At 47.3% G+C, this 61,572-nt stretch overlaps 1 protein-coding gene across 1 annotated transcript; it reads right to left on the bottom strand.

Annotated features, from left to right (window-relative positions):
* Positions 1 to 9,491: 9,491 nt before the first annotated feature.
* On the bottom strand, positions 9,492 to 21,107 carry DSTN (destrin, actin depolymerizing factor). The gene is made up of 4 exons (XM_073339716.1): positions 20,897 to 21,107; positions 10,833 to 11,140; positions 10,473 to 10,549; positions 9,492 to 9,820 (listed from the first exon to the last, which is right to left on the bottom strand). The coding sequence occupies exons 1-4, from the start codon at positions 20,897 to 20,899 to the stop codon at positions 9,711 to 9,713; spliced, it is 498 nt and encodes a 165-aa protein (XP_073195817.1). The 5' UTR covers positions 20,900 to 21,107; the 3' UTR covers positions 9,492 to 9,710.
* Positions 21,108 to 61,572: the final 40,465 nt, after the last annotated feature.

Raw genomic sequence — 61,572 nt, 5'->3', positions numbered from 1 at the left:
AGACACCCGGCCCCCTTGTCCTCCTTCCCAGCCCCAGCTTGGGGGGCTGCCCCGGTGCGGGAGAGAGGGCACATCCATCGCATTAGAAAGGTAAAACTACTGATATTAAAATATGAGTTGTGCTTTTATTTGTAGAACAAAAAAAAAGACTTTTTTTTTTTAATGGAGCGCTTTTATCCCAAGCGCTTTACAAGAGTTAGCTAACGGTACAAACAGCATTTGGAAAGAGCGTGAAGTGGTCCACCGAGACCCTCAGCAATTTTCAAGTGGTCTGTGGGGGGGAAAAGAGAGAGCTTGAGAACCACTGACCTAGGCTATAAACTAACCTGCTCCGCTCCCATTTGTGATGCCCCTTCAGACTCTTCAACTTTGTTTCCAGTCGTGATGCATCTAAATACGCTCATATCGACAGGCGGGTCTGACCCCAGGAGCTGCCGTTCTGCCAGCACGAGCCTTTCCCGCTGGAGCCCTGTCCCGCAAGTTGTATGAAACCGAAACCTCCTCCATGGACCAGCCACTAGAGGGGGACAAAGAGTGGCCGGCGGCTGGCGTATGTCCTACGCGGGTACATAGTGGCGTGAAAAGCTCCAGCACCAGAAGAAACGTCTTTAGCTTTGTAGAACAGACTGCTCTACCCCGTCACTTCCAGGAAACCGGCAGCGCCTTGGCCAGTGCTATAGCTAGGGGAACTCACTGCCACAGCGTGTAGTTGAGGCCAAGAACGGAGCAAGATTCAAAGAGGAATTGGACTTTTATATGGGTAGCCAGGATAGCCATCGTTAAAACATCCTCATGCTTTGGGGCCTAAGCCAATCTCTAACGAGCAGAGACCAGGCTGAGATCTAATGTCGGGGGCGGATTATGCCACCGACGCTTGCTGCTGGGTGTCTGGTACCGTCCTCTGAAGTAGCTGGTGCTGGCCCCAGTCATGAGGCTAGATGGAGCTTAGGGCTGAGCCAGCCAGGCTGTTCCTGACTAACCCTTTGGTTTTAATTCCGGGCAGTCCTTTTGTACATTTCTCCTGCTGCAGCCGGGCCTTCTAACTCTTCTGGGTACCAGGCAGACGGGGTCACCGCTGTCACCTACCACCCCAGCCACACCTGCGCTTTCTATTGGGCGTACTCCCTTGCCAAAATCCTGATCGAGGGTGGGGCAGGCTGGGCTTTTCAAAAGAACCCAAGGGAGTTAGGATCCTGAATTCCAACCCCCCCCCCCTTTGAAAATCCCATCCTTAGTATCTGATACAGCAAAGCCACCAGCTAGTAGCTGTAAGTAAGGGGAGGTCGACACTTCGAGCTGGGGGAGGGACATGATTCCCAGCTCCAGGAAGCACATTCATGCTTGCCCTGTTTGAGCTAGTACCCTAAAAATACTGTAGCCAGGGTGGCACGATCGGTGGGAGAGGCTAGCTGCCCCACGGACATGCCTAGGGTGGTGGAAGGTGGGGTGGCTAGCCCTTCCGGCTGCAGTGACGCTAGCTTGGTTGGAACCAGCATGTGTAAGGGGACTGTTGCCCCCTTACTAATATTCACTGGGGATGCCCGCCCTGTCATTCAGGCTGACCTGGAGCATTGGCCTCTCCCCATTGTTCCTAGGGACTGGCAGTCTCAGGGTCCTGATTCCCCATCGACCCTCCCCCCCTTTAGTACTGGGAGCTAGCAGCTGAAACACCCCCACTGGATGTTAGTAAGGGGGCAACAGTCCCCTGACACATGCACATGGCTCCTGGAGTTGGGAATCGCGCTCCCAGCTCAAGCTGTAGACGGACCCAGAGCGTCAGGGCCTGAGAGTTGCTGATTCTAACTAAATCTGTGCATTAGGAACTTGAACTCCTGTAGCCTGCAGCCGTGTGTGACGACCGGCCCAGTCTGAACTCTGCTGGTGGGCCCGGAAATCCTCCGCTAAGAGGGGGGAAATGGGGTGCGAGAACTGATTTGTGCCTCTTCCATTCATTCACGTCCCCACCTTGGCCATCCGCCTGCACGCAGTAACTCCGCTGGAGGCTGCAGCTTTGCTCCAAGCTGAGGTTCCTCGCATGAGCTCGCAAGCGACGGCACCAGCTGCTTTCCCCGCAGGAAACGGGGCACAGGATTGTGCGGGGGAAGGGGTGTCTCCCGACACAATAATGAGGCCACCTTCCCAGCACCCCTTCACCGTTCAAAATCCAGCTTTGCTTTGTAGGGGTGGTTCTTGCCGCCTAATCATCTCTGGTCAATGCTCTTTGTGACGACCCCGGCTCGCAGGCCCCTCCACTCCAGCCACTGTCCTCTCATGGTGCGTGGAGCAACTGTTCGGGAGGAGGTGGCTGCACACATGAGAAATGTTGATCTCCGTACTGGGAGGCAGGACAGCAGGGCAGAGCTGGGAGCAGCAGGCTGCAGCTAATCAAGGGCTGGTGTCTGTGGTATTAGTTGTAGAATAGGTTAATAAAAGAATACGGCCTTATTTACATGACCCAGCCTTTGCGGCTATTGCTATGCTGCCAGAGCCCCCTAGTGGAGATGCAGTATAAGTTGCTGTGACACCAGGAGAACTCCTCCCTGAGTGACATTAGCTAAGCGGAGACACAAGGTGGGTGAGGTCATCTCTTTTACTGGTGAGAGAGACCAGCTTTCGAGCCACACAGAGCTCTTCTAGAGGGCTGGGAAAGAGTCTCCCCGCTCAATATGAGGTGGAACAGATTTAAGCATAAGGAAATAACACGTTGCAAGAGACCATTCAAGAGAAAGTGGTCAATTAACACCTCTGCTGTCACAGGACAAAGGAGGGTAGTGGGTTATATAGATTGGTATAAAACATAAATCCTGTCTCGCTACTGAATCCATAATTTTTGGTGTCTAGCAGAATTTATGAATTTAAGCACCCAGGCTCATCTCTTGAAGGTCTTGTGCAGGTCCTTTGAGGACAAGGACTGAGAGATCAGCTATGGAGTGATCACTTTTGTGTAGTGTTTGCTCACGGGTAATCTGGTTTGATCTTTTATCATTTTTCTGAGAGTTCATTTGACAGCGTAGTGACTGACTGGTTTCACATACGCAGTTGTTGCTGGGGCATTTAGTTCACTGGATGAGGTACACCACATGTGACAGGCATGTGTAAGACACATGGATCTTGAAAGGTTTGTTGTTGGGGGGTGTTGATCATTGCAGCTGTGAGATATGTCTGCAAATTTGGCATCTGTCGTTCTGGCAGGGTGTGGGCTGCTTTGAGTTAGTGGGTCCCGGTCTGCAGGGAGCTTGCTTCTGATGATGAGCTTGGTGAGGTGTGGCCAGGGGAGGTGTTTGAAGGCCAGAAGGGGATTCCATCCTGAAAGAAATCTTACCCAAATGCCCACCATCAAGTAAGGGTTGTAACTGTTTGACACCCCATATGGGTTTTAGTGTGGGGTGGTAGGTAACAAGTAGAGGTGTGAGGTCAGTGTGGGTTTTTCTACACTGAAGCAGGTTCTCTGGGGGAATTAAGGTGGCCCATTCCATTAGGCAATCTGCTTCTCTGGTGGGGTGTCCTTGTTTGGAGAAGGCAGTTTTAAGTGTATTAAGGGGTGTATCCTGGACTTGCCCCAGAATATGCTCTCAGGAGAATCAGAGGGTGTTCCTGCACTGCAATATAAGCCCAGGGTTGGTAGAACTTGAGTTAGCAGACCCTGGTTTTATTAACCTAGGGCTTGAGCATCTACACTCATTTGTAACCTCTCCCCATCCCCAGTTAGGAATTTGAGTCCTGAGGCTCCAGAGTCTACACTGCATTATGCAGGCCTGTGTCTAACCACCCATATCCCAGACTTCCTCGTGCCCTTCCAGCCTGTGGCTGCTCTAGCCCTTTGTGGTGCAGTGTGAGGAACACTTGTCCCCCCCGAAACTTGACTCTCCAGAGGAGAAAGAAAGTGGGCTCAGGGGATTGTGGGATACTTCTAGTAGATTCCCAAAGCATGAGTCTGGGGGCCTGCCTCTGTACTGCAAAGCAATAGGGCTTGAACCTTAGGTCCCAGCTTGATGCAGGCTTGGACCTTCCACCCCTGTGGGCCTCTGGGTCAGCGCATCTTGTGTGTAGAAAGAAGGGGGGTTAGGTTGAGCGTGAGTTCGACCGCTAGGCTTCCATTGCAGTGTAGACGTGGCCCGAGTGCCTAGCTGTAGATAACTAACGCCTATCCTGCTGCTGAGAGAGGATATGAAACGGATATTCCATAGGACGGTTTTCTGCCCAAGCCTCTCTCCCTTTCTTGACACGATACAGCACCTGACTATGCTTCGTGATAGGCCATGCCAGGAGCGAGAGAAACTTTGGGGAAAGTCTCATCCAAAGCTGGTCAAAGAAAGCGTATAGAGCAGGATTGTAATGGGGTCAGGCCAGACTTCCCAGGGCGTAACAGTGCTGAGCTACTCCAGCAAGTGAAGAAGCAAAATGAAACCCCCCAGTCCAGCACTGTCAGCTGGACTGGAGCAGCAGCGTCGGGGTTCTGGCCCCTGGGGCCTGTACCTGTAATTTCATCCTTTGGACAGCAGATGTCAGCACTCTGAGCCAGGTCCCCACTTGTAGACAGTAGTGTGGGTTGCATCACCCTGGCCCAGGGGTGGGCAAACTTTTTGGCCCGAGGGCCACAGTGGGGTTCCAAAACCATATGGAGGGCCAGGTAGGGAAGACTGTGCATCCCCAAGCAGTCTGGGCCCTGCCCCCTCCAACTTTCCAGCCCCCTCAGAACCCCCCCCCCCACTTCTTGTCCCCTGACACAATTGGGCAAGCGGGGTGTGTGTGTGTGTGTGTGGGTGGTGGGGGTGGAAGGATGGGGAGGGGGAAGAGAGCCACAGGTGCACACCCCTAGGAAGCTGCAAGAGTGGTGTACGGCCCCTGCTGCAGCCCGCACCATGGGGCCAGGGGCACAGGTTTCTCCTCCCTCCCTCCCAGTGCCCTTTCCCACAATGCCCCACACAAAGATCTCCCCCACTGCCCAGCACCCCCACCCCAACAGGCCCCCAGCTCCCCAAAACACACAAACCTCCCCCAGTGCCCTCTACACACTCACAGCCCAGCACCCTAAACACACCTCCCAGACCACACTCACCAGCCTTGCTGGGTGGTCTTTGGCTCCTAGGATCAGAGTGGTGGTGGTGGTGGGGGGCTCCAGACTGTCCACGTGCTGCGCCTACCACAAGCGTGAGCTCTGTGGCCCCCATGGGCCAGGAAAAGAGCCAATGGGAGCACACAGAGAGCCCCCTGAAAGCCAGAGGAACCGGCCAGGTGCGGAGTCCTGGTGGTGCTTACCTGGCGCGGCTCCCAGGGAGCATCCAGCAGGTCCCTCTGGCTCTTAGGGTGGGGTCGGGGTGTGTGTGTGTGTGTGGCGGGGGGGGCGAGGGCTTTCTGCCTGCTGCTGGTGCCTGAAAGCCCCACCCCTGCAGCTCTGATTGGGCAGGAGGGAGCTGGTGCAGCACGCAGAGACCCCCTCTGTGCCCAGGAAGTGCCGCCACGCCAGCCCCGGGCCTTGGAGCGGTCTGTCCCCGATATCGGGACAAAGGGCGTGCTGACCGATGTGCAGCTGGGACACGGGACAAATGGGTTACTAGCAGGACATCTGGTCACCCTAGACTAAGTCTGCCAGGGCATGCTCCTATGACCGGTATGCCAAGTGCTCCCCATTTCCAGTAGGAGCCCAGTGCTGTGAGGGCAGCTCTGCTTATTTTACTATGAAAGGGCAACGAGGGTGATGGGAGACGGGGGAGGGGTGTGTGGGTCCACCAGCAGCATGGCCCATAGAGAAAGCATACTGCAGCTCAAGGAGTCAGGAGTGTGTTCCCTCCCACCCACTCAGACAGGGGGTAGGTGTCTTAGGCTCCTCCATGTTTGCAGAAGGCTGCAACCCCAGCCAAGAAGCCCACAGGACCTGCAGGCACTCAGCAGGCTCTTGAAGTGACCGAAGCCAGACCCTTGGGCTTTTTAAACATCTCTGCTCAGTCCTGCCACCTGGAGGACGTGGCCATGATACACCTAGCCTCCTTTGCGAAGAAACCCACTGCAATTCATGCCCCAGAAGCTGAGAACGTTCTACTCGTAGAGAATTATCCCTACCTCCCCTGCCCTCTCTGCTAGCAACACCAACAGATTGGTACAAGACATTGGGCACACTTCTCATTTTGCCTGTGGCTCCTAGGTCAGGCTCCTCTGCAAAGGTCAGGGAGATGTGGCTAGGATTAGCTGAGGCTGACACCTGTGATGAAATCCCTTTCTTTGACACTAAGCTTCCCCCCTGTCTATGCTCGGTCATACAAGCAGAGGCAGAGGACATGTAGGGAAGGTTAAAGACAAATTTTGTTCAGTAACTCACCCCAGGACTTGGGGGGGTGGTTGGTGCCTGCAGAAAGACCAGCGTAGCATGACCCTCGGACCCCTTCTGGCAGTAGCATCAGTGTCTCGTGCCAAGGAATACTGCCAGCACCAAGAGTCATTTTACTCCAAACACCCGTATCCTATCCACCAGCTATGAGCCACTCTCATCAGCTGGAAGACTGGGCATTAGCCTCCCCGGTCCAGAGTGTGTGCCTACCAGTCGCAGCTCTATGCTCACAAGGACTCTCATGATGAGAAGACAGAATCTGCCTGCCAGTCTAAGCCGTTCCAATGGGTTTCTTTACTCTTCCATTTAACAATGAATCCTGTTAAACAGGGAATGAAATCCTGGGCCCATAGTACTGCCCTTGACTTAAGTAGAGCAGGAATTTTCCCTAGAGGTTTTGATCCAGTGCTTGACAAGCTCTTGTGGATTGCAGCTGCACCTTAACAGCTCACTCTCTATTTGTTAAAGCAAAGTCTGAGTAAAGAACTAGGAGTGGCACTTCTTATCTGAAAGTAGACTTCAACCAGACTTTTACTTCAGCCACCTGAGAAAGCAGAAACTTCTAGAAGGTATTACTCACTCCAGTTAGCTGAGGAATGAGTTGGGACAAATGCTAAAAGAGATACTTTTAACATAATCTACTTACTTTTCCTCGACTTAAGGACGCATTGAGCATTGGCCTGCTAAACCCAGGGTTGTGAGTTCAATCCTTGAGGGGGCCATTTAGGGCTCTGGGGCAAAAATTGGGGCTTGGTCCTGCTTCGAGCAGGGGGTTGGACTAGATGACCTCCTGAGGTCCCTTCCAACCCTGATATTCTATGATTTCTGATGCCGCATGGATCTTCATAGATTTCAATCACAAAAGCAGAAGTGTGCTGATATCACATGAGCAGCTGCCCAGTTAATCAGAAAATTCAAGTGTGAAGGTTTCAACTGCAATGCAACACAGAGAACATGCAGGGCAGGGAATGTGGTTATGCATTATGTAACAACCAACCACATTTAACTAGAAAAACAGGTCTAGGAAGTAGCAGATGTGCACCGTGACTACCTAAGCGTCACTATCAGAACCTTCACTTTCAGTGTATTTTCCCAGCTAAACCCAATTCACTGCCACAGGAACTTGGAAAGCAGAGAGAGCTTCAGCTTATTAGGAAACTCTACTGTGGCGTTTCTGGCATTGCTGCACGCTGAAGTTGAGGAGCAGGCAAAGTATCTGCTAGCCAAGAGTGGAGACCATTTTGAGCTGCTGACTAGGTCCTGGTGCAAGCTTTATATCACAATACTGTAAGTTACACAACAGATGCTTCCTATTTCTAGATGGTAAGGAACTGGGGCCAGCTCTGGAAGGTACTGAAAGAAGAAATGTATTCATGTTGATATTGCTCCTGCTGTTCACATGCTGTTCAGCAACCAGGCTAAAAGCTGCTTCTGTCCTAGAGGCAGATATGCAGGCCAGCAGCTGCCACTGTCTGTGGTAGGAAAAAAAAAAAAAATCCCTGTTTCAGCTGAGCACTTGCTTTCTCTTCTGAGCAGGGCCCCTGCCACACAGCATCTAGAAATATGGAACTACAGTGGTGCCAGAAGTTCCAGCTACACAAGTCCCACAGCAACAATGGTATTAGGCTAAGAGCCCAAGGGAACAACAACAATCCAGCTCATGTACTGCCACATGGCTGGCATTCTGCTCCATTGGGATTACTAACAGTACAGGGACACCACCATGCTTACAGTAGCTGTAGATGGCAGCAGGGCTTGTCTAGGTAGAGTAGTATAACTTTGCTCTCCGCGGATCACTGAGCACACTAAAAGTTAATACTGTTGAAACTTTGGTATTCAGGGAGTCCCTTTACTTGTACAGAAATGAAAGTACAAGAAGAGTGATTGATATGGGGTCACAGACCACAACACTCAGGGCTATGCTCCTTCCCCACTCTAATTGTAGTTTGGATGTGTCTGTGCAGTGAATCAGGGAAAAAATAACCTGCTTCAACAGTGCAGCTGCACCAGGCCCAAGCTGGCCCTACGATCATGCAGGAGTACAACTAGAAAGGAGCACTGTGCACTTCATCACTCATACCAAGTGCTTAAACTTGTGGGTTATGCAGGGTTTTGGCTTGTACGGCCCTGGAGTACAGTCCCTGCTGTACACCTCACAAGGTACATTAGTACCAGGCACCGGGAGGAATCTTGCTACTAACCCAGTGGAGGCAGACTCTCTCCTGGAGACTGTTAGCACTGCCAACCCAGAACACAGGTTACTACATGAGAAGCTATAGATGTCCTAAACACCTACACAAGCAACAATGGTGGAGACACAAAACTTGGAAGCCTGATGGCATGGAATGATCTCTGCCCCTACTGAAAGGCAGCTGTAAAGTCATATGCTTTGAAGTTGGACTACAGATTTTCTATGGAAACAGGGTTGAGTAGTCGCTACAAGTCCCTACAGCAGTTTAGCTCAAACCACTGTAATGAAAGTGGTTTAGTTCCAAGCTTCAGAAACACAGGGTGGTTTACATCCCTCTTCCATTGGTCCAAGCCAGAGCTTGGAGGTTCAGAACATTGCCCAGGTGAGTTAAATATTGCCCCCTAGAGCTCTACCATTTATCTATGGCACAACTAAAATTAGAGCTTCTGACTGACACTTAAACTGACTCATCAGTATTTATGTACAAGTTTGATTTAGCACGATACAGCTTGCACTATGTGAACACAACTGTTCTAAATCAGTTATCAGAGAATGCATAACTACATGCAGAATGAAGGAGCTTTCAGACACTAATAAGAGACCATGAGTTTACAAGTAACGGTTTAGGATTATTTCCCCAGGAAAGTGTGCCTAGTTGTACTTTGATTTTAGCTATAGGCTAGGGTACCAGAGCTTGATGTGTTTAATATTAAAAAAGTTATTGAGCAGCACAGTGATGGTTATGACAGACAGCATTCCTTTTAGCATATGACATTTAATAAAGTTGTATTAATCATGTCTTAAGACAGACACTAGCCAGGAAGGGGAAGAAAAAGAAAAAGAAGCTTTGACATGTCTGATTGCTACAGAGAAAATTTAAGATTGTGATGTTTGCTACAATTTAGATCAACTGGAAAGGGAACTAAACTCCCCCCTTCACTATGCAGTATTGAAGCCCAGAGTTCAATAGCAAACTTGTTTGTAATCCTCAGGGCTGCTCAGCCAAGAGAAATCCTTAGACTTTATTTATTCAGGATCATTTGTACATAATCAACTACATCTGCAAAGTCTACTTTATTCTACAAGACAGACAGTTTCCCCACCATTAGTGAAACCCTGGTTTAGAATGTTTGCTTTACATAATTGATATATTAAAACATGGAATGCTTGTAGAGTTGTGGCACTGTATAGCATCTACACAGGACATCCTTCAAAAGCTACGATTAGGGAGCCTCCTAGCTTATCAGCAATGTAAGCTCGGTTAAGGTCCTCTGGCCCATTTGCTTGACATTCGTGCTTTATGCCTAGAAGAAAGGCAAAAAATTCAGTGATTCATGAGTTCCCATATGCTAGTAATTCTCATTAGAAACTTGCACCTGTAGCCAAGAGTATTTGATCAGGTAGCCCAACAATTCACAAGAATTCAAGCACATGGCAGTCCAGTCTAGAAGTTCAAGAGCCCAAAGGATTTAGGTGCTCAAGTGCCATTGAATTTCAGTGGGAGTTGAGTACTTAGTGATGTGCAAGCACTGATGATTGAGGCATCTGGATATGTTATGGTATTGGATACTTGAACTGGATGTGTATGTTTTGGTCTTCCCAGTTGCAGATTCTGCTGGAGTGAAGCTGGGAGTTTCAGCATTATAAAAAACCCACTGAAGTGGCATGGGACCTGGGATGTGTGCAGCTGAAGAGTTATGGCTTAGTTAACAGGGAAGCCATGTGCACGGAGAGGGAAAATGCAGTTCTACTGCATGTGCAATTCAGACACTTTTTTGCTATGTTGTGTTTTAATCATGTTTCAAGAAGTTTCACTTGCTAAGTACTCATCTTCAACTGGTATTTCTAAATAGACGCTAGTCCATTAGCAACAGCTAAGTCCTATGGGTCAGCAGTTCTATGGTGCAAGACAGATTTAATTGGGCCAAGTGAGAAAGTGTTGCCTGTATTACGTACCTTGAAATTTCTTTTTGATGGCATCCTTAGAGCTTGCATAGATCATCTTACTTTTGAGAGGCGCTTGGTCTGGTGCCCTAGTTGGACATACCAAGGGTAAAGTTAAGATGATGATATTCAACATATCAGAATCTAAGACCTACAGACTCAGGTGACAAGCAGTGGCCCTACAAGTTTACGAACATTTGACACCCCATCCTAAACAGCATGCAATATCTTGGACCAGATGAGTGTGTCACATTTCCGTATCTTACACATTAATGGAGACCCTGTGTACAGGCCAGGCATTGCAGGTAGGTATGTACGTACATTGTGCAAGCAAAGAGACCAAGTCACACATAAGCCACGTTTCCAGCTTACCACAGGATGAACATCAACTCCTCTTTTTTTGATTCCTTTGTTTCAAAGCTTGCATCGTACAAGGCATAACGGCAATCCTTTTCAGGGAGCATCTGCACAAACTGCTTGAACGGATCAGTAACTGTTACGCCAATATCTCCCACAAGGATTTCTTTGCCTTCTTCCACAACAATGCACTTCTGGTCTTCACTGAGACAGAATAAAACTGCCTTCTTCCTTTTCTTGATTTCCCCAGGTGTGGAGCACTTACGAACTTTCATGTCATAGAAGATACGGCATACTTCATCAGCCACTTGTACTCCTGATGCCTATGACAGAAAGAGTTAAGTCAATTTCAGTCCTGGACTATGCACTTTATATAGCTACTGTATAACATCAGCTTAATGCATTAGGCTGATAAGACTAGAAGACAAGCAATATTTCCTAGAGTATTAAAGGCTTGGAGTGGCAGATGCAGAAAGCCTGAAACAGTTAACACCAGAAGTTGATATAGGAAAGACAGGGTCTAAGTCTCCCATTCTGGCTACAGTTAGCTTTTAAAATTATAGTTCCTAATGCACATAAGTTATGTTTTTGAAAAGTGACTGATGGGGAAGGAAGATCCTACTTGCATTGAAGGTCTTTCTACTGAGGAACAGGAACTTGTAGCTCCAGAGGTCTGTTTAACTGACAGTCTTGAAGTGAATGCCTAAGTCTGATTTTCTTGAAACCCCACAAGTAGCTTTTACCTGGCAGTCATTTTGAGACAGCATTCTTTAGCTATTTGACAAGTCTCAACTTGCTACTATTTTGGCTAGCCATTTCCAGCCTACAGGAAAGTAAAGCAGTGCTATCAGATTCTACATATACAGTCACATGTATGTGTGGTTCAGGTTTAGAAGTTTAGAAGTTCTGGAGCAAGACTTGTTTATGAAAAATGCTGGGTTTTAGGCTCAAGATCTGACTAGAGAGAGTGACAAGTCTGTTGAAGTTACTCAAAGAAAGTGTCATGCTTTTATTGAAGGGTTAGATCTCTGGAAACTGCTTGATAAGTTTCCTAGTTCTCTGGTTTGCTGCTGGCTCTTAGGTTACTATTATGTAGTCAAAATTCCCTGTTGGATTATTTTAATTTAACTCTTATATGGCCCATCTATGCCAGCCACAAACTAAGAGGGAATAAAAGGAACTGTATAAAAAACAAACAGAATAAAAGCCCGTTGCTCCTTCAGTTATGAAGGATAGCTGGGGTTATCCCTACTGTTATATATCTATCTATCTCTGTGCAGATGTGTGGCCCTGACAGCTCCAGGTTTGTGCATCTGGGCATACTTCTCTCAAGAAAGGATGATCCACACTGGCAACTGAGGTATTCCCACATAGGTATAATTTAGGTTAGAGCAATATAAAATGACTGGATTAGACTGAAGCATGTCTACCAATCTGTTCAAAATGTTACATGCTTCAGTGTAATGAGCCTGCTATATTTGCGTGTTAAACCTTTTCATCCTTGTAATGATTCGAGAGACCTGTTCACACATCTGAGTTCAGCACATGTGAGTGCCCTTTGATTATTACAGTGCCCTTGGTACACTGCAATATTACACCACACTGGTAACACTGACTTAGGTACTCACAATCAGGTGCAGCTAGCATTATAAAGCAGTTGATTAACATTTAGGACTGACATTAGAGAAAGGTTTCTTTGGTAAGCATTTGACAGCCCTGTTTATCTAGAGTATTGCCACTTGTTTTTAGGGGTCTTTCACAGCAAGAGGAGAGAAAAATATTGTTTACAGACATGATAGTTCAATTGTAGCACTATGGAAGTCATTAGGGGACTCCATGTGCAGTGTTTAAAGTCACTGGTACCAGCTTAGACTGATTTCAGTTTGGTTCCCATTTAAGACATTTACTCTAATGTGACTAACATGGCACCTTCTTACTCATATCTGCTTCAGGTATGTATTTTAAGTCTTCTTTAATGAGGTATTCTTGCAAAGGAAGAAAGAGCCATGCTGTCTGTGGCTTTGCACTAAGTTGTTTGCACAGTTCTAATCTGTTAGAATGCATCTGTGTAAGCCTACTGACAAGTAGAGTTGCCTGGTTGTCACCAGGAGCATGATTTGAAGACCCCAGAGGTGAAAGCCTGCAGAACATTTTTTTGCACTGAAGTATGAACAAAAAAACCAAACAAACTTGTCTTTCAGATGCCAGGTTGAATCTGCAAGGCTAGCGGTAAGAGAAAGTACATACGATAGGGAAATAGAGCCCTGCTTTTCAGCAAAAAGAACAGCCTTTAAGGATTTAACTTGACCCCCTTGCCCAAAAAAAAAACCAAAAAAAACAACCAAGAAAATGAGTTGACTCAAACTACTCAGATACTAAACTGTAGTCTCACTGAATACATTATTAATTCCCTTGTTCAGACATCTGCCATGTTGTTAGATGCCATCTGAAATTTGGCTCATTCCCTGTAGCTAGGATTTCTTTATATGGAATCTGAAGTGCCATCCTGAGATCAGGATTTATAGATAAACCACCTAGAAGTGGGCAACTGAATCTGTTTCAGGATTGGCTACCATGTAAAAATTACAGTAGGCAGCTACACTTCCAGTTAAAGTTGCTACAATATTTAGAACTTGTGGCCTATGAAATTTGAACTAGACAGACCATACTCTTCATTTCCTACATTACGTATGGAAATGGCAAAAGCCATATGGCTTTTCTTATGAACCCTCAACCTTGGCACCTGCTCCCACACTGACCTGCTTTCCTAAACCCAGACTTGCTAGTGATTTTACTGCTATCACTTTGGATAAAAAAAGTCAACCTCAGAAAACCAGCAAAAAGCTAGAGTACTGCTGAGAGTCAACAATACCGCCAAGAGCGGAAGATTGTTTATTGTGTAGAGCCAGTAATTCATCTTGAGGCAGGAAACTTCTTGTTTCCTTACAAAGAAATCTAATACTTTGGCAAGTTATTTAAGATTCAAAAAGGGTTAAGAGGGTTCAATTTGGGAACTCAAGTTGAACAACAAGTGATGTTGAATGGCTCTCTCCTAGAGGATGTAAGCTTTGCACCAACCAAAGGGGCTGGGTAAGTGTTCTTTAAAGAAGACAGCCAGTTTTAGTTGCAGTATGAAGCTACAGTTCCGTCTAGGAAAGCACATGCAGATTACTGCAATGGGGCTTACCACTTCCTTGGCCCCAATTAGACCTCTGCACATCTTTTTAGTTACTTAAAACATCTTGTAACTAAGTGAGTTTTCCCAGTCTCCAGGACAATGGATTCTTTGGAGGAGAAATATTCCACCTTCTCATACAAAGTTACAAGTACTTAACCAATGGCCCAAGATTTGGAACACTGATCTTCCATAGCTGCTCACTACCAGTGAGCAGGTCAGAGGAGTGCATATTGCACACATCACTATTTATGCTGTCTTGACTTGGCAAACGAAATGGAGCGATACTACTGTTAACACTGCAGGACTAGCGAAAAAAACTCCATTCTATTCCATCTTGGGCATGAAAATTGTTAGCCAAGTTCTAGACTTATGGCTGCTTATTTAAAATGCTATGCTGCTGGTACTTTTGTGGGTGGCAAGGTGAGGCCACCACTGGAACATATTCTGATTTAGCATACAACTAAGACAAATTTTGACTCAGGTGATTCCCAGAAGAAAAGAGAGGCCTGAGTCCAGTCTGATCTGTTTCTACAGGTGCCCAATGCAAGGGCTCTCAAGCCTGTTAAAGCATTTGAAACCCCCTCCCCACCTTACTAGCAACCCTACTAGAAGGGAGGAAAAGACAGACAAACCATCTTCCATTACAAGGGTGGAAGAACTAGGAGAGAGGGGCCAGGTGGTAAAAAATGCAAGAAGTAGGAGACACAGGAAGAGTCCAGAGTTCTTTAAAAAGGATAAAATTCTATATTGGTTAGGAATAGATTCCCAATACTAATTTCCATGCAACAGGGATGTTATATAATGGAAAGTGTGAAGGGAAACATGTCTCATGGGCTGCTATTAAATAGTGCAATAGTTCCCAAGCTGCAGGTTGGGAGTGAGGTGTCATGAGACAAGGGGAAAAAAAATTGCAAGAAATCAGAGTAAACAACTCACAGCAGCAAGGCAGCGCCAGCTGCTACTGGATCAACAAAGCACTCACAGCAGCAGCTGGACAGCTAGGCAGCATCGACTGCTATCAGAGCAATAGGAGCACTCTCCCAACAGCATGCCTTCTATGGCCAGGAGCAGGTCACACAAGTGGAGGTGGAGGATGCAGGAGCAACATGCTGAAACAGGAGGGAAGGGAGGAGAATACCTCCTTTCCAGCAGACAGGCTAGTGGACCAAATAAAGTGATCTGATAAGCTGCATGTGCCTCTCAAGCCACCAGCTGCCCATCCCCTTTTTGGTCTGGTGCTCTTGAGCCCCCCCAGAGACAGGCCCAGCACAAGTGCACTACATACACACTGGTTAATCCAGGCTTGGCTGCCCATGCAGAGTTTTCAAAGTAGACTGTTCATTTGTGCAAAGCCAACCTGAATACAGAGTTCCAGGCGTGGGCCCAAAGGGAGCTGTGGCATGAAAGTTTGTGAGTCCTTGCAACACCAGCCTGTACACCTGTCTAGACTACTGCACGCACATGGGGTCTGCTAATGTACAAGAGATTCAGTAGATGCCAAGTAAGAATGCATGACAGTGATGCAGCCAATGTCTCATCTTTTTTCCATGTGTAGCACTTTTCCCACACCTTACAAACTGATGCTCTGATGTCCTGTGCTAGAGGAATGCCTTACCTAAACACCACTATGTACTAAAAGCAAGAAACCCTTTCCTTCTAAAAAGCCTCCCTCCTGTCCTCCACGCCCCATCTTGATGGATGCAGGTAAAGGCTGTACACAGCCATGTCAGCTTCCCACATTTTGCTTTCTTTAATTATGTTCAAAAGAAGTGCCCTAAAACCTTGCACAAAATCTAAACCAGAGTTATTCCTTTAGTCCAGTTTTGACAGAGAGGCCCTGCAAGTTGCCACCAAAACCTATGCATTTCTGTAATATTAGAATTTGGAAAGAAAGTTCAAGATAGGATGCACATACCAGACATCTGGCAGACTGGATTTACAGCACATAATTCTGCATTCCATTGTGTCCAAAGTTGCATTGAAGCTAGTGCTTCCCAACAAAACCCTGGGCTATGAACCTTAGGGTTTTCCTTCAGTAAAGGATTTTTATGCCGCCCCTGCCCCCCCCCCCCCAATAAGACTTTAAGCTTCTTGGAGTTTTGCACAAAGTAAATTTTGGAGGGGGGGGGGGGGGGGAGGAGAGGAGGTGTGCGGTCACATGGAGGAGGAGGATGAAGAGACCAGTATGGATAATATGCAGGTTCTCTTCCTCCAAGCCCAGCAGTCTAGAACCAAAAGCCATAATACCAGTGTTAAGTTTACATATGGTAAACCAGTTCAACTGGTTACATTATTCTTGAGACCTGGGTCTTAAAGCAAAATCTTACATCATTCAGGAGCTACATTAACTGTATGCATGTGTTCTAAGCAATCCATATCCACCTAATTAAGTGAAAACATTTGCTTCTTGGGAAAAAAGATTCAGTTCTTATGTAAGTTCAGTTGGATGCAGAGCCTGAAAGCTACATTCCTCAAGCATGCCTAGCCAAATATAGAAGGAATGAGTAGCAACTCTAGAACTCTGCACTTCAGTCTAATAAAAGGATTGCTAGACAGAACGCAGTTAATTCCCTACTTCCAATTGAACTCAATGTCCTCTCCCTCCACACAAAACTGGGGACCCATTACACTGAAAACACAACTTCATTTTTGTTGTGTGACACTTGCATCAGATCCAGGAATCACTGATTTGTCACAGTATCTCTTTGAGAGCTGGTCAAATTTTCCTTAGTCAGTAACCATGTGGCGGAAGTGAACATTCCTTTTGTGAAGAACTGGGCAGTGAAGCTAGGTTTACTTGTTTCCTGTATGCTGCTGTGCAACACCCTAGGATGTCCTTTGCACAGAAAGCTGGAAGGCAGGAGCAATGGACAAACAAGATGATGGAGGCTGTGATCAGCTGATTTGGGGAAGACTACCTTGTATCAAGCCAGGCCCTTGAAAGGTTGGAACATGATTAAATAGTGACAAAAGTCTGCACAAAATGTTAAGTAGTTGGTTATAAATTGTGGTATAGGCAGGATCTCAGACAGCAATAACTCAGACAACTGTTCCTACACAGTGCAGGAAGGTCCCCTTTTGCAGAAATTTAGACTAAGATCTGATTTGTTTTGCATATCACATTTGAGATAACTGATATTTACTGCTAGGTTTCAGAGTAACAGCTGTGTCAGTCTGTATTCGCAAAAAGAAAAGGAGTACTAGTGGCACCTTAGAGGCTAACCAATTTGAGCATAAGCTTTTGTGAGCTACAGCTCACTTCATCGGATCTTATTTACTGCTAGTGTGTCAGAGACCATTTACAAGTCAAAGCAATAAAAAAGTTTTTCCGCATATCACATCCTAGCCTGGCTGGCATGATTTGCCTATCAAATAAGTCATTTTGTATTAACCTAGTTTCTTTCCAAACCAGAGTCAAGACTCCATCCAGCCTTTTGTCTACCAATAGGAGACCTTACTAGCTAGACAAAGGCAGAGGACGATTAAGAAACAGCTGCAACAGAAACCCTTCCCTCTGAATTCCCGGAGTTCCTTCCATCACTCCTAGCTGAAGGAATACGTTTCCATCAGTTGGATCATGAGGCCATTCCCTGAAGGTGGTCACAGATTGTATGGCATATCTCCACTACTTCACTGGTGTGAAGTAATCCCAGCCCATGCCAGAGAAAAATGGGAATTGTGCCACCCAAAAATGGGTGTAGAGAAGAACGCTGTTGGAGAGTTGGTACAAGTGCCGGTACTGCTCTCTGGAAGAGGATGCAGGTAGAAGAATGATTTAGGGCTTTTAGAAGTTAGGCTTCACCTTAGTGTAGTCTGCAGGCCTCCGACTGCTCATGAGGAGGAAGTTCTGTCTGAACTGTCCCCTGGTAGCTAAAAAGATTGCCTTGGTAGCAGATTTATAGATCCCCAGGGATTTTGGTGTGACCCTGGAAACTTTTAGGGTATGTAACAACTCATATGAAGGGAGTAAGAGATATGGTCCTTTAAAGGTCTCCCCCTTTCAGTTATTTGAATTTCTATCACCAGCAGGAGAGTGAATTTGTGTGGGGGGGGTGGAGGGTGAGAAAACCTGGATTTGTGCTGGAAATGGCCCACCTGATGATCACTTTAGATAAGCTATTACCAGCAGGACAGTGGGGTGGGAGGATGTATTGTTTCATATTCTCTGTGTATATATAAAGTCTGCTGCAGTTTTCCACGGTATGCATCCGATGAAGTGAGCTGTAGCTCACGAAAGCTTATGCTTAAATAAATTGGTTAGTCTCTAAGGTGCCACAAGTACTCCTTTTTCTTTTTTGAATTTCTCTGAAACCCTGATGATTGTAACCAGGATGCCCTTTCATGGTGATAGCTGGAGAGAGACAAGACTGCTGCATCAGAGACATCCAAGGCTACTTGGAGCAAAGTCCTGGCTACTAGTTGCCTCAAGTAAGCCCCAGCTTCCCGTGGGAGCTTGTCAATGAATCATGATACTCTGGAGTGTACGCAAGGACACGCAGAGTACATGTCTAGTCCCAACACACAGCAGGTCAAAAGCTTCCTATCACATGATGTCAGTAAATCACAAAGTAGCCCACAAAGAAAAAAGTCTAAGGTAATCTGGCAGAATTATGTTTATTTAAAAGCCATTGTTGATCACTTTTTTTTTAAAAACAGTTGTAGGAGGGGCTCAGAATTATGGCAGATGTGGAGTTCAAAAAGTAAACTCTGACGTTAACACAATCATATCATATACAAATATTCTTAAATCAAACCAAGTTTGAGAAGCATTTCTCAATTTGCCTATCTGTAGATTTCAGTCAATGGAAGTATTTTTGCCCATTTCCATGTATGGCAAATTAATGTTTACCAACATATACTAATAAAAACCTAATCTTTCCAAGCCTAGCTATTGGGATTATAGACTTTAAAACAAGTGAGAAACAGTTTGAGGTCATTAGCCAAATGCATATAACATTCTCTGGTGAGTCAGTCATTTCTATGACAACAAAACATGGACACAGATTTCTAACTTCACTATAATATCAAATGAGAACAGAAACTAAGTTTTGAGGAAGAATGCTCTTTAAATAGGTTTAATAAGTTACAGACTAGAGACTGTCTGGTTAAACATGGGCAAGTATTCTTTTGGATGACCTCTGAAGAAGTCTTTTGGCAAGCAGATGCTAGTTTTCTTTAAAAAAAAGAATAGAAAGATTTCAACCAGACCTACAAGATCAAGTTTCATAGTGTGTTGTAAACTGAGTAACCTATATTCAGCTGAACCAGCAAATCAAGGTCTCAGTACAAGTTATCATCCCAACATATATGGTCTCCAACTAGCCTTTTCAGTATGAGCCTACTAGCCTTATTGGGGATCCAGGGAAGTGGGCGGGCAAAGCCCGCCCACTGCTAAGGATCCCCCCCAGCCTAAGGGGGGTCCACAGGACCTGGAAAACCAAATAATTATGGGGGACAACTAATGAATGACAGGGACAGGAGTGCGGTCAAAGGGAACCGGACGGGGACACTGAGTGGAGGACCCCGGACGGCGCCCACTGCTCCTCAAAGGCGTCAAGGGAGTCAGTGGATGCGCCCAGAGGAACTCTGCCTGGAGACCTGAACGGACAGAGGATCGGAAACAGGCCCCACAGTCACAGGAGACTCCATCAGCCAACCTCCTCACCCTGGTTTTATAGATGGCCACTTAGCCAAGGCCAGGAGGAGGTGGACCAGAAGGCCCTGCGACTTAGTGGGCCCACAGACAGGGAGCGTATAGATAAGGAGGTGAGGGGAAAGTGCAACCAAAACCTTAACAAAATATTTGTGAGGAGCCGGAATAGGGGCTGCAGCCTGGCGCACTCTAGGTAGACAGGCGCCAGGGTTTGCTTCACGCCACAAAAGGGGCAGGTGTCCGGGATTGGGGTGAACCGCGCTAAGTACACGCCCGTCCTCACGGCCCCGTGAAGGAGCCGCCAAACGCGCTATCTCAGAGTTCACGGCCCCGTGAAGGAGCCGCCAACTGATATCCCCGGCAGGCCCTCGGGACTAAGGTGGAATATAGTAGGCAAGTCACAGCCTCGAAACTTTTTAAGGTCTCCAGAGCAGCCTTGTAAAATGCTGCTTGGCTAGTTATATGGGGAGGAAAGAGGTTTTTTTTTTTTTAAACCGACAAGTAGGGTATCAGTTAACACCCGCCAGTAATGGGCCATTAGACTTTTGCCTGCAGAGCTCAAGTTTATACAACTTGATCTTGAAATTCTTAGCCTTACTGGGCAATGAACTTCACCCTCACGGGAGAGTCGGTCGAAAGCAAATAAGCCACTGGACTCCTCCCGAGTCAGCCACCGCCTGAGCGCGGCTGGAGGCGTCCCCGCGAGCCCGCCCCGCCAGCGCCGCCCGCCAGCAACCCCACGGCGGGCCTCCGCCCCGGGAACGGCCCCGCCCGCGCCCCACGCGCTGCCGGGGCAGGCCCCGCCCGCCAGGGGGACCCATCGCGCAGGCCCGGGAGCCGCCGCCGCCGCCAGACCTCCGGCTTCCTACGGCCGCCGCTACGGCCCGGCGGGAAGGCCGGGGCCCAGCCGCGGCGCCTGGGAGGGGACACGCCCTGCGAGGCGGGGAGGGGAGCACGGCCGGCTGAGGAGCCGCGCGGAGCGGCAGGGAAATGACTCTGCCCCCCCCCCCGCCCGCCCGCGATGGACGCGCCGGCGCCAGCGCGTATAAAGGGGGGCGGGAGGTACCATCGGCTGCGGAGGGGGTCGCCGGGCCGGGGAGCGGAAGGCTGCATCGCCCCGGGCTCCGTGGCGGGCGGTACCATCGGGGGGAAGAGAGGAGAGGTGGGGAGAAGAGATGGAAGGGGCCGAGATACGGCGGGTGGCCAGCGCTCAGCCGAGTCCCCCGGCGGGCGCTGCCGGCTTCTCACCATGGTCTCGGCGGGGCTGGCGGGTCTCGAGTCCGGGGAGCGGCTGCCTCACTCGGTGCTGCTGCTGGGCGAGGCGCGGGAACAGGAAGGACCTAGGGAGAGGCGCGAGCCGGGCGGAAGCGCTGCGACGTCACGCCGCAGTGCCTGGAGGAAACGGTTGCTGGCGGGGGAGGGGGAAGCTCTGCTGGCAACGCTCGGACTCAGCCTGCTCTGCTTCCATCGCCCTGGGGCGGGGCCCTTATATAGGGAGGAGGGGCCGCGGGCTGCCCAATCAGACAGGGTGCTGCCAGGTGGGCTCACGTGCCCGCCAGCCAATGGCAGGGCCGTTGGAGGGGGCTACGTGCTCCCAGGTGAGGCAGAGGCCGGGAGGGACTGAGGAGAGGCAGGCCGGGGGAGAGGCAGGCAGGGGAGTGGGGTAGGAGGAAGCAGGCAGAGGAGGGGCAGGCAGAGGAGGGAGAGGAGAGGCAGGGTGGAAGCAGGCAGGGGAGTGGGAGGGGAGGTAGGGTGGAAGCAGGCGGAGGAGGGGCAGGCAGGGGTGGGAGGAGAGGCAGGGTGGAAGCAGGCAGGGGAGTGGGGTGGGAGGGGAGGTAGGGTGGAAGCAGGCGGAGGAGGGGCAGGCAGGGGTGGGAGGAGAGGGAGGAGAGGTAGGGTGGAAGCAGGCAGGGGAGTGGGGTGGGAGGGGAGGTAGGGTGGAAGCAGGCAGAGGAGGGGCAGGCAGGGGTGCAGGGGTGGGAGGAGAGGCAGGGTGGAGCAGGCAGAGGAGGGGGAGGGGAGGTAGGGTGGAAGCAGGCAGGGGAGTGGAGTGGGGTGGGAGGGGAGGTGGGGTGGGGTGGAAGCAGGCGGAGGAGGGGCAGGCAGGGGTGGGAGGAGAGGGGAGGAGAGGCAGGGTGGAAGCAGGCAGGGGAGTGGGGTGGGAGGGGAGGTAGGGTGGACAGGCAGGCAGAGGAGGGGCAGGCAGGGGTGCGGGTGGGAGGAGAGGCAGGGTGGAAGCAGGCAGAGGAGGGGGAGGGAGGTAGGGTGAAGCAGGCAGGGGAGTGGAGTGGGGTGGGAGGGGAGGTGGGGTGGGGTGGAAGCAGGCGGAGGAGGGGCAGGCAGGGGTGGGAGGAGAGGGGAGGAGAGGCAGGGTGGAAGCAGGCAGGGGAGTGGGGTGGGAGGGGAGGTAGGGTGGAAGCAGGCAGAGGAGGGGCAGGCAGGGGTGCAGGGTGGGAGGAGAGGCAGGGTGGAAGCAGGCAGAGGAGGGGGAGGGGAGGTAGGGTGGAAGCAGGCAGGGAGTGGGAGTGGGAGGGGAGGTAGGGTGGAAGCAGGCGGAGGAGGAGCAGGCAGAGGAGGGGAGGAGAGGTAGGGTGGAAGCAGGCGGTTGAGGGGAGGTAAAGTGGAAGCAGGCAGGGGAGTGGGAGGGGAGGTAGGGTGGAAGCAGGCAGAGGAGGGGCAGGCAGGGGTGCAGGGGTGGGAGGAGAGGTAGGGTGGAAGCAGGCAGAGGAGGGGGAGGAGAGGTAGGGTGGAAGCAGGCAGGGAGTGGGAGTGGGAGGGGAGGTAGGGTGGAAGCAGGCGGAGGAGGGGCAGGCAGGGGTGCAGGGGTGGGAGGAGAGGTAGGGTGGAAGCAGGCAGAGGAGGGGGAGGAGAGGTAGGGTGGAAGCAGGCAGGGGAGTGGAGGGAGGTAGGGTGGAAGCAGGCGGAGGAGGAGCAGGCAGAGGAGAGGGAGGAGAGGTAGGGTGGAAGCAGGCGGTTGAGGGGAGGTAAAGTGGAAGCAGGCAGGGAGTGAGGCGAGCAGGGAGTGGGTGGCAAGGAGAGAAGGGGGAGGAGAGAAGGGGGGGAGGAGAATCAGAGAAAAGATGAGGGAAGGAGCTCTCATTTTTACCTACTTTGGTGCGATTATAGCTAACCATCCCCCTATTGGTTCAATCCACTAGATTCGCTGTGTGCTATAGGGAAACCCTGTGTATTTCTTCCTAGAGGTGACTTGGCAGCTGCCGAAGAAGCAGTAGCTCCACTGTATATGAGTCAGACGCAGGCTGAATCATTTCTGTTTCAGGTTTTCCAACACAATGCAGGGTTTGTTTTTGAGACAGGAGAAGTGAGAGATGTCAGAAAGGTGTTTCTGAGAAAAGGCTTGGATAAACTGCCTTTCCCTTTTTACTGTAGTGTGCTGCTGGTAAGGTTTCAGAGTAAACAGCCGTGTTAGTCTGTATTCGCAAAAAGAAAAGGAGGACTTGTGGCACCTTAGAGACTAACCTATTTATTTGAGCATGAGCTTTCGTGAGCTACAGCTCACTTCATCGGATGCATACTGTGGAAACTGCAGAAGACATTATATACACAGAGACCACGAAACAATACCCCCTCCCACCCCACTCTCCTGTTGGTAATAGCTTATCTAAAGTGATCATCAAGTTGGGCCATTTCCAGCACAAATCCAGGTTTTCTCAGCCCCCTCCAAAAATCACACATACAAACTCACTCTCCTGCTGGTAATAGCTTATCCAAAGTGACCACTCTCCTCACAATGTGTATGAAAATCAAGGTGGGCCATTTCCAGCACAAATACAGGTTTTCTCATCCGCCCACCCCCTTTTTTTCAAAAAACACACACACAAAAACTCACTCTCCTGCTGGTAATAGCTTATCCAACGTGACCACTCTCCCTACAATGTGCATGATAATCAAGGTGGGCCATTTCCAGCACAAATCCAGGTTTTCTCACCCCACCCCCACACACAAACTCACTCTCCTGCTGGCAATAGCTCATCCAAACTGACCACTCTCCTTACAATGTGCATGATAATCAAGGTGGGCCATTTCCAGCACAAATCCAGGTTTTCTCACCCCACCCCCACACACAAACTCACTCTCCTGCTGGCAATAGCTCATCCAAACTGACCACTCTCCTTACAATGTGCATGATAATCAAGGTGGGCCATTTCCAGCATAAATCCAAGTTTAACCAGAACGTCGGGGGGGGGGGGGGGGGTAGAAAAAAACAAGGGGAAATAGGCTATCTTGCATAATGACTTAGCCCACTCCCAGTCTCTATTAAGCCTAAATTAATAGTATCCAATTACGCGCTATCTCAGAGTTTTCTCGCTGGAGTCTGGATTTGAAGTTTTTTTGTTGTAAGATAGCGACCTTCATGTCTGTGATTGCGTGACCAGAGAGATTGAAGTGTTCTCCAACTGGTTTATGAATGTTATAATTCTTGACATCTGATTTGTGTCCATAAGGACAGGACAGTCCTTGCCTACAGACAGCCCCCCAACCTGAAGCAAATACTCACCAACAACCACATACCACACAACAGAACCACTAACCCAGAAACCTATCCTTGCAACAAAGCCCGTTGCCAACTGTGCCCACATATCTATTCAGGGGACACCATCAAAGGGCCTAATAACATCAGCCACACTATCAGAGGCTCGTTCACCTGCACATCCACCAATGTAATATATGCCATCATGTGCCAGCAATGCCCCTCTGCCATGTACATTGGTCAAACTGGACAGTCTCTACGTAAAAGAATGAATGGACAAATCAGATGTTAAGAATTATAACATTCATAAACCAGTTGGAGAACACTTCAATCTCTCTGGTCACGCAATCACAGACATGAAGGTCGCTATCTTACAACAAAAAAACTTCAAATCCAGACTCCAGCGAGAAACTGCTGAATTGGAATTCATTTGCAAATTGGATACTATTAATTTAGGCTTAAATAGAGACGGAGTGGGCTAAGTCATTATGCAAGATAGCCTATTTCCCCTTGTTTTTTTCTACCCCCCCCCCCCCCCCCCCCCCCCCCCGACGTTCTGGTTAAACTTGGATTTATGCTGGAAATGGCCCACCTTGATTATCATGCACATTGTAAGGAGAGTGGTCAGTTTGGATGAGCTATTGCCAGCAGGAGAGTGAGTTTGTGTGTGGGGGTGGGGGTGGGGTGAGAAACCTGGATTTGTGCTGGAAATGGCCCACCTTGATTATCATGCACATTGTAGGGAGAGTGGTCACGTTGGATAAGCTATTACCAGCAGGAGAGTGAGTTTTTGTGTGTGTTTTTTTTTTTAAAAAAAGGGGGTGGGGGGTGAGAAAACCTGTATTTGTGCTGGAAATGGCCCACCTTGATTTTCATACACATTGTGAGGAGAGTGGTCACTTTGGATAAGCTATTACCAGCAGGAGAGTGAGTTTGTATGTGTGGTTTTTGGAGGGGGCTGAGAAAACCTGGATTTGTGCTGGAAATGACCCACCTTGATTATCATACACATTTTAAAGAGAGTGGTCACTTTGGATGGGCTATTACCACCAGGAGAGTGAGTTTGTGTGTGTGTGGGGGGGGGGGGGGGGGGGGGGGCGGAGGGTGAGAAAACCTGGATTTGTGCTGGAAATGGCCCAACTTGATGATCACTTTAGATAAGCTATTACCAGCAGGAGAGTGGAGTGGGAGGAGGTATTGTTTCATGGTCTCTGTGTATATAATGTCTTCTGCAGTTTCCACAGTATGCATCCGATGAAGTGAGCTGTAGCTCACGAAAGCTCATGCTCAAATAAATTGGTTAGTCTCTAAGGTGCCACAAGTACTCCTTTTCTTTTTGCTGGTAAGGTTGTGTCTGAAACGTCAATCTTAAGGAAACTCTGATTTCCATAGAGTTTCTGTGCAAGGAAGAAGGAAGGATTTTTATAACCCATGCACAAGCTTACTTTAAAAATAATTTGAAAAACTATTGTAAAAATACTGTAGTATTATACTGCTAATGGATCAAAAGATAATGGCTGATATTTCTGGCCCAGGTGCAGATGCTTTTCTCAATCCAGGAGCACCACCAAAAGGAAAATCATTCCCTTAGAGACCCCAATCCTGTGCGATCATAGACATGGGTGGACCCCTGTGCTTGCAGAATCCGGTAATTACTCATGAGCATAATGTTAAGCACATTCTTAAATGTTTGCAGGATCAGGGTCTAAGATAACATCAAGTCACAGCTCTTTGTCACAGGTAGGGTAAGAGAAGTCCTACTGCTAAGGCTTGGTCTACACTTAATGTATTACTGTCATAGCTACAGGTCATTTAGGGGTCTGATTCTTTTACCAACATAGATCTGCTAGTAAAAGCCCCAGGGTAGATGCAGTATACCAGTGTAAGGCCTTATCTACACTACAAAGGATTTGCCAGTACAGTTATACATTACAGCTATATTGGCAAACCTTCCCTGAGTGAATGTGGCTTTTACATGACCCCACAGTATGCCAAAATTTTTATGGCTGACTTAGAACAACGCTTCCTCAGCTCTCGTCCCCTAATGCCCCTACTCTACTTGCACTACACTGATGACATCTTCATCATCTGGACCCATGGCAAAGAAGCCCTTGAGGAATTCCACCATGATTTCAACCATTTCCATCCCCCCATCAACCTCAGCCTGGACCAGTCCACACAAGAGATCCACTTCCTGGACACTATGGTGCTAAGAAGCGATGGTCACATAAACACCACCCTGTACCGGAAACCTATTGACCGCTATTCCTACCTACATGCCTCCAGCTTTCACCCAGTTCACACAACACGATCCATTGTCTACAGCCAAGCTCTACCATACAACCGCATTTGCTCCAACCCCTCAGACTGAGACAAACACCTACAAGATCTCTATCAAGCATTCTTACAACTACAATACCCACCTGCTGAAGTGAAGAAACAGATTGACAGAGCCAGAAGAGTACCCAGAAGTCACCTAGTACAGGACAGGCCCAACAAAGAAAATAACAGAACGCCACTAGCCCTCAACTTCAGCCCCCAACTAAAACCTCTCCAACGCATCATCAGGGATCTACAACCTATCCTGAAGGACAACCCATCACTCTCACAGATCTTGGGAGACAGGCCAGTTCTTGCTTAGAGACAGACCCCCAACCTGAAGCAAATACTCACCAGCAACCACACACCACACAACAGAACCACTAATCCAGGAACCTATCCTTGCAACAAAGCCCGTTGCCAACTGTGTCCACATATCTATTCAGAGGACACCATCATAGGGCCTAATCACATCAGCCACACTATCAGAGGCTCATTCACCTGCACATCCACCAATGTGATATATGCCGTCATGTGCCAGCAATGCCCCTCTGCCATGTACATTGGTCAAACTGGACAGTCTCTACGTAAAAGAATAAATGGACACAAATCAGACGTCAAGAATTATAACATTCAAAAACCAGTCGGAGAACACTTCAGTCTCTCTGGTCACTCGATTAGAGACCTAAAAGTGACAATTCTTCAACAAAAAAACTTCAAAAACAGACTCCAACGAGAGACTGCTGAATTGGAATTAATTTGTAAACTGGATACAATTAACTTAGGCTTGAATAGAGACTGGGAGTGGATGGGTCATTACACAAAGTAAAACTATTTCCCCATGTTTATTCCCCCCCGCCCACTGTTACTCAGACGTTCTTGTCAACTGCTGGAAATGGCCCACCTTGATTATCACTGCAAAAGGTCCCCCCTCCCCCTTCTCTCCTGCTGGTATTAGCTCATCTTAAGTGATCACTCTCCTTACAGTGTGTACGGTAACACCCATTGTTTCATGTTCTCGATCTATATAAATCTCCCCACTGTATTTTCCACTGAATGCATCTGATGAAGTGAGCTGTAGCTCACGAAAGCTTATGCTCAAATAAATTTGTTAGTCTCTAAGGTGCCACAAGTACTCCTTTTCTTTTTGCGAATACAAACTAACACGGCTGCTACTCTGAAATTTACCAGTATAGTTTATACCAGTTCCCCAAATGAAATAAATTATACCAGCAAAGTGGCTTTTTTGCCAGAATAACTACAACTATGTTAGGGCCTTTGCTAGCATATTGGTTGGGGTGTGATTTTTTTATTCAAACTCCTAACTGACGTAGTTATGCCAGCAAAATGAAGTGTAAACCAGGCCTAAGATCATTTTAGTACTTTTGAAAATGGTGAAAGCTTCTCTGTTAAGAACTAATGATTAGAGATACATATGACTTTTACACAAATACAGCCCTAAAAACAAATGAGACTTAGAAGGTTTGCCAATTTACCTGACTGCTCTCTGAGTGAAAAATCCATATTATCTTTCCAGACTCCTAAAATAAAATCCTTCTTTCTCCTTCTGCCTACCTATTCCTCCTGCCATGCCTCTCCTTGCCTGTCTATTCATTCTTTAGAATTTTTAATGAATCTGTAAATTCAGGGGTTGTACTGTATGACTGGAGAATTGCTAACATAGTTCCTATTTTTAAGAAAGGAAAAAAAAGTGATCTGGGTAACTACAGGCCTGTTAGGTTGACATCTGTAGTATGCAAGGTCTTGGAAAAAATTTTGAAGGAGAAAGTAGTTAAGGACATTGAAGTCAATGGTAAATGGGACAAAATACAACATGGTTTTACAAAAGGTAGGTCGTGCCAGACCAACCTGATCTCCTCCTTTGAGAAAGTAACAGATTTTTTAGACAAAGGAAATGCAGTGGATCTAATTTACCTAGATTTCAGTAAGGCGTTTGATACCGTGCCACATGGGGAATTATTAGTTAAATTGGAAAAGATGGGGATCAATATGAAAATTGAAAGGTGGATAAGGAATTGGTTAACAGGGAGACTACAGCGGGTCCTACTAAAAGGTGAACTGTCAGGCTGGAGGGAGGTTACCAGTGGAGTTCCTCAGGGATCAGTTTTGGGACCAATCTTATTTAATCTTTTTATTACTGACCTTGGCACAAAAAGTGGGAGTGTGCTAATAAAGTTTGCAGATGATACAAAGCTGGGAGGTATTGCCAATTTAGAGAAGGACCGGGAAACCATCCAGGAAGATTTGGATGACCTTGTAAACTGGAGTAATAGTAATAGGATGAAATTTAATAGTGAGAAGTGTAAGGTTATGCATTTAGGGATTAATAACAAGAATTTTAGTTATAAGCTGGGGACGCATCACTTGGAAGTAACAGAGGAGGAGAAGGACCTCCTCGGTGTATTGGTTAATCACAGGATGACTATGAGCCACCAGTGTGATATGGCTGTGAAAAAAGCTAATGCGGTCTTGGGATGCATCAGGCGAGGTTTTTCCAGTAGACATAAGGAGGTGTTAGTACCGTTATACAAGGCACTGGTAAGACCTCACCTGGAATACTGTGTGCAGTTCTGGTCTCTCATGTTTAAGAAGGATGAATTCAAACTGGAACAGGTACAGAGAAGGGCTACTAGGATGATCCGAGGAATGGAAAACCTGTCTTATGAAAGGAGACTCAAGGAGCTTGGCTTGTTTAGCCTAACTAAAAGAAGGTTGAGGGGAGATGTGATTGCTCTCTATAAATATATCAGAGGGATAAATACCAGAGAGGGAGAGGAATTATTTAACCTCAGTACCAATGTGGACACAAGAACAAATGGATATAAACTGGTCATTGGGAAGTTTAGACTTGAAATTAGACAAAGGTTTCTAACCATCAGAGGAGTGAAGTTTATAGCCTTCCAAGGGAAGCACTGGGGGCAAAAGACCTATCTGGCTTTAAGATTAAACTTGATAAGTTTATGGAGGAGATGGTATGATGGGATAACATGATTTTGGTAATTAATTGATCTTTAAATATTCATGGTAAATAGGCCCAGTGGCCTGTGATGGGATGTTAGATGGGGTGGGATCTGAGTTACTACAGAAAATTCTTTCCTGGGTATCTAGCTGGTGAATCTTGCCCATATGCTCAGGGTTTAGCTGATCGCCATATTTGGGGTCAGGAAGGAATTTTCCTCCAGGGCAGATTGGAAGAGGCCCTGAAGGTTTTTCGCCTTTCTCTGTAGCATGGGGCACGGGTCACTTGCTGGAGGATTCTCTGCTCCTTGAAGTCTTTAAACCACGATTTGAGGACTTCAATAGCTCAGACACAGGTGAGAGGTTTATCGCAGGAGTGGGTGGGTGAGATTCTGCGGCCTGCGTTATGCAGGAGGTCGGACTAGATGGTCATAATGGTCCCTTCTGACCTTAGTATCTATGAACTGGGAGACTTTACTCAGGTCCCTAAATTAAACTGATCTTAAACACTGCTCTAAAGGCCATTTCTCCCCTGCAGGGCAGCGTAAGATGCATTTCCCCAGTGCTAGTGGTTATAACAGCTCACCCAACAAGCACCCCAGCCTGGATGGGGCAGAGGTCAAATAAACATTCTGATTGGCACAGCTGGCACCCTCTCGTGAACTAGACAGAGAACCTGATCCCATGCCCATTGGAGTCAGTAGGAGTTATTGACTTCGATGGATGCTGGATCGGACTGAGAAAATCGCTATGCCCATTACGTTATGGGGGAAGCGGCGCACAGAGATATTAAGCCATCATTTAGGGTTGGGGCTGAAGTGAGGCAGCTGGGGTGGGGAAGGAGAAAAAGTGATCATTTCAAACTGTCTTCCCCGCCCCATCAAATACCGGGTATCAGTTTGGGGCTCTTTCAGACCTTTGATCTCACTCTCTACCGCAAAAGCCAAACAGGGGCCGGTTCCATATTCTGTACTTAACTTTTATAAAAGAAAATGAGTTGAAGCTGGCTTCTGGGCAACAAAGTGCTGCAGAAGGGGCAACGGAGCTTCTGGGGATATTGCATTTGGGGAAAAGGGGCCCAAGTAACCCAGGGAATTCGAAAATAAAGAAAGGGTTTGAAAAAAAAAGCTATATAGTCAAACAGTAGAGAGAAAGTATGTGTAACCCTTCCTTATTACTTTCTCTTATCTTTTCATAGGGACTGTTTTTCATGCGGGAAGGACATGCTAGTAGAAGCCCATAAACTGTTTTTTCAAGGTTTTGTTAAAAAATGAAATGCAAAATAGCAATAAACCACTCTAGCATGTGCATCCTAATAGGCGACCGATATGTATTTCAGGTGGCTAAAGGCATGAGATATACCAGCAGTTCTCAAACTTTAGCAACTTGAGGACCCCCATTTTGATTTAAATTTTTTCGCGGACCCCCAAACCCCCTGCTCAGCCCCAGGCCCTGCCCCAACTACACCCCTTCCCCAAGGCCCCACCCCACCTCTTCCTGTCCCCACTCCACCCCTGCCCCTCCTCTTCCCCCCGTCCCCCAAGCATGCCCCATCCCCTCTTCTCCCCCTCCCTCCCAATGCCTCCTGCACATTGCTGAACAGCTGTTCCCCGGTGAGCAGGAGGCGCTAGGAGGGAGGGGGAGGAGTTGATCAGCGGGGCCTACGAACCCTCTGGAGGGACCCCAGTTTGAGAAACCCTGAGATATACCCGTGTTGCAATATACCAATAGTCCAGCAGTGCAAACTCTGTCATGGGTTACTGCTGTAATGATGCACACACTAGATGAAATCCCATGCTGCGGCTCTAAAAGGAGCAGCACAGAATTCCTAACTCTTGTTGTGCGTGGTGGGCGGGGAGGGAAGACTGAGGGAAGACTGTCTTCCACAACCTGGGCTGCTCCAGGGCCTCTGGTGTAACTTCATCTAGTCTGCACAGGGAATTTGACCAGCATAGCTATGGCAGAATAACTATTGTACAATAGTGAATTTATTATTTGTTTTACAATAGTGTGTATGAGCCCTACTCATGGACCATGACCCAGTTGTGCTAGGTGCTGTACAAACAGAACAAAAAGATGGTTCCCTCCTCAAAGAGCTTATTGGGTATAATTCCTCTGTGTGGACACTCTGTTCCCGAATAAAATTATCCAGAATAATTACTCCACTTCCAAAGCCCACCCCCATCACCATTTCCCCTACACTAAGGCTTGCAAAAAGGTCTTCAAAAGGCAGTTGAAGGGCTGTCTTCCACAGTGCTTGTAGTGGGAGAATCCTCCCCCAGCTAGAAATGGGGCTTTTTGGTGCACCTTTACACCATCCCAGCCCTTTTATGTGGTGTAAAGGGATCAGAGTGCAGGTGAGGATGTCACTCCCTATCATAGCTTATTGTTCCTATTGTATGCATCTGCTCATAGTTTACTGCTACACATCCTGCCATGGCTTATTTTAAGAAATTAAGACAAAACTCAGGCTTCAGTGGGTCAGGATTTCCCTTTGGGATTTATATGCAATAAAAGGGTATTGGTTGGTCTAAGATTGTGAAACAAAAGAACAAAGAATAAATAATGGCTCGCTTTAGCATCCCTAAAATGGCATATTGGACCAGATTTTCTATATTTTCTTTCCTAATTATCTCCAGCATTCCACCCAGCATTATTAAAGAATCCACTGCATTAGTATTCATGGATGATAAATATAGATAGAAAATGAATCTGAAGTGTTTAGATTAAACCATTTTGAGATATGCTTCTCAAAAAGTAAAAACCCACACATTTTCAAAGTTTCGTAACTCAGAAACGGCATGTCTAATTAACCTGAAACTCTCCTTCCCCTCCCCCAGATTCTGTCCTCACCTTTATGGAGGGTACATCCATCAATGGCTATTAGCCAAGATGTTCAGGGAGGCAACCCCATGCTCTGGGTGTCCCTAAGCCTCTGACTGCCAGAAGCTGGGAATGGATGACAGGGGATGGATCACTTAGTAATTGCCCTCTTCTGTTCATTCTGAAGGATATGGCAGTGGCCACTGTCAGTAGACAGGATACTGTGCTAGATGGACCATTGATTTGACCCAGTATGGCCATTCTTACATTCTTATATCAGAAGGAGCTCTAGAAATTTGAGACAGAAAGGTGCTTTCTTCAGGAAGTTAAAAGGCTTGTGTGTCAAAATGCAGCTTATAACATCAATGGACTCATTACTTTGACTCCCTTCTCTGATACTTTGGCTTTAATTCCAGCTGTTGGGCCTTTCCAGTTAGGCAAAGCCTGCTCCAAAACCCAGTGAGAAGGACTCCCATTGACTTCAATGTCTCTGGAAGGTTCCACCCCTTTTCCTGCTTTCTTGCAGTTCAGGAGGGTTACTGTATATACCTTAGCTAGTATAACTCTCTCCCTCCCATCCTCCAAGGCACTGACTCATTTCCTCCCTTTAAACCTTCCTGTTACAGACTCTCACTATAAAGTATTTCACAATGTTCTGGGCTGCATGTTCCATGCCTTACCCAAACTCCTACAGGACTATAAATTACATTGCTTTTGTGCCATGGAAATCCTGTCTTTGTTTTTTTAAAATACTTTCAGATTTGCAGGTGCATTTCAAACATGGACTGTGCTCCTATGCAAATGGCTAATGTGCTTTTGTGACTGCTGCTTATTAGGCTAATCACTGATGCCCTGTGCTCCCCCATCAATTTGCTATATCCTCCTGTTCTCTTATTACATTTGTACATCCTGATACTAAAATTCATTGCAGTGCAGTGACCACACAGAATCCTGTTCACGTCAAAGGCTTCTACATGAGGTCAGCACATATCCACACACAATGAATTGCAGGATCAGAACCTTTGACTGTAAGTTCTTTGGGGAAGGGGCTATCTTTTCATTACATGCATATATGGTACCTAGCACAATGGGGCCCTGATCTCTGATGGGCGTTATTCTATTCTAATATTACAACAACTTTGTGTTTTTGAATACAGGAGTATGTTTTGTTCTGACTCCAGGGATATTGGTTCATCAGTTTTCTTGGTGCGTAAAAGGTCTCAGTAAAGATTATTTTTGACATGTACACAAATGGCTGTTAAAGCTTACAAACACTGAAGAGCCGGTGGCTAGTATGATGCTAAAGAAGAGTGATAAAACCTCCATTGTTAGAGGTCATAGCATCTCCCAAATCAAAAGTTACAAAGTGATCAACGACTAAATAGAAAGTAACTGAAAGTTCAATTTCAAAACCTGCTGGGATATTAGAGCTATGTTATCCCATTTCCTCTTAGCCTAGTGAGCAGAGCACTGGGCTGGAACTCAGGAGACCTGGTTTCTATTCCCTGCTCTGCCACTGACCTGCTGGGCGACATTGAGAAATCACTTAATTGATCCGTGCCTCAGTTTCCCCCATTTGTAAAATGGAGCTAATGAAACTAACCTTTTAAAAGCACTCTGAGATCTACTGGTGAAAAGAGCTATGTATTATTCTTTAGAAATACACCATTCTTTAAAGCCTCTCCTGAATTGCCAGAGATCAGTGCCAGAACTGAGTGTACTTTGAAACTGTTCTTGGCTTTCATAGTTGCTGCAGGTTGTAGTTCCATCACTTTAAGTATCGTTTGCACAACCACTCCTAAGAGCTACTGGGCCAGAATCTGATTTCAGTTACACTGGTGTAAATTCAAAGTAACTCCATTGACTTCAGTGGAGTCAGTCTGGATTTACACTGGTGCAACTGAGGTCAGACCTTGGCCCAGAGTTTGGGCCTTGAATACACAGAAACATTTTTAGTGGCTAGAAGGATAAGAAAAGAAATGGAATTAGAAGAAGGCTCACTCTGGACAGTCTCCTGTATGTCTGATCACTGTCCTGCATCTCTTGCTTCTCTTCTGTATGGTTCATTACATTTTGGATACATTACCTAGGTGATCTGTTCTGATGGTTTTACATAGTAAGTCAGAGTGAAATGCAGAGGGCCAGCTCCAGGCCTCTGCACAATTTAAGTCCCACTTCAAACCTCAAAATAGGGCATAAGTATGACTTACATCCCTGCTGCACGGACCCCTTTGCACAGGAGCGAGTTGCATCCGAAATGATCTTTACTCCATGAAAAGTGAAATCAGTGTTTCATGTGTTGAAGCTCTGGACTTGCATTTAACTATCCATTACCACAGTATCCGTGTGCCTCTCAGTCTTTAATGCATGTATCCTCACAACACCGTGAGGTAGGGCAGTGCTATTATCCCTATTATACAGACGGGACCCTGAGCTCCAAGGGACTACCTGACTAGCCCAAGGTCTCCCAGGAAGTCTATGGCAGAGCAGGGAGTTAGATGCAAGTCTCGTACTTCACAGGGTAGCATCCTACCCACTGGGCCCTTCTTCCCCTCAACAGGTTAGAAACACTAAGAATGTTCTATTGCGTTGTCCCGGCTCGAGGATCACTTTGAACACAACACAGGTATGAGAATGTCTAGATTAGAACATATAGCAGAATGGCTAATGCTCTTTTTGCTCCAAACGTGGAGGTGGATTTTTCTTGAGGACAGTTACTAGTTGAGGCTAGTGAAAAGAAGAAGAAAGCTCCAGATGTAACCTTTTGCCTTGTTAAAAACTAGATACCTGACTCCCACTGAGGTCCAATGGGTGCCTTCCTCAGGCTCTGTTGAAAATTCCAGCCTAGAAACTCAACTTAAAAAAAATACCCAACTAGTCACTCCACCATCCCCGCCCTCTAAAAGCCCCTAACCCCAAAGGATATCCCCTTCCCATCTTGCCACTCCCCGCTAGTCCCTATGGGCTTCTCATCTCTAAGCAGATGGCTGATTTACTTTCCTTTTCTATATCCTCAGCCCACCCAGCTCTTTCAAAACCCACCGTGTGCATGTCTCTTATCCCACAGGACTGGAAATGTTCTGCACTTCTTAGATGCCCCAGCCAGGGTTATGGACTAAGGCAGAGGGGATACTTGTTTTAACTATTGATGGTACTGAAGCTAGTGGTCTTAAAAAGATGGTCTTAAAAAGATTGTCAGTGAAAGCAAATCTAGGACAGAATAGCGAATCATAGATTTTAAGGTCAGAAGGGACCATTATGATCATCTACTCTGACCTCCTGCACAATGCAGGCGACAAAACCTCACCCACCAACTCCTGTAACAAACCCCTAACTTATGTCTGAGCTACTGAAGTCCTCAAATCGTGGTTTAAAGACTTCAGGGTGCAGAGAATCCTCCAGCAAGTGACCCGTGCCACACACTGCAGGGGAAGGCGAAAACCCCCATGGCCTCTGCCAATCTGCCCTGGAGGAAAATTCCTTCCTGACCCCAAATATGGCAGTCAGCTAAACCCTGAGCGTATGGGCAAGACTCACCAGCCAGACACCCAGGAAAGAATTCTCTGTAGTAACTCAGATCCTACCCCATCTAACATCCCATCACAGGCCATTGGGTATATCTTCCGCTAATAGTTGAAGATCAATTAATTGCCAAAATTAGGCTATCCCATCATATCATCTCCTCCATAAACTTATCAAGCTTAGTCTTGAAGCCAGATATGTCTTTTGCCCTCACTGCTTCCCTTGGAAGGCTGTTCCAGAACTTCACTCCTCTGCTGGTTAGAAACCTTTGTCTAATTTCAAGTCTAAAGTTCCTGATGGCCAGTTTATATCCATTTGTTCTTGTGTCCACATTGGTACTGAGCTTAAATAATTCTTCTCCCTCCATGGTATTTATCCCCCTGATATATTTATAGAGAGCAATCATATCTCCTCTCAGGCTTCTTTTGGTTAAGCTAAACAAGCCAAGCTCTTTGAGTCTCCTTTCATAAGACAGGTTTTCCATTCCTTGGATCATCTTAGTAGCCCTTCTCTGTACCTGTTCCAGTTTGAATTCATCCTTCTTAAACATGGGAGACCAGAACTGCACACAGTATTCCAGGTGAGGTCTCACCAGTGCCTTATATAATGGTACTAACACCTCCTTATCTCTACTGGAAATACCTCGCCTGATGCATCCCAAGACCGCATTAGCTTTTCTCACGGCGATATCACATTGGCGGCTCATAGTCATCCTGTGTTCAACCAATACTCCGAGGAGGTCCTTCTCCTCCTCTGTTACTTCCAAGTGATGCGTCCCCAGTTTATAACAGAAATTCTTGTTATCAATCCCTAAATGCATGACCTTGCACTTTTCACTATTAAATTTCATCCTTATTACTATTACTCCAGTTTACAAGGTCATCCAGATCTTCCTGTATGATATCCCCGTCCTTCTCTGTATTGGCAATACCTCCCAGCTTTGTGTCATCCTCAAACTTTATTAGCACATTCCTGCTTTTTGGGCTAAGGTCAGTAATAAAAAAGATTAAATAAGATTGGTCCCAAAAACCGATCCTTGAGGAACTCCACTAGTAACCTCCTTCCAGCCTGACAGTTCATCTTTCAGTGTGACCCGCTGTAGTCTCCCTGTTAACCAATTCCTTATCCGCCTTTCAGTTTTCATATTGATCCCCATCTTTTCCAATTTTGCTAATAATTCTCCATGTGGAACCGTATTAAATGCCTTACTGAAATCCAGATAAATTAGATCCACTGCATTCCTTTTGTCTAAAAAATCGGTTACCTTCTCAAAGAATGAGATCAGGTTGGTTTGACATGATCTACCTTTTGTAAAGCCATGTTGTATTTTGTCCCAATTACCATTGACCTCAATGTCCTTAACTACTTTCTCCTTCAGAATTTTTTTCCAAGACCTTGCATACTACAGATATCAAACTAACAGGCCTGTAGTTACCCGGGTCGCTTTTTTTACCTTTCTTAAAAATAGGAACTATGTTAGTAATTCTCCAGTCATACGGTACAACACCTGAGTTTACAGATTCATTAAAAATTCTTGCTAATGGGCTTGCAATTTCATGTGCCAGTTCCTTTAATATTCTTGGATGAAGATTACCCAGGCCCTCCGATTTAGTCCCATTAAGCTGTTCGAGTTTGGCTTCTACCTTATATGTGGTAATATCTACCTCCATATCCTCATTCCCATTTGTCGAACTACCATTATCCCTAAGCTCCTCATTAGCCTCATTAAAGACTGAGGCAAAGTATTTGTTTAGATATTGGGCCATGCCTAGACTATCCTTAACCTCCACTCCATCCTCAGTGTTAAGAAGTCCCACTTCTTTCTTTGTTTTCTTCTTATTTATATGGCTATAGAACCTTTTACTATTGCTTTTAATTGCCTTTGCAAGGTCCAACTCTACATGGCTTTTGGCTTTTCTCACTTTATCTCTACATGTTCTGACCTCAGTAAGGTAGCTTTCCTTGCTGATCCCTCCCATCTTCCACTCCTTGTAGGCTTTCTGCTTTTTCTTAATCACCTCTCTGAGATGCTTGCTCATCCAGCTTGGTCTACAACTCCTGCCTATGCATTTTTTCCCCTTTCTTGGGATGCAGGCTTCTGATAGCTTCTGCAACTTTGACTTGAAGTAATTCCAGGCCTCCTCTGCCTTTAGATCTACAAGCTTTTCAGTTCAATCCACTTCCCTAACTAATTTCCGTAATTTTTTAAAGTTAGCCGTTTTGAAATAAAAAACCCTAGTCACAGATCTATTTTTGTTTATCCTTCCATTTAGTTTGAACTGAATTAGCTCATGATCGCTCGAACCAAGGTTGTCCTCTACAACCATTTCTTTTATGAGGTCCTCACTGCTCACCAAAACCAAATCTAAAATGGCATTCCCTCTAGTCGGTTCAGCAACTACTTGGTGAAGGAATCCATCAGCTATCGCATCCAGGAAAATCTGAGCCCTATTATTATTACTAGCACTCGTCCTCCAGTCTGTATCTGGGAAGTTAAAGTCTCCCATGATCACACAATTCCCATTAGTATTTACTTCTTTAAAAGAGGTCTCTATCCATATCCAGACTGGATCCCGGCGGTCTCTAGCACACCCCAAGCACTATCCCAGGGGAGGCTCTAATAGCTTTCTTCCCCACTGTGATTTTTGCCCAGACGGACTCTGTCTTATCCATTCCATCGCTTCTTATTTCTTTACAGTCTACCTCATCATTGATGTACAATGCTACTCCACCACCTTTGCCTTTATTTCTGTCTTTCCTAAACAGCACAGACCCTTCAATACCCGTACTCCAGTCATGACGACTATGCCACCCTGTTTCCGTTACCCCGATAATATCTGGTTTCACTTCCTGCACCGGTAGATCTAGTTCCTCCATTTTGTTACCTAGGCTCCTCGCATTAGTGTACAAACATCTTAATTTTTGCTGTTTGGCTTCGCTCACATTCTTTACCCAATTGGGCACAGACATTCTACCGCCAATATTACCTATTAGATTGGTATGTACACTACCTTTCCTCCTTATGTCCATTCTCCTACCCATGGCTGTATCCTTTCTTACTTCATTTTCTTCCCTCTGAAAGAGAAAATCTGGCTTGGAGATTACCTGGACATCTCCCAACCACCTCCCCCGAATTCCTAGTTTAAAGCTCTCTTGATGAATTATGCCATCCTCCATCCTAGAAGTCTATTTCCCACCTTACTCAGGTGAAGTCCATCCTGAGAGAACAGTCCTCTGCCCATGAGTGCTTCCCAGTGGCCATACATCCCAAAGCCCTCCTTGTAGCACCACTGCCTGAGCCATCTGTTGAGCATCATAATCTTGTCACACCTTTGTTGCCCTTCTCTAGGAACAGGCAGAATCCCACTGAAGATCACCTGAGCCTCGATTTCCTTAAGTGTCTTCCCCAGCCTGGCATAGTCTCCCTTGATACGTTCTAGCGAGAATCTAGCCATATAATTTGTTCCCACATGAAGGACAATCAGTGGATTCTTTCCTGCTCCCGTTAGGATCCTCTTCAGCCTCAGGTCCATATCCCATATCTTAGTACCCGGCAGGCAGCACACCCTTCAGTTCTCTGGATCAGCTCTTGTTACAGACCTGTCTATTCTTCTCAGTAGTGAGTCCCCAATCACGTAGACCTGCCTTTTCCTGGCGATGGTGCGATTCTCCAGTTACATCTGGCCTCAAGTCCTCTCGATTCCTATTGTCCCTTGCAATCCTCTGCAACCCATTCTGTATCCTCCTGGGGCTCATATTTGGTGTTATCTCCATTGACGCTTGCCCTCTTCATATTGGACTATCTGCTCTTCTCTTCTTCCTTGCCCTCTCACCTTCAGTGACCACCTGCTGTGCCCCTTCTTCATTTTCCATCTCTGCAAACCTGTTCCTGAGCCCTATTTCTCCTTCACTGCCCCATCTTTTCCTCTGGCTGGTTCTCTTAGTCACATGCTTCCACTGTCCACTTTCCTCACCCAGCAGTATTCCCTCAGAGTTCTTTTGTCCTGCTTCCATCTGCAAGTCTGAGCTTTTCCCTTCGGCCTCCTCATGTCTTTGCTTCATCATCCGCTCGAACCCCCTTCTAAACTCAACCAGAGTCTCCACCTGCATCTCCAATCCTTGGATCTTCTCTTCCATCAGCTCTATCAGGCAGCACTTCATGCAGACGAAATTATTTTCAGGTACCCCCTCCAGGATCATGTACATGCTGCAGCTTCCACATCCAGTCCATCTTCATTGTGTCTTCCACTGCTTGGGTCACTACCACTGCTGCCTCTGGTCTGTCATCGCCTTCCCACCTCAGTCCTGTTAGTCTGGGAAACACAAACCAAACCAAAACACCACCACCCACAGCAACACAAACCCCCAGCGAGCACCAGAATACTGCCAGACCACCACACACTCCCTTCACTCGTCTGTCTGTTCCTCTGCCTGGCTCTTGGTCTTCCCCCCAAACTCCCCTGTTTACAGCTGTGTTTGCTGGCTCCTGCGCCGTTGCAGCTGTCTGCACCCTTGCACCCATTGCATCCTTGCCTTCTCTTACATTCTCAAGGGATGATCTGCCACTTCTTCAAACTGAAACATTCGGTGTGCGCAGTATGAACAGAAAACTTCTGGTTAATGACTTCTGAGACCAGAGCACCATCCTGTGACGTAACATGGGGGTATTTCATGCTTTTGCAATTCTGAAATCAGTTGTGTTCACAGTTCTTGAGGGCTGATTCTCTCCTGTACCAAGATCCGCTTGGTACAAGGAAGTAGGTATCAGTAGAGAGCTGGTTACAGCTCCTTGTCTCCATGGAGTGATTTGCACTGGGTCTAGTCTGAGTCAGAGCAGCCATGGGGCTGTTCCGACTTACACCAGCTAGGCATGGTTTATAAAGGGCCATATGTCAGGAGAGGTTTGGTGCGCTCTGCCCCATTTTCCAGCCCTTCCTCTCTGACATGCTGGCCATGCAGAGGTGAGGAGGGGTGGTGTACAAAGGAGCTAGCTACATTGCTTTACACCAAGTGAGAGCTTACCACATGGGGTGAGGGTGGGGAGTTCTCTGTTGGCCAGTTCCAAACAGATTCCAGCTCTTTTGCACTGCCTGAGTGGTGCGAAGGAGCTGAATCAAAGAGGAGACTGGCCTAAGGTTCCCGGAGATGATGGGGACGAGGCAGTCCATAGGGAAATGATTGCCCACAACAGCATTCATTTAACTTATTTTATACCTAGGATCACTTTTGAAGCTGTCCTTTTACCCTCTGTGAAATACTGTTCTGCTATTGTCCAGCAGCCAGGGATTTCTCCAGACTCATGAGATGAAGGGAAAGTAAAATACCCAAGGAGAAGTTTCATGTTTTATTCCGTTTACTAGAGGTGAAGCACTGGGGCAACAGCGACTTCATACGGGAATTGCAGCCACTTACCCTGGGAGTGACTGTGGGCTGCGACTTTCACAGGAGTGTAAGGGAGTGTAAAGGGATTTGGGCATCTAACTCTCTTGACTCCTTTGAAAGTCCTACCCTTGGTCCATGGTATTTAGGGTCTCCAGCTTCCATCATGAGGAAAGAGGCCGGGCTTGATATAAAAGTGCTGGCATTATTTTTAATGATCACTCATGTTATTATGGTCATGCCTAGGGATCAATGCAGAACAGGGCCCCGTTGTGCCAGGCACTGTTCAGATGCACAGTGTATGCTAGTTCCTGCCCCGAAGAGCTACAGTCGAGACAGGCAAGACAGACCCAGGGTTGGATAAAGAGCTCTAACTCCTAGCGTGATCAATGTGATCGCTGCAGATGACTTGCTAGTATCACCATTTTTCTTTTAGGGGGTCAGGGTTACTTAGCCAGGGACTGGGGACGCTAGCTGGAGGGCAGGAAGGGCAGTGTGTGAAGGGAGGTGCAGTGAAGAGACTGTGAGACAAGGGCGGAGGGGTTGAGTCAACAGCCAATAAGTGCCAAGTGTGAACACTCTGACTGCAGCATTGGTGTTCTGCACTCCTTGCTTCTCCAGTCAGAGACAGGGTCTTTCCCCTGAGCCATATGGCTAGGGGAGAGGGGGCTGCTGCATGGGTCCCCGTACCCCCACAGGTGGCCTCTCCCATTAGCCTGGGGGAAAGGACTTTGATTATGGACTGATCAGGATACACCTTGTAATGGTTCTGCTTTCCCTGGTCCCTCAAGCTCCCTTCCGGTCTGATCCTAATGGGCACTTAGGCTGGATTGATCTGCCATCCAGAAAGGAAAGGCTAGTGCCAAAAATCCTCAGCCAGGACAGAGAAGAAATGAGGATGTACTATCTGGGACAGATCCTCTGCTGGCATCCATTGTTAAGAAAACCTACACCAGTGGGGGTGGGGGATCTTCCCCTTCAGTTCCAAATTCTACAGTCTCTGGGCCTGCTGCTGCTCCCCTTGCAATCGGTGGCAAAACCCGCACTGATCAGGGTCGATTTCATTTTCTCTGCAGAATGGTCAGGTGGCATGTGATTCAGAACGCAGCTGATTGCTTCCTTCCAGGTGCACTGTTGTCTCAATATCCCTCTTCCATTAAATCCCCAAAACAGCTTCCTTTAAAATATCCCATTGCTTTTGCCGTTCACGTGCTAGCATTTGAGCTCTGTAAAGTGTGGCTTGCCTGGTTTTTAGGCCTAACTACCTTTGTGAAAAAGGGGGTTTGTGTGGGTCTAGCCTCCAGTTAAGGCAAGTAATCAAGGGCCTGATTTTCAGAGCCGACAGAGTCTGGGTTGATCTCTGAAAATCAGATCTTGAGCATTTAGCAGTATTGCTTTGGCCACTAGAGAGCTCTCACATCATTCACGAGTTATAATGCAACAGAAATATTGGTGAAAATGAAAGCAATTAATAAAAAGTTTACATCTAAGGACACTAAAGTTCCCAGTGCATTCCTGAGTTCACAGTAGGATCTAGACATCCTGTGTTCAATGCATTGTGCAAATCAAACATCATGATAGGCTGTGTTTTGCATCTTCAGTGCAGAATTAGTTGCATGAATGGTAGTGTATTTTGGGTGACTGTAAGTAACGATAATACAGTGATTCATTTGATACAGAACGTAATCAGGTAAATATGGTAGCACCAAAACCCAATTTATTTAGCTCTCTGTTGAAATGCTCTGTTAGACTGTATTGTGTGGCTGACTGTTGTGGCGAGTCATTTTTTTTTTCCATTTTGATTTTATAGCACCTATCTTAGGCGCCGGCTCAGTAAAGCACTTAAGCACATGCTTAACTTTAAGGATGTGAGTAGTCCCATTGATGTCAATGGTGCTCTTGGCCACTTCTGCTACCTTGAACATCCAGGAGCAGTGCAGGATCTAGTCGAACTGATAATATCCATTGAAATTAATGGCTGCACTCCCTCAACCAGGGTGCCGATATACTTTTTGCTTTTTCAGTTGCTTCCTACAACCTACCTCCTAGCTCTTTCTTAGTCATACTGAGCCTCACCCATCTTGTCGTTATCCAGCCCTCAATCTCACATCAATAGCTCTCCTTCCTGACACAGCCATGAATAGCAGCTCAGGGGGAAGAGAATCTGAGAAGTGACAATCAGTTACAGCTCCCTGCTTCTCTGCTCCAGACTGGGTTAGAGTAGCCTGGGGGTTGCTCTAACTTGTGCCAGCTGGCAATGGTCTCCCTAAGGGGCTAAATGGAATAGACAGAGCACAGCATGCTGCAGCTTCTTCCCTGACATCCCCACCTCCTCCTGCACAAGGGACTATAGGAAGGGAGACATAGGAGCCAGCTACACCGGGTCTACATCCACTGGGGACTTCCCCATGTTGGGGGAATCCTGAACAGTGGACTTGAAGGTGGCATCTCCTCCCTTTGCACTGTGTCAGCAGAACAGGGCAGAGAATCTGCCCCAAAGTATTAGTGGTGGCCTCTGTGAGAGGCACTGGCTTCCACAATTCTGTCTTCACAGCGCCAGGCAGCTCAGCAAAGTTACCTGACTTTATCAACAAAATCACAGGGACATTCTCCCCCGTGAGAAGCACTCAACTGTAACTGAGGAGGGGCAATGCAGAATAGCTGAGCTGTTCACCACCTGGAGTGATTCTGCTGCACAGCTGCTCAGGGACTATAGGGTGGGGGAAAAGAGCTAGTTCTTCACATTGTGCATAGCCCCACAGAAGACTTTGAAGAAGTTCTGTGCTGCAGTTTGTCTGACTCAGCCAGAGACTTTTCTGGCACTGGCCATCTCCCTTCTTGGTTCACCCGTTGCAGATCATCATGCAACATCATGATGATCAACTACAGGAATCTCTGAAAGCAAAACCGGTAGAGGTGGCTTGGGCGGGGGTGGGGGGTGGGGGTGTCACTCTATTGCTATTGGAGAATACAAATCCATTATAAACTGTCCCAAGCCATCGCCCGAGTGATTGTCATGCAGCCATGAAATGCTTAGCCGATCAACCACAGTGGACAACCTTGTAGCTCAGCTAAAGCTTGTAGGATGTAGAGAGGTGTGCAACCTTCACTCCAGCCCTGTCTCAGGACTCACACACACGATGGATGTACCGAGTCCAATCTAGCTTTGGACGAGGAGACCTCCTGCGCTGGACCAAAGAGCACAGCTCTATCACCTCTCAAATCCACCTCTGCCAGTGCCTCCTGCTGAATGATATACCATGGGTGGGCACTACAGTCCAACTGGGTCATTGAACCACGGTTACATGTGCCGGTTCCAGGGCCTCATCCTTTGTCAAGTCGCAGACAGCACTGACTCGACTAGCATTAGTCCAGGCTAGAGATGGGAGCGTAGCACAATCATCATCATAATACCTAACTCTTCTATCGCGCTTTTCATCACTAGATCTCAGCGTTTATCCTTACAACACCCCACAGGGCCAGAGAGGGACTAGCACGGTCAGTTTGCCCGAGGCGCTGGTTAAATCTCCGTCGTGTGGGGGTTATTTCAGAACTTCCAGTCGAAGCAGGATCACCCAGACTTGGCAAAAGTTACTGCTTGCATTCCTTCCATGCAGCATACCGCCAGCAAACTCCAAAACAAACTAGCTAACAGGCTCACTCTCCCGTCTGCCCAGAGCTCCTTGCTCTCGCCTCTGGGTAGGATACCCCCATCTCCCCCATGCCAAGAGCTATACAAAGGCAATGTTTCACAGCAGTGCTATATTTCATCTTGTGGTATATACTGAGGCTGATTCTCATTTACATGTAGGCACCTGGACACCACTCTGGTAGCATAAAGGGGCTTGAACTGTGCATAAATTACATTTGTGTCCATTCTAAGGCACCGTTACTTTGCCAGAGCTGTGTGAAAGGGCCTTGGTGTAAACAAGAATTAGGCCCTTTATGTTTGGTTTCTTTAATAAAAATACAAGGAGACGGTGAAGAATTTCCCTGCTTTTTTATTTCTCTATAAGCTTGTCATCTAGCAAAATATTAGTCGGTGAGGCTAGAATGAATCTTGCAGGCCTCTCCCAAAACACGATGGGGTAAATTGCAGGTTTGCCCAGAGTGAGGGCAGCACACAGACCAGGAGCCAGTCAGAGTCACTATGCGCCAGCCTTATACCTGGCACAGATTACATCCCTGGTGTGCAGCTGCTGGCATGCTGGGGGTCCAGAGTTAATATTCAGCCCACTCCTTGCTGATGACCAGTATATGTTGGGCTCATATATATGTATCATTCACACCACACAATATCAATATATGGCCTAAATTGGCCCACGCCTTTTTATAATCCTGTTCACTTACGCTAAGTATCCCATAACACCTGGCGTTAGCTGAAGTAAGTTTTGGCTTAAGTAGATAGGAAAACTGTCAGGAGCAGAACATATGGGCCTTTTACCATAGCAACAGGTAGGGAGTTACTCTCACAGAGCAGTTCTGCAATGTCTCAAAGGGAAGACATATGAGTGTTCTACCCTGGTACAAACCCTAGGAGGTGCCTTCACGCCCCCTTGGTACAGGGAATGCATGTGTTCAGAACAAAGAGATAAGGGGTACACCCTGGTACCAGAAAAACAAGGTAGAAAGCTGATTGGTTAAATCTAGTTTCAGATGATGCAAACAGTACCTATTACTTGTAAACAGGTTGGGTATAAGAAGATGGCTGGGGGCGGGGTAACGTTGGAGCACATCTTCCGCATAAGATGAATTTAACAACGCTGCACAAGACAGCTTCCCGGTAACTCTTATCATATTGGCCCTGTCTTCACGTACTGTACTATTACTGACTTTTAGCAATAAACCGGACTGATATTGGTTATTTGGACTCTTGAATGTATTTCATACCAAACCAAGGCCAAGCAATTGACCCTACAATTTATCAGTGTTACCTACCTTTGCCCACACTTTACCCCCATGTGCTGCAGGTGGCCCTGGCGGGTTGCTCTTCCTCAGGCGCCACGACCCACAATTCGGGTAGCAAGCTCAGCAGAGTTAGGGCCACCTTGTGCCTCCTTAATCTCCTGCACAGGCAGGGGCAATGACGTGCATGCACCCTCAGTGCGCCCCCTTGTGTCAAGGGGCAATGCTGCAGGGGGTTCTGTCTCCACTGCCCTGGCGCACTGTCTGTTTTTGCGCATAATTCAGCCCTCTGGCTGAGAAGCGGTTACTCCAAAACCCCTCCAGGGTAACAGAGTGTCCAGGTGTAGTGCAAAGTCTCAACTTATCCTCCAGGTCCTTGCTCACACCCATTCCGGGGGTTCCACCGCCTTTCCCTGGCTCTGGGATCGAGTACTGTCCTGCCCATCCTACAGTCCCTGGTGCATCAGCACTTCACAGGAGGCAGCCTTCCTGTGTGCTCCGTGTGGCGTCTCCCCCTTGACTGAGCTCTCTCGGGCTATTTATAAGGCCCAGGTGTCTGTGGCGTTATCACCTGATCCTTTTAGCCCTGCCCTCTCTGAGAAGTAACCACCCAATCACTGCCCAGGTGAAGTGAATGGGACCAAGTGGGCCTTTAACCTTTTATAGCCCACAAGGAGATTTCACCCCATCACAGCAGGCCATAATCTGGCCCAAAAGAAAACAAAGATCATTGTGTCAGGGAAACACCCAGATTCCCCCTCACCTTCAGTCCCTGTGGCGCGATTCATTAGGACTGGGCACAAATTTTCCATCAAACCTGTTTTTCCGATGGAAAATTGGGTTTTCAACAACATTATGTTTTTCAGGCAAAGCGTCTGCAGAAAATTTCAGTTTTAAAACCAGAACGCAGCAAAACCAAAATATTTTGATCTGGAAATGGTGCCTCGTGGGAGCCGCATGGGAGCCGTAGTTCAGTTGTCTCAGCTGCCCACTTGCCCAGCAAGGAGGTGAAGTCTGACCAGGGAGCCCGGCCTATAGAGGCATGAGAACTGCAACCCCTATGCGGCACTTTATCATTATTATTAGTCGTACAGTAGTGTGTAGAAAACCCAACTGAGCTCAGGGCCCTGTTGTGCTAGGCGCTGCATATATACATAGAAAGAGACAGTCCCTGCCCGAAAGAGCTTACACAGTAGACAGAAGGTGGGAGGAAGATAATATTATCATCTCCATTTTAGAAATGGGGAATTGAGCTTCAGAGATGAATGCTGGGGTTTTCAAAGGAGCCGAAGGGAGTTAGGTAACCTTTTCCCACTGAATTTCAATGGGATCATGTCCTAAGTGTCTTGCCCAAGATCACCCAGGAAGTCCGTGGCAGAACGAGGAATGAAACCCATATGTTCTCCAACCCAGTGTAGTGCCACATCCATGAATCCGTTCTTCCAAACCATGAGTTAAAGGAGAAGCTTTAGTCAGCCTTAATTAGGGTTCAGTTTATAAAAGTTTAATAAATGATCAACAGGTGTTACGAGTATGTTACAGGGATGAGTAGTGCGGACTGTAGCTGGTTATGATCACATCGGTAGGAGGTGTTACAGATGGCTGTAATCCAGGGCTATAAGAAATTGATTGACTCACTGGACTCTAAACAACTGATTTATTAAAACATCTAGTAACCATTGAGTAACCCAATGTAAACTGTTTATACATGGATCTGTAATAAAGACTATGACCAAAGCTGCTTTAAGTTCAGGACTATCAGGGCCTGTGATACACGCCAGAATAGTAATGATGTTTCCCTTCCGTCGCAGACAAGCAGGTCACACACACATTAAATAGGATTTTTCCTTTTTCTCCCTGCTCAGCTCATCCTCAGATTATTAGAGCCCACAGGAGCTTAAATCCAACAGTTGGGTCCCTTCCTTATAACTTTTGCCCTGCAGTTAGAGCCCCCACGTAGGATGTGAGAGCCCAATTTCAAGTCCCTGTTCCAATGACTATACAAAAGCTTCAATAGAAGAGAATGAGCAATCTCCCCACACACCAAGATATCCCACTGGTTAGGGCAGACTCCTGCAAGGTAGGAGACCCAAGTGCAAATGCCATCTCATGACTAGGTTGCTGCCATTAAACTACTAGTGTGAACAATTTTGCCCAGCTCTGCCACTGACAGGTGATGCATTTAAAAGTTCTAGCAAAATGTTGAGCTTCTCTGCTAGAACGTAGAGGGCAGAAAAACCATGTGGGTTATTGCAACACATGTGGTGATTATTATACGGTATCTGGATCTGTCACTACTCTGGTGTGTCCATGTCGTAAATCACGCTTGGAGGCTGTTGGGGCGTATCTCTTCACTGCAGACTTAACCTGGGTCTGAGCATCCATAGATTAGCCTGGCCTGGGTGCAAGCGGAAATTGTAAGAAGCAATTTGTTGTGATTGGTAGGAAGGGGAGGGGTACATTTTCAGCCACGTAGGTATTCGTGAAACGACCGCACTACCAAAAATAATAGCAAACGCTTCTTCATTTCCTTGGTGCATAATTTTGCTCGCCTGGTGTTGTGGATCTTGATGAATAAGGAGCTAGGTGCTTTTCAAAGCGGGTATCGTGAGAGAGAACTCCTAAGAGGAGCCGCATCAAGAGTCAGAGTTACTCCTTTCTCAGGGTCACAGTGGACACAGAGAGAGACGAGTGGCAACTAGAACTTGTTGGAATTTTTGAACGGTTTGGTAGACTCCCCTGCCAGCCAGGCAGAGGTTTTCCTTGTGTGTCTAGGTTTCACAGGTGATCACATCCAGTTCAGAACTAGTCAGAATAGCTGCATGTCCTTTGCAATTAAAAGGGTTGATATAATTGAGGTCCTGCGGCTGCAGCAAGGAAGGCCCCGCCACTGTTTGAAGCTCCTTGACTTGTAGCAGTGTGTAGGCCTGCACAGCAGGTGGCAGCATTGTCTAGCGGAAAGGGCACACAACTGTGAGTCTGGAGATGTGGGCTGGAGTCCCAGTCCTGACACAAACTTGCTGTGAGAACTTCAGCAAATCGCTTCCCTTTTTTGTGCCTCTCTGTTTCCACTCCCCCTCTTTGCCTGTTGTGTGTTCAGTGGGGCAGGGAGCATCTCTCGTTATGTGTACGTACTGGGCCTAGCACAGCAGGGCCCTGATCTCAGGCAGGGCCGCTAGGTCATAATGGCGTACAGCTCCTAACACTCGGAGCAGATCAAGGCAGTGGTGCACACACATGCCAGCCAGAACTCTGTCACGCTAACAGCCACTGGCAGCAAAGGAGAAAACAGCAGCAAAGACATGGCTTTGGGGTAGATAGCTGACTTCCCGAACTGCTGCCTGTCAGATAGGCTGCAAGCCCTTTAGTTCTCTGCTCCTGGACGGCTAAAAGGCTACGCCCCGGGGTCCACTTGCTGCAAGTGCGCCTCCTTGTGGCTGGGTCTGGGAATGACCTCACACCCCATCTGGCACCCCTTTCAGTAATTGCTCATGCTGTGCTCCCGCCCCACTCTGTGACTCGGGTGTTCCCTTTTCATGACTCCAGGTGCTCCCTCTGCATGACTCGGCTCTCTGGCCAGGTCACTCTGCAGTCCCCCCCATGCCGTGGTAACACAGTCCCTCCGGACAAGCTGTCTGGATGCTGTCTCGGACAGTTGTTCAAGTCTCCAGATCCTGGGCCACTTTCTCAGGGGTTGGTAGGGGAACCCGGGTTTAGCTACAGTTCCAGGTTCCAGCCTGGGAACCCTATGGCTAGCAACCTAGTTCCGCTCAGTTTCACACCCTGGTGCTGTTTCCCTAGGCTCCTGCCTACACTGCTTCTCTATCTCTGCCGATCTTTGGGTTTACCCTTGGGGCTTCCTCTGTTCCCTGTGGCTACCTCACCTTTCTTGGCCTCTTGCTGGACTCCCTAGGCTAGGACAGGATCCCCAGGCTTACTCTCCCCCTGGACTGCCTCCTTGTCCCTACCCAACTCCCTTTCCCTCTAAAGAGTGACTGCAGACGCCTCTCCTGCCTTCACTTCCTGGTTTATAATCCTGTTCCAGTCCCTCTGCCCCCAGCTGGGCTTCAGCTGCCATTGGGCTGTATCAAGCCCTGGTTCCAACCCCCCGCCCCCCAGCAGCATCTTATCTTAATTGATCCCCTCCTGGCCCACACTAACCCGCTCTGGGCTTGTGTGGGTGGACAGCTCACCACAGGCTGCAGAGACAAGGCTGAAGAGAGCTGTCACTAAAAACAACACCGATAAGGCTGCTGTACAGGGAGAGGATACAATGATCCACAACAGCAGCGTCTCTTATTTCCTACCGAGTCAGCCACACTGTCTCTGGAAGTCTCTCTCTGAGAGCAGGGGCTGGCCCCTTCTCTTGCTGGTGCTGTTAAGGTAACTGTGCGAGTTAGCTAGTGTGCTTGTCCCATTAGGAACCAGCGTCACACAATTACCTGCACAGGCAGTCGGTGCTAACCCCACTCTTGAGTCCTAAACTATTCCCAGCCCCATGCGGCCATGAGATTGCTCTCACAGGACTCCCCAACCCAGCAAGGGGCTCTGTTTCCACTAAACCCCAATACCAGCATATGTCTCATAGAAGGGAGAGCAGCTTCTGTTGCGGGGCAGTGTGGTGCTGTTTTGTTTTACAGCATGTGCACAGAGAAGGTACATAAATATTCTTGCTGGAAGGCTTCAGTGTAACACGACTTTATTTCTTAGAATTCAGAACGATAATACTCAAGAACCCCAAAGCAGAGAGACAAAGCAGGCTGCTCCCTAAAACCAGAGAGGCACAGATCAACCCACCTTACCGTAGCTTGCTGTCTGTAGACTGACTGCTGCTATGCCCAGATCTCACGCTTCCCTACAGAGCCCCTTAACCTGCAAGCAGGACCAGGAAAACCCAAGACATTTAAAGCGACAGCTTACAATTTTAACACAACTCTCAACACATCACAAGCACTAGCTCATCCTTCCTGCCTGTTCATGTCAGCAGTGTCCAGCCATTCTGCGGAGAAGGCTGAATTACATTTTCAATGAGGATCCATGGACTGAGTTGTAAGTTTAGGATCTCCTGCCCAATCCCCAGTGGAATTCCCAGGAGGACTGCACTGCACAGGTACCAGAGGTGGAATTCAGCTTTTCTGGAGTAGCAAAGGTTGGGATTTTTCAAACACCCAAAGGGAGTTAGATGCCAAGCTCTCACTGACTGACTCTCAGTGAATGCTGCCCCCTGAATGCCTTAGGTCCCTTTGAATACCAGCCTAAATATTTATCTATGATCAATATACGTTCAGGTTCATTGTTGTCCCATATGACATCATCCTGCCCTTAGTGTCTCTTCCTTTCCCATCCTCCCCTCTCTGTTTCTCTCCCTCTCTCCCATCTGTGTTTATCTCCTCTGTTCTTGCCTCTGAATTTCCTCAATCCTCACCTACCAAAGGGCTTCACTCCTGTCCCGCCATTCCATCCCATCCATTAAAATCATGAATACTGACATTTTAAAGTGCCATAATCAAGTTTCATAGTTAACTCCCCAGTGAGATGAGAAGAGGTGAGGGCATTCACAGCTCACACAGTCTTTGTTTCAAGCTGTCTGCAGACTCAGGAAGACAGCAGTGAGTTGGTGACAGTCAGTTCACACCCAGAAGGTTTTCTTTGCAGTCATGAGGACTAGAAACTTTCCCTTCTGTTCCCAGCTCTGCCTCTGACATGGGGCAAGTCACTGCACTTCTCTGTGCCTCAGTTTCTCCATCTGTAAAATGGGGATAATGATACTGACCTTTATAAAGTGCTTTGGGATCTACTGATGAACAGCACTATTTGAGAGCTAGGTATTATCTTAGGTTATTTTTAGTGGTGTTAGCAGGCATCTATCAATCCGTTTTTATATTATACTGATCACTGCAGTCTCTGAGTGCCTTTGGGTTTAGAGTCACCTCAGACAGCTTTGCAACCTTTTAGCTTTACAGGAGCATTAATTTCACAGGCGTTTGGCCTATAGCAGATGAGCATTTGGGGGATTTCACCACCCGTTCCGAACGTTATACTCACACACAGTCTAGGCCAAGCAAGCTGTGTGGAGTCTGCTGGTTCAGCAGACGATTTGGCTGATTTCAGTTTTCAGTTCCTAGACGAGAGAACACAGACGTGACACATTCCAAGGCTGGGGTTTTTAAAGAAGTCCAATGGATACTGAAATTCCTGGGAGTTGGGTGCCTAGATTTACAGTATGGAATCCGTCTGGGTCAGGAACACAATTGGGCGTCTGGGCTCCTGCAGAGGGTACTGGTACATGCTGTGAAGCAATGACATGTTAGGTTCTGTTGTAGTTGGACATTTCATTGATGTATAGTTGAAACCCTGGCTGGCAATGCGCAGAAAAGCTGACATGCAGTGTTCAGATTTAAGCTGCACATTTCCACTCAAAGGGTGGTATTATTTGAACACCGCTGTTTCGGGAGTCTGGCAAAACAGATTTCTACCCCCCCCCCCAGATGTTCTGGTTTAACTTGGATTTTAACTTGAAGAGTGGTCAGTTTGGATGAGCTATTACCAGCAGGAGAGTGAGTTTGTGTGTGTATGGGGGTGGGGGGGATGTGAGAAAACCTGGATTTGTGCAGGAAATAGCCCAACTTGATTGTCATGCACATTGTGTAAAGAGTTGTCACTTTGGATGGGCTATCACCAGCAGGAGAGTGAATTTGTGTGGGGGGGTGGAGGGTGAGAAAACCTGGATTTGTGCTGGAAATCACTTTAGATAAGCTATTACCAGCAGGACAGTGGGGTGGGAATAGGTATTGTTTCATATTCTCTGTGTATATATAAAGCCTGCTGCAGTTTCCACGATATGCATCTGAGGAAGTGAGCTGTAGCTCACGAAAGCTTATGCTCTAATAAATTGGTTAGTCTCTAAGGTGCCACAAGTCCTCCTTTTCTTTTGGCAAAATAGAAACGGCTAGGATGTCTGGGGACAGGGCAGGCATAACAAGGCGCAGGGCACTCAGAACATTGCTTACAAAGAAACCCACAGATGAGCCCAGCTAAAAGCCAGACACTGGCCGTGGCCCTGATCCAGGCCCACGGAAGTCAGTGAAAGGATTCCCAGTGAATAAGACCTCTAATTTCATAGAAGTGTGGTACCCATGGCCAAAGCTGCAGAGAATTATAGAGACATGTATGGTGTCAGTTGTGTTGTCTATTATGCACAGATATTTTCCCCCCTGACTATTCTTTTTTTTTTCAGACGAGTCCAGAATGGACCATTGGATGACTCAGTCATGGTATGAACATTCCTGCCCCTCCAGTTATTAACACTGTGGCTCCAAAAGGAGAACTCTAGCCCCGGACCACGGCATGATTGCTGGGTGTGGGGATGGAATTTCCCCCCCCAGAGACTAGGGGAGATGGTTTGGGTAAGAAATGTGATGGTTGGAGATGGGGTCAAACGCCGACCGAGGGCGTGGGGGAGAACTTGCTTTGTCTTCAGTGGATTTGCACACACTCACCTCACGTCTGAGTCTGGCGCCGCCGGTCACTGAGTCACTGACTGTGTCAGAACCATTTCGTCCTGTGGTGGAGTCACTGACCCAGGCAGTGGGAGAGCTTTGAATCAGTTCCCAAAGAACTGAGTGGGGCGAAGGAAATTTCCGGTGCCTTGCTAATCCATTGGAATGGACAAGGGCTGCAGTGCAATGGCTGGCCTGTGCGTCAGGCCAAAACCAGCAAAAGGGGCAAGAAAGACAGAGACCGCTTTTTAAAGTGTGACTTTCGGGCGGGGGGGCGGGGATGAAAAGTACCTGAGTGAGGGGGAATTTTTCAAATGCTCCCAAGTGATTTCAGACCTGAAGTCCCATTTTCAAAAGTGGCTTTCAGTGAGATATCGGCTCCAGGGCTTCATTTGTGCCTGGGCTCAGCCTGGCAGTTCATAGCCCTGGGGCCTCTGGGCTTGCTGAGTTAGCTATGAAGGTGGAAAAATTGCTTGAACCCCTGCAACTCTTTCATTACAAACGAAGCACTGGTTGGCTCCTAAAGGCTCCCATGCTTTTGAAAATTTTATCCTACCCGCTTTGGGGACAGAAATCCATGAGACGAAGCCCCCACCAGTCTGGCACTGTTACAGAGCCGTCGAGGACGTGTCTACACAGCAATCAGGACAGCACCTGTCAGCATAGCTTTGAGTGAGCTAGCTCACGAAAACAAGAGCAGGATGGCCGCAGCAGCATGGGCTAGCCACCTGAGTAGGTGCCCAGGGTCCAAGCAAATGTTGTGCTCAGGCGGGTTAGCCCACGCCTCCACCACCCATGCCCCCGCAGCTACCCTGCTGTTTCCAGCTGAGCTAGCTTGTTCAAAGCCAGCTCGGGGATGCCAAGACCTGCTGCAGTCACCCCTCCTGACTGCAGTGTAGACGTGCCCAGAGTGGGAGCACCGATAATTCAGGCCCCGTGACACTGCTAGGGTGATGTACAGGACCCTGTGTGTAAATGAGAATCAGGCCCTTTATTCCCAGGATTCATTATTTATAATTGTATATTTGCCCAGAGAGGGACGCCGACTGAGATCAGGGCCCTCATTGCACCAGGCACTGTATAGAGTAAAGGACAGGCTCAGCCCTGAAGAGCTTACAGTATAACTAGACATGCCAAGGGGTATAACAGACATGCAGAGTGAACAGTGTGACGGGCTACAAATGGCATGTGAGTTCCATGAAGGGATGGGGTGTATATTGCTTGAGGAGCAGTAATTGCCCTAAGAATTTACCTCTCCCCCAACCTGGAAGCAGCCCAGGATTGGTGGAGCAGGAACCTGAGAAATTCACCCCGTTGACCCTGACTTTCCTGTTTACATGGTGTCCTCCTCACCTTTAAACCAGTGATGCTCAGCCGGAGGCTCGCGAGCCGCAAGCGGCTCTTTAAAGGATGCTTTCACCACGTTATTAACCAATTGTAGTTGATCAAATAATAATACTTGGTCAGTCATTTTGCTGTGAGAATATATAAAATGAAACAATGAATTCACACAGCTGTGACTCTTTTGATCGCTAACTTGGCTCTTGAACCACTGAAGTCTGAGTATCATGGCTTTAAACATTCATTAACTGCCCACTCCGATACTGGGGAAGACCCTCAGTTGTGTTAACTGCCATAGCGCCATTGCAGTCAATGGAACTCTGATAATTTATGCCAGCTAATTTACACCCCAGGATATTCCCTTTAGTCTGAGTACTTTCCTGCATTGCAAACTATCCTTTGCTGAATGCGTTACAACATGCTGTCTACCCTGGTTTGCAGCATTGCAGTCACCATATTATTTGTCGTCAGCAAATCTAGGAATTTTATCATTTCAAAGAAATCAGATCCAGGCTACAATTCAGACCAGTGGGGGGCTGTGTCACCCCTGCCCTGCAACCTTGGGTGCCTTACAGTGCCTTGCTGAAGTAGCTCCCATCTGGGCTGCTCACAAACAGCTTTCCAGCATGCAAGCCGCACCCCGAGTGTCTGTGTGTAACTGCAGCCTGCCAGATACACATGGGTTACACTCTGGGTTATACTGCAGGGTGACCCCAATACATCCCCAGTCTTAGATTTCCCCCCAGAAATGTATGCCCTGTACGGCCCAGCCCTCTCCTTGACAATACAAGTTTTATTAAGTCCATTATTTCTTTAAAAGAAAAATACACCATTTTATTATTTAAAATTGTTATTCAGCTACTTCAATTTAAACGCACTGGAATAGATAAAACCGTAAAACAAGTTGAAAAACTATAAAGCGATGTAATTACTCTGGGCCAAGTTTTCTAATATAGACCAGGCACCAGAAACATAGGAAGGGATTGTAACCCCTGCTCCAATGGCCAACAGAGGCTATGAACAGGTAATTCCCCCAACTCAGGCACTGCGTTGGACCACTATAGGTAACCTCCAGGAGCAGCTGCATGTGGGAGGTGCTGGGGTAAAGCCAGAGAGGTGGGACCATAGTCCACTTTGTTTCATACCACTTCTGTATCCACTCTGGGCTGCACTGCATGCCATGGGCAGCAGTGGGGAGGCTGTTGTGACTTACACAGTGGTCCCAAACAGTCCCTGTAAAGCCCTGGATTCGGAGGGCACAAAGTTGTCTTAACACCTCTTTTGCCCCATCTTCTCTGGTCTGCCTCTTCTTTGCTCTGGAGACACAGCACATAATCAGGCCCGTCACGGGATATGTGAGATTCCCCTGATTTCATCATGTGACTCCAGAAGCTGGGCCCAAAGCACGGGCCTATAGTGCGGATGCCTCGGTGAAGGGACATCTCCCTTTCAGTTCAGGTATCAGGCTAGAACAGCTCACGCACCTTTGGCAGTCCTGGATAACCTGACATGGGAGCTGCTCGTAAGGCTAAGCCCAGTAGGAGTGTCCTTGAAATGCTTTACTCTTGTCTAAGTGAAAGCCTTAAAAAAAAAGCAAAGGTTCTTGCCACATTCCTGATAGTATTAAAATGGACATTGTTAATTACGTGTAATGCGGGATTAGTGGATGGTATTAGCTCAGGTGCAAGAGATTATGGAACAGGCCATTAATGGTAATCAGTCAGAAAGAGCTCTGAATTTTCCTTTGTCTTTATTAACAATGGCCCACTGGAAGGATTTTTTTCACCTATAAATGAAGGGAAATATGCTAAGCTGAGAAAGAAAGAATAACAGAATGAATTGAAAGGGCATAAACCATGTTCAGAATCTCTACCTCTAATTCTGGATTTTCTGAGCGCCTGATTCAAAGCCCACTGAAGATAATCTACCCAATTGCACCCACCTCTGGCTGACAGCCAACCTCAGTTGTTCCTCTTTGGGGGTGATCAACTGATAATTTATTGGTTCAAAACTTTAAAAAAATGCATCTATGAAGGAACAGCCTTTACCAATAGCTTCCTGTTGTAATGTTCATCTTTTCTTCCCAAAGGTGACTTCAAAACCACTTGACACAAATAGATTCTGGCAGAGACGTTTTAGGATGCGGGGACCGATCCTGAATGATTTCAAATTACGTCATGCACATGAGATCCACTTCTCCAATTTAGTAATTGGCTGCCTAAATTCTTCCCTGCTATAGCCGGTAAAACCAAAGAGATGTGCTCTCCTCTGAATGTCTTAGTTCAACGTCCTTTGATGTTGGTAACAGCAGATGCTGTATCAAATTGTGACCTGAATTTTCAAAAGTGATCGGTGATTTTGGATAGAGCTGGTTGGACATTTTCTGATGAAGTGTAGAGACTGCCTTTGTAAAGTGCTTAGCAATCTACTGATGAAAGATGCTTGGTATTATTAAGCGCTATAATAATGATAATAATGACTTTCTCTTCTTTGCAGCTGGATAAGTACAACTTTGAGGAATATGGTGTTATGGTTTTAGACCAATTTTCTAGTAGACAAAATTGACTATGGTCAATCTTTTTCTTGAATTTCAGCAGGGAACAGCTGCGTGTCTGATGGAATAGTAACACAAAACAGCACATGTGGGTGGAATTTCTGCCCTCTATTTTTCCTTTAGGATGGCACAAGAAGACCAACAAGAAGTGGAAAGAAAATATTAAGAGTTAAGGTGGCCAATTTACTTCCGCATCCAGCTGTGAAACTTCTCTTTATTTCTTCTATAAACAACCCATTTTAGAAAAGAGGAAGGGTGGAAATCATAGTGTCTGTGTATCATCAAAATGAGACTTGAGACTTATGTGAGTATGAGACTCTCAGCTTTCCTTTGAAAACAAACAAACAAAACAAAACAAAACATTTCTAGTCCTCATAAGTGCAGAGAAAAGCTTGAAAGTGTGACAAAAGTGTACCCTTAAGCTTCAAAACCCCGAAAGCAAATAAAAAGCAACCAAAATATAGTAAAAAAAAGTCTCATGATTTAAGGGAAACTCCTGATTTGGGGGACCTGACTCCTGATTTTTGAATGCGTGGGGCCGACAATACTGTTTGTCACAGTTTCTGGGGTAACTGCACCTGTATTTCCCCTCCATGGTTCACTTCGGGAGGGCCCAATCAAGGCTCAGGACTCCAGCCATCACCTGTGTCTGGGCAGGGACCTGTGTCCCCCTCTCTTCTGACCAGGGAGTTTTTGAGGCTGCTGTACACTGTGATAGCCCCAATAAGTCAGTCTGTCCAACGGCCAATGCCTGTATTTTGTTTTCTGTCTGAGGGCTAGGACAGGTGTGATCTACAGTAATCCAAACAACTCTTTCTAAGCAAGCACTTTTATTCATAGGGCAAAAGCACTACAGGGAAAACATTAAAAAACAAACAATCAGATAAACAGATTTAAACACACACTAAACATACCAGGAATCAGCCATCAGTCTTATAGTGCCTTAGCAGCCAAAGTCTCTCTGGCCCTTCAGCAGGATTGGGAGCCACTTGGACAAAAGTTCATGTCCCCTTGCTGGAGCAAAAAGAAGGCCTGGGTTGCTTCAAACTCATCCTTTTATACCACAAGCCCTTTCTTTGTTTCCTAGTCTCTGGAAAATCCAGTTTGAACCAGTTGCATAGAATCAAAGCCCACTTCCCAGGGAGCACTGGCTCTGATCAGAGCCAATAGAAGAGAGAAAACTCTTCTGCTACACACCCAGCTCCCTCTCCATGGACCAATCACTGCCTCTGTGCAAAACAAAAACCGTCTACAACCATAGCATGTTTCCCTAAGACTGAACATTTCCCAAGACTTGGAGGACGACATGGAACAGCACCACCTCTTGATGCTGCCACCACAACATGCTACTCCTCCACTTTCACATGATCTGCAAGCACGAGATAATATCATAGACGGTTAAAACAAAGCTCTCTTGTGAAAATGGGAAATGGGAAATGTTGCCTGATTTATTACTGAATGTTTGCATGAGGCTGAATGCTCATAAAACCAGCAGCCTAACAGCCCCACCTTGGGTATGGCATGTGGCGGGTAACTGCACGGTTTCTAGCAAATTTGTGCCTACGCCTCTTAATCTTAATTATTCCAGTGGAGGGCATTTTCTGAACCTGGCACTGCCCCGGTGCCACATCTGTACCATGGGTTTGTGAAGTGGCCGGAACTCCAGTCGGGGTTAGGATGAATCCATCGAATTAATTTCACTGTGGGCTTTCGACTAATGTCTCAAGGGCTGACAGAGTTAGGGCTCCATCCTATGCTAATTAAAGTCAATGGCAAAGCTCCCCTGGACTTCAGTGGTGCATGATCAGGGTCTGGGCTATGTCTATGCTTGGAGTTGCGCTTGAGTGAGATCCCCGGCCGGATAGACATACTCGTGCTAGCTCTCACTGAGCGAGCGTGCCCAAAATAGTCGTGTAGCACGGGCAGCAGAGAGAGCAGTGGCACGGGCTAGCTTGACTGGAGCTCATGGGTATGTATTTGGGGTGGCTCCCCCTGCTGCTGCTTGACCCTGCCTGTGTTGCCATGGGTACCCTACTATTTTTAGCACACTGCCTGAGTGAGAGCTAGCGCTGGTATGTTTAGGTGAGTTGGGAATCACACCCCCAGCTCCAAGTCGAGAGACAGCCCCAGATTGCAGGGCTGGGATTTTTTGGAAGCACCTAAAGGAGCTGGGCTCCAAACTCCCCAATGCATTCCAATGGGATATGAGCACCTAATTCCCTTAGATTTCAATGAAACTCCCATCCCAACTCTAAAGATAAACAGTACCCAGTCACCTGGAGTATGACCATAAGCATGGTTAGGTTCCTACTAGCCTAACAGAAGAGACACATGCACGTTTTTATTTTACTGATCAAATCATTCATTGTAAAGGAATTATCCAGTGAACTGAGCTCTCTTTCTGTTCAACAATCGATCCTAATTTCGGCAAGTATGGTTGTTATTCCCAAAGAGACGCCTGCTAGTTTGTGCAAACAAACATCAGCTTATCGGGCGGTCTGTGAGCCGCCTGCTTCTCCTGCTTACTACCTGTGCTGTGCGCCTGGGTGCCTAAGTTGCACCAGGTTGTTTCTGCTCCCCTGTCTGGATGAGTGAAGCTTTTCTAACTGGAGAAAAACAGTAAATTAATGATGAATATCACAGACTCTTGCTCGGACCTTGTTCTCATGGAAGCAAGAAGGTCAGACATGCCCCAAACACTTGAACATACCAAAACCCAGTTCCCCCAAGGGATGTTTAGTTATCAATAAATGCAGAGTGCCTGACATCAGTTGTAGCAGCAAAATGCAGAGGCTTTCTGTACATTTATTTGTATTCATTAAGCAGTCATGTAATATTGATCATTGATATTTGCTTATATGATAGTACTATCTTCCATTCAGAGAGCACCTTTCATAGACTCATAGAAATGTAGGTCTGGAAGGGACCTCAAGAAGTCATTAAGTCCAGCACCACTGTGCTGAGGCAGGACCAAGTAAACCTAGATCATCCCTGACAGGTGTTTGTCCCACCTGTTCTTAAAACCCTCCAGTGCTAGGGATTCCACAGCCTCCCTTGGAAGCCTATTCCAGAGCTTAACTACCCTGTGAGTTAGAAAGGTTTCCCTAATACTTAATCTAAATCTCCCTTGCCGCAGATTAAGCCCATAACGTCTTGTCCTACCTTCCGTAGACATGGAGAACAACTGATCACCCTCTTTATAGCAGCCATGTTTGAAGACTTATCATGTGTCCCCCGCCTCAGTCTTCTTTTCTCATGAGCACACATGCCCAGGGTTTTAAATCTTTCATTATAAAGGACCCCCCAATGCTGTGTAATCTAGCAGACGAATTTCCCCCTCTGCTTGTGTGCACCTCCATTATTGCTCGCTGGTTTGAATCCGGCCCATTTGGATCTGTCACCAAAGGATTGTGATTCCCTGAGAATTTGTGCTGTGCCAGCTGAGACCTTGAAAACATGTCAAGTTCTCAGCCCCTGTGTGCACAGTGTGGAAAAGGTCCTAAGTCGTTTCTAATGAGAAACAGCTGGGTGTCCAGTTCAGTCCCATGAGAACGTGTTGTTCCCTCCTCTGGAATGTTTCAAAACTGAGAGGGTTTCACTTCCTGAGATGCAAGCAGAGCCTGTGGCATGGAAAGGCTGAGCTAGCAGAATGTGTGACCATCGCGGTTCAGGGGCCGGCCTATATGGTGTAAATAAAACAAGTTATGGTAAGAATATGCCCAGACTGATTTCCGTCCACGGCCCTGACAACTGCTACCACTAGGCAGAGGGGAGACATCCGGGAACCCTCTCAAGAAATGCTTAGTGCAGCAGATCACATCAAAACCATTGAGACTCTGTGGCTCAGAACAATGGATTCAGACCAGAAATGAGTGATTGATCGATACCCGCCCCCCATTATTGGTAATTCTTTTTTGAATGGACAGTGTTGTGTGTTTAGTAAATCACATGCTTCATGTCCCTCAAAGGCAGAGACCTGCCCACCCCCCCAAAGATCATCAAGTGAGCACTAGCAGAGTAGGCATTGCGGGAGGATGGGAACGGTTTGGGCACATGTGGAAGGGAAGGAGCCCTGGCTGGTAAGCCAGCAGCTTCTGGGAAGTCCACACAG

This window comes from Lepidochelys kempii, chromosome 3 (assembly GCF_965140265.1).
Source record: "Lepidochelys kempii isolate rLepKem1 chromosome 3, rLepKem1.hap2, whole genome shotgun sequence".
Lineage (NCBI taxonomy): Eukaryota > Metazoa > Chordata > Testudines > Cheloniidae > Lepidochelys > Lepidochelys kempii.
The sequence above is the reverse complement of the archived record's forward strand: the minus strand, read 5'-3'. Positions and strand labels throughout refer to the sequence as shown.

Bases quoted from the DNA above. Each gene is read 5' to 3' on its own strand.
- DSTN (XM_073339716.1), bottom strand. The intron at 10,550-10,832 runs GTAAGCTGGAAA...ATGTCCAACTAG, and splicing joins GAGTTGATGTTCATCCTGTG to GGCACCAGACCAAGCGCCTC. The intron at 9,821-10,472 runs GTACGTAATACA...CCTTTCTTCTAG, and splicing joins CATCAAAAAGAAATTTCAAG to GCATAAAGCACGAATGTCAA.